The sequence below is a fragment of the Aegilops tauschii genome, chromosome 6 (assembly GCF_002575655.3).
Source record: "Aegilops tauschii subsp. strangulata cultivar AL8/78 chromosome 6, Aet v6.0, whole genome shotgun sequence".
NCBI classification, from domain to species: domain Eukaryota; kingdom Viridiplantae; phylum Streptophyta; class Magnoliopsida; order Poales; family Poaceae; genus Aegilops; species Aegilops tauschii.
The window spans coordinates 81239436-81310108 of NC_053040.3; the positions used below are offsets into that span (position 1 = coordinate 81239436).

The window sequence follows — 70673 nt, forward strand, 5'->3', positions numbered from 1 at the left end:
GTGATGGTCGTCGTAGTTGAATTTCCATGGACAACCTGTCATGTCTACGGACACATGCAGTGCGTACCGATCTCTAGAAGGTGTAGTAGAGAAAGCTAGGCAGATAAATAGTCCCTTATAGTCAATCGGACCCACGCTACTACTTGTTCCAAAGACATGCACACCATCGAAATAGTCCATCTATATCAATATACACAGAGAGGGAATAGTTTTTTACAAGAGAGGAAATAGTTCATCCATCCATAAAGCCCTGCTGCTGGTGATAGTTCATCCATCCATAATGGCCTGCTGCTGGTGCGCTTCTTCTTCTTCTTCTTCTTCTTCTTCTTCTTCTTCTTCTTCTTCTTCTTCTTCTTCTTCTTCTAGTCTTCTTCTTCTAGTCTTCTTCTTCTTCTAGTCTTCTTCTTCTTCTTCTTCTTGTCGGTTTATCACAATCTTCTATAGGAATTTTTATTTTGGTTTGTACGTCAGCGATGCTTTTCAAATCAAGGTTGTACGGCTCCAACTTCTATTTGTCCCTTGCGATGGTTGCCCCACAGAAGTATATGTCCTCCCGAGACAAGAAATCCTGGAGCTCACCTGGTATGGAGGGTCGTGTATGATTTGGTACACTAAAACATCATTTTCGAAGCACAGCTGAAGGACGGCGACACGTTGGATCTTCCCTGTGGCACGCTCCGTGTACAATGTGTCAAGACCAGTGACCTTCATCTCCACCTTTTGGAGGGAGTTGGATACATAGTTGATCCACTTCCGAACAACCCTTGGGTGGTCAGTGACGGTGGCAACTATGCTCAACGAGCCTTCGACGAGGACATGTTGGACGCCAAAAACCTACATCTTGACCTCTTTCGCCATTTGGAACCACTGGACCAGAGGGCTATGTTTTGGAGAATTAGGATTAGATGGCTAGTCTAGCTGAAGAAGATGATTATTTAAAGGGGCTTCGGAATTACTCCAGGAGTATGTGAAGAGGTTTAAACAGTGTGAATGTAGTGTGGTTTGGATGCAAACGAAGATGAAGGAGAGGTGAAGCAGCCGAGGAAAATCATTTCCCGATGGAGAAGTAAATGGGAGAAGTGGCCTGCAGGCAGTTGATTAGACGACTAGGTAGACTAAACGAAAAGGCTCTGCGGGTAGACCGAGGAGTGGTACCTGTCATGTACGTGCCCATCCTTCTAGAGCTACATGTGCCATTGGCTAGTTGAGGTTACTCTTTCGAATCACCATGGCGAGACATTTTATGATTCCTTTTTATTTCTGCACCCCTCCTGACAGGTGGAACCTATGCAAACGGATAAAAAAATGTGTCGTAGCAGGTTCAGATGGATATTGGCTCGTGCGTGGGAGACACAACATTCTCTAGTTAAGGAATATGCGGTTATCCTCAAAAAAGAAAAAGCCTTCTATGCGTTTCCGCATGCACGAGAATTTGGTTCTGCTTGCAATATGGATGATACCTGGAGGATGAAGTGAACCCAGAGGCATGCTAGCATTAGACACCTATTTCCGTTATAGAGTACTACTCATGTTCCTACTACTCCTACTAGTAGTAGTAGTACAATTGTGGTACACTTGATGGTCAAAATATTATTCATTCGGTCCTCACAGTGAAGTGACAAGACCCTGCGCCCGAGGTGACACCAGTCCAGGCGGCGTGTTCGGGTTACCAAAGTCAGCCTCACCATGTGCACTGTGCAGTCACTGTCACCGCCGCTGTATAGCATGCCTTGCCTCATGTCCCTCTCCCCTAGCACCACTCCATCTCCATCTCCGTCTCGCCAGAGATCCTGAGGTCACTCTTCATCATCTCACTGTGCCCCCGCGTACCCTCGCCTCCCTCGCGTCCCCTGGTACCACTGTTCCCCCGCTAGCCACTCCAGCACCGAGGGCCTTCTCCCCCGTAAATCAATCCCCCCAAAACCTCACCTTCCAAACTCCGCCATGGCCGAACGCGAACCATGCAGCATCCATTTGAGCCGCGATTGGAGCAATCTCCCCAGTGATATCCTCGACCTCTGTTGTTCATGTATGGATATGTTGAGTGCCGTGCGGCTGGCTGCATGCTCGAGGGACATGCACACGGCCATCGTCGAAGCGAGGACTAAGCTTTTCAAGACACCCTGCTTGCCGCTATTTTGTCTTGTGAGATTTGCTCACCATGATATGGAGGCGTACATGATGCCCCTCGACTTCAATCCGACCTCCATTAGCCGAAACTTCTTTGCAGGTATGTAGTGGGTCGCCATACATCATTTCCCTCGACTTTGATCCACTCACCATCTCCCGAAACTTCTTGGCAGGTATGTACTGGGTCGGCATGAACTCCCACTGGATGGTTGTCTTCAGAGAAGACCGGAAAAATTTGGTGCTCGTGAACCTGCACACCTAAGTATTATTTAATCTATACTTCTTTCGCTACTGTAGTGACAGTGGAACCCATAGAGTACATAGAATACAAGATTAAGGATGGACTTCTTTCTTTTTAAGTTTCTGTATGAAGCTGTAGCCACCCTGCAAGTCACGTGTACATTGTACATGCAATTAACTTTTTATAAAGGGAAAATCATACACGCAATTAACTCAAATGGATTGGATGTGACTCTGTTATATCCAGCATAAGAGCATCTCCAACGGCAGCCGGTAAATTTCCTCCCGCTTCCTTCTGCGGAGGACAACATCAAACGCCAGCGGCATACATTTTCACAACTCTAACCAACCAGATAAAATTCGTGTAAACACGGACTGATTTCATATAAGCATAAAGGATTTCGTATAAAATAGCTGGATCTTCATATAAACATGATGGATTTCATTATATTTACATGAACTAAGCGGTGCTAATCCGGCTCTCTTAGTATAATTAATACTCCCTCCGTCCGGAAATACTTGTCCCGGAAATGGATGTATCTAGACTTATTTTAGTTATAGATACATCTGATTTATCCATTCTAAGAACAAATATTTCCCGCCAGAGAGGGAGTACCTAATCTAAATGGCCGCCCGCGGATCCCTTTGTCTTCCTCTTGTCCGGCAGACACTCGTGGGGTCAACGAAGGGCCTCGGAAGAGACGATGCAGCAAAGAAACCACCTGAATACGCAGTCGTCGCCTCGGCGGTGGCCTTCATGGGACCCAAGTGGCACGGCCTCCCGTGTTCTACTTCTCCTCGATGATGGCGGCGGACACGGAGAAGCTGGCCACCGACTCGTTGCTCTCCACGCACCCGACATCTGTCTCTGCCTACATGGCGTTGCTGCAGGCACGGGAGGCGCGCCCACAGACACGGGAGGCGCGGCCACAGCAGGCAATGGTGGCGCGGTACGACGCGGCAGCGACGACGCCCGTACCGCCGTGCTCGCCGCCTTGCCGGTGTGGAGCAAATCGCTACTCCTCATCGAGCTGAACTAGAGCGGCGAGTTGCTGAACCACGCGCCGGCATGGGGCGCAACTGGCTCCGTCGGGCCAAGCGAGATTGGTGAAGCACCGAGCGGCATCGCCCGTATCTGGAGGGCTCAGCGGGCCACCCAGTCGGGTAGTATGCCGGAGAACGGCTCCTCGGAAGCCATCGGAAGAGTGGAGAAAATGGTAAAGGAGGAGATGGGGGAGCGTCGGAGGGGTGCGATTCTTGCCCGCTGTCTGTCTGGCCTCGTTTAAATAGAGGACGGACGCTAGTAGCTTGGCCGGTGTCTGGCCTCGTTTGAATTGAGGGCGGATGGGAGGAGCTTGGCCGGCGTTGTGTTTAATTCCGGCCCGCTCATGAACAGACGTGTGGCCGGAGTAGGTTTCTTGGTTTGCATGCGGGTTTAACAAAGGCGTTTGATGGAGGCGAGGAGGCGTGTTCAGTCGGGCGTGCAGCGGGCGGCGCAGTACTATTCGATTTGATAGCGGACGGCGCAGTTCCCGATACGGCTTTAATGCAGATGAGGGAGAGGGTAGCGGTTCCCGAAATGTTGAACGGCCAATGATGCATCATCCTTCAATTAGCATCGTGAATGCATGAGGGAAGTAATGGGAGGAAGACCAGGAAAAGAGGCAGCACAATGTAAATGCAACGTAGTTTGCACTCATATAAAGGCGCCCCTCCATTCCAATGCATCTACCACATCGTACGCACCTAAGCATTTACCTAAGCACCTACACTAAGCGCAAAAGTGCTAAATCCAGGCCCATGGCGGCGATGCGTGCGAGCGGCCAGCGGCCGTGCCAGTTGATCCACGACGCCGGCCTGTGGCATGGCACCGAGGATCGGCTCGAGACGGTGTTGGCGACCGCCTGGTGGATGGCCGCTGAGGAGGAAATTTGCCGGCTGCCGTTGGAGATGCTCTTATGCTGGAAATAATAGAGTCACATCCAACCCATTTGAGTTAATTGCATGTATGATTCTCCCTCTATAAAAAGTTAATTGCATGTATAGTGTACACGTGACTTGCAGGGTGGCTACAGCTTCGTATAGAAAGTTAAAAAGAAACAAGTCCATCCTTAATCTTGTATTCTAAGTACTCTGTGGGTTCCACTGTCAGTACAGTAGCAAAAGAAGTATATATTAAACAATAAATCTTTACCTAATAATAAAGCAAATTGGGTTTCTTTCGTCCGTCATGGCATTTTTCAGAAAAATCCCACTATTTCAGAGAATTCAACCCGCAGTCTTGTTTTAAGTTAAAACGAATCGTTATTTTCGTGTTTTACACAAAAGTCCCTGTCTTTTCCTTAAATCAACCCGCCGTCCGGATTTAAGTCACACCCGAACCGTTATTTTACATTTTTCGAAAAAAAACCTGATGTTTTAGGTAATTCATCCGCGGATCATATGTAAGTCAAACAAATGCTTTTTAAAATCATCCATATCTTTTAAACCGTAACTCCGATTTGAATATGTTATATATGAAATTTGATTAGAAAAATATGTAGAATATGAATATGAGACTATTTTTACCTGTTAAGTATTTTTAAATATTATTTTGGAATATATTTGAGTCAAACCAAATGATTTTCTAAATTATCTGTATCTTTTAAACCATAACTTCGATTTTAACATATTATATATGAAATGTTATTAGAAAAATGTGTGGAATCTAAATATGATGTTAATCTTACCTCTTAAATATTTTTAAAATATTGTTATGGAAGCAAACTTATAATTTATAGCGCAAGATTCGTTTTTTTCATACGGGCGGCGATCCCGATTGCAAATAAACACCCCACTATAACCGTATACGGAAAAGAAAACATCGATAACTACACATGCATACCTCTGAAAAATGTCGCAGGGGAAAACAACATATTTCTCATTAAGGGAGTGAGGGAAAGCGAGCGAGAGAGAGAGAGGGAGAGAGAGAGACGCCTTAGGATTAACCATATTCAACACACATTTTTTGTTGTTTTGTGTGAACACCGAGGACATCGCCGGCGAGAGTGAAAAGGAGGGTAAGCGACAACACAAATATGATGCCTCGCAAAAATAAAGGAGATGGACCTATTGTGCTCTTGAGTGATGGTTGTTGAGTTAAGAGCGTGTGTTTTGTTTTCTCTCCCGTTGCAACGCACGGGCTCTTTTGCTAGTAATACAAAAATCTAAGGTTAAAGACAGAATTCGAACTCAGGTCATCGCATTGCGAGCATCCAGCGCTAACCAGTCCAGCACATTTTCGTTGTGGACCATGCTGGAGATATATCTCCATGTCTACTCTTATACTCCCTCCATTCCTAAATATTTGTCTTTTTTAGATTTCAAATGGACTATGACATACGAATGTGTATGTAGACATATTTTAGAGTGTAGATTCACTCATTTTGCTCCGTATGTAGTCACTTGTTGAAATCTCTAAAAATAAAAATATTTAGGAACGGAGGGAGTAGAAAACAGAGTTGGTGATGATGGTGTGCCTGCCATCCTGCAATATAGGCCGTCTGATTTATATCAGACGGAAAGGAAGGAAACTATGGCAATTTTGCAAAAAGGTACCCACACACCTCTCCACATTTGCAAATAAGGCCTTCCCTCATTCATCCTTTTCTCTCACAAGATAAACTACTCATACAAACGCATCTTGATGTTACGTGCAACGCACGGGCATCTTGATAGTCTTATAAAATAACAGAGTTGGTGATGATGGTGTGCCTGCCATCGTGCAATATAGGCCGTCCGATTTATATCTGAGGATAGGAAGAAAACTATGGCAATTTTGCAAAAAGATACCTGCACCCCTCTCCACATTTGCAAATAAGGCCTTCCCTCGTTCATCCTTTTCTCTCACAAGATAAACTACTGATACAAATGCATCTTGATGTTGCGTGCAACGCACGAGGATGTTTCCTTGGGGGTCTCTCCAGCGCGGTGTGGCCGTAGTTGCAAGTTGACACCCCTTGAGATGCCGACGTTGAGGGGCACTCGGATTTTGTCCGATGAGCAGGTAAGTGATGAGTTTCATCACGTAGTAAATGCATTCTAAAACTACTTCCGTGTCCATTTCATAATTCTCCCCCTGCCCACTGTTTCACAGGTTAGGCTCTGTGCCAGTGGAGATTGGCTTGCATATGTACGGGAGGGTACCAACATATATTTGCACAACATTTATAACGGTGACACTGTTCCCGTAGAACATTTGTCCAACATTGGGATCAGCCATGCAACGGGCCACCGCCTGAATTGGTACGATGGAACCACAGTGAGATTGAAGAAGATAGCAATCATGGAAGCCCCGATAAGGTCGTTCGCCAACCAAAATTACACTCTCATCACGGTGTTCGACATCGCGATTGCTTTCACAAACCTTGCAAATGGTGGTCAAAGGTGGACCATGCTGTCTGCGGCCGATTTGTTGTCGTACGAGTACAAAGACGCTGTGCCCCTTTCTAACCGCATCTTCGCGGTGACAAACCAGGGGACTTGTTTCGTATGGGACACATCCTACGGTATACTCCCTCTCTTCTAGTTTATTTGTTTTGAATTTTTTTTGTTTTATAAGTTTTAAATTCAAATTTGGAGCTCCCATCACATGTTGAGATTGCAATGTCCATTAAATCGTTGCGTGCATGTACAAGTAAGAAACAAATCTAGAGTTTGGCACGGCTTCGTGCAGCGGTAGAACCACAAGGCGTGGCACATGAGTTTACATTTCCCTCTCAGGGCCCTCCGGACTGAGCTTCAGCGCCTTACTACACCTGCCTTTGAGTCAATAACATGTGGACCCGATAGCTGGCTGGTCGACATGTAATGCTCCCGAAGGCAGAGGGGCAGTGGGGCCGAGAGGGGTGAGCCGCAGGTCGGGGGACGTGTTGTGTCATTGGTTCAAGTGGCATCGTGGGAATCGCGTGTGGGTGTGGTAGAAACTTGATGCTCGTCACATTTCAGGTGGCCCACATGTAATGCACAAAGGCAGAGGGACGGTGCGACCGAGAGGGGTGAGGCGCACGTCCGGGGGCGTGGTGCCGTGGGTTGGAGCGGCATCGTGGGAATCGCGAGTGGCAGTGGATGAAATGTGATGGTCGCCGTAGTTGAACTTCCATGGACAAGCTGTCATGTCTACGGACACATGCAGTGCATACCGATCTCTGGAAGGTGTAGTAGAGAAAGCAAGGCAGATAAATAGTCCCTTATAGTCAATCGGACCCACGCTAGTACTTGTTCCAAAGACATGCACACCGTCGAAATAGTCCATCTATATCAATATACACAGAGAAGGAATATTTTTTTACAAGAGAGGAAATAGTTCATCCATCCATAATGCCCTGCTGCTGGTGCAGCTTCTTCTTCTTCTTCTTCTTCCTCTTCTCATTTTTTGTGGGAGACGGCTTCGCAACAATCTCTCTGGACCTTGCAGCTATCTCGAAACTCACACGAGCATCGAGGGCAGCATATTTTATCCGCTCGCACGTCAAGGGGTAATTCTCCCATCCAGACGACCTTAATACCAGCGTCTCGTCACCCTTCTGAATATTTTTCCCGAGCATAAAATTTGCTACGTCGAATAGGGATGGTGTCGGTTTATCACAATCTTCTACAAGAATTTTTATTTTGGTTTGTACGTCAGCGATGCTTTTCAAATCAAGGTTGTACGGCTCCAACTTCTATTTGTCCCTTGCGATGGTTGCCCCACAGAAGTATATGTCCTCCCGAGACAAGAAATCATGGAGCTCACCTGGTATGGAGGGCCGTGTATGATGTGGTACACTAAAACAGCATTTACGAAGCACAGCCGAAGGACGGCGGCACGTTGGATCTTCCCTGTGGCACACTCCGTGTACTGTGCGTCAAGACCAATGACCTTCATCTCCACCTTTTGGAGGGAGTTGGATACATTGTTGATCCACTTCCGAACAACCCTTGGGTGGTCAGTGACGGTGGCAACTATGCTCAACGAGCCTCTGACGAGGACATGTTGGATGCTAAAAACCTACATCTTGACCTCTTTCGCCATTTGGAACCGCTGGAGCGGAGAGCTATGTTTCGGAGAATTAGGATTAGATGGCTAGTCTAACTGAAGAAGATGATTATTTAAAGGGGCTTCGGAATTACTCCAGGAGTATGTGAAGAGGTTTAAACAATGTGAATGCAGTGTGGTTTGGATGCAAATGAAGATGAAGGAGAGGTGAAGAAGCCGAGGAAAATCGTTTCCCAATGGAGAAGTAAATGGGAGAAGTGGCCTGCAGGCAGTTGATTAGACGACTAGGTAGACTAAACGAAAAGGCTATGCGGGTAGACCGAGGAGTGGTACCTGTCGTGTACGTGCCCATCCTTCTAGCGCTACATGTGCCACTGGCTAGTTGAGGTTACTCTTTCGAATCACCATGGCGAGACATTTTATGATTCCTTTTTATTTCTGCACCCCTCCTGACAAGTGTAACCTATGCAAACGGATAAAAAAATGTGTCGTAGCAGGTTCAGATGGATATTGGCGCGTGCGTGGGAGACACAACATTCTCTAGTTAAGGAATATCCGGTTATCCTCAAAAAAGAAAAAGCCTTCTATGCGCTTCCGCATGCACGAGAATTTGGTTCTGCTTGCAATATGGATGATACCTGGAGGATGAAGTGAACCCAGAGGCATGCTAGCATGGGACACCTATTTCCGTTATAGAGTACTACTCATGTTCCTACTACTCCTACTAGTAGTAGTAGTAGTAGTAGTACAATTGTGGTACACTTGATGGTCAAAATATTATTCATTCGGTCCTCACAGTGAAGTGACAAGACCCTGCGCCCGAGGTGACACCAGTCCAGGCGGCGTGTTCGGGTTACCAAAGTCAGCCTCACCATGTGCACTGTGCAGTCACTGTCACCGCCGCTGTATAGCATGCCTTGCCTCATGTCCCTCTCCCCTAGCACCACTCCATCTCCATCTCCGTCTCGCCAGAGATCCTGAGGTCACTCTTCAACATCTCACTGTGCCCCCGCGTACCCTCGCCTCCCTCGCGTCCCCTGGTACCACTGTTCCCTCGCTAGCCGCTCCAGCACCGAGAGCCTTCTCCCCTGTAAATCAATCCCCCCAAAACCCCACCTTCCAAACTCCGCCATGGCCGAACGCGAACCATGCAGCATCCATATGAGCCGCGATTGGAGCAATCTCCCCAGTGATATCCTCGACCTCTGTTTTTCATGTATGGATATGTTGAGTGTCGTGCGGCTGGCTGCATGCTCGAGGGACATGCACACGGCCATCGTCGAAGCGAGGCCTAAGCTTTTCAAGACACCCTGCTTGCTGCTATCTGGTCTTATGAGATTTGCTCACCATGATATGGAGGCGTACATGATGCCCCTCGACTTCAATCCGACCTCCATTAGCTGAAACTTCTTTGTAGGTATGTAGTGGGTCGCCATACATCATTTCCATCGACTTTGATCCGATCACCATCTCCCAAAACTTCTTGGCAGGTATGTACTAGGTCGGCATGAACTCGCACTGGATGGTTGTCGTCAGAGAAGACAGGAAAAATTTGGTGCTCGTGAACCTGTCCACCTCCCATGAGATTGTCCTTCCTACGTTGGATTATATAGGGTTTTACCGTGGCAGTCAAAGTCATCTAGATTACGTCGTCAGTTGGACGCACCTTTTTTTGCAGAAGATTGTAATCTGCCAAGTCCCCACACAAGATGCGAATTACGCAGACTTCAAGCTAATTGCCTTGTTCGACCGCGGACTCGCCTATCTTTCCGTTTGTGCCTTCTTTAGATGGAGACAACTCACCTCGTAGTGGATTGTCAAAGGTGATACACACTTATGTGATGCTATCGAACACAATGGCATCATCTACGCGGTCGACAAAGCAGATGGCACCACGTATTGCTGGGACGGTGTGTGTAAGTTGTTTCCATCTGATGCTAATGATAACGGCATGGCATTGTTTGAACTTTTTGTGATGATTGGCATATCCCTGTTTGAGCAGAATTTGAGTAGAACTATGGCAATGTATTAGAGATGCTGTAAATCAACTATATTTGGAATGAGTTAATTCATGCGATTGTGACCATGTCATTACAGCCAATTTGTACCCCTGAATAATCAAACCATTAGGAAGATATGGATATTTTCCTTATTTTATAGTAATCTATATACTACTAAATATGAGTGTGTATCAATGGCCATGTTAGTTTCCTCATTTTCATGATGTAGAAACATGGATCACACTGTTGGTTTCATCTAACCATACATTAGGGAAGTAAATGTGCATATGGAGAACTCTATATTTGGAAGTAGTGAAATCCTTTAATGCTTACCATGTGTACATACCTATATTCGCCCTTCAGCAATCAATGGCTAGAATAATATCCTCACAAAAAATTTGCCCACAGAACATGAGTATATAACAATGCAAGGCCTGTTAGTTTCCTTGAAGAATTTTTTTGTGAGGACAGAACATGAGTACATAACATGCATGACATGGTAGTTTCCTGTGAAGAATCGATTGCGAGATAACATGAGTATAACCATGCATGGCACTTCTATATTTCGAACCCAGTATACATTTCCCTATATTTTCCTCTCAGTTCCAACAGGGACATATCAATGATGTTTCTTGCATTATCCTACTCATACTCTGAACAATGCTGATCTTACATTAACAATGCATGTCCTTTTTTATATGATGCAGTGTCCCTACAGTTACTGCCCTTTGTAATCACACCACCTTTGCCAAAAACAGGGAAGCACAATTGGTTCCTCGCTCGATCATACGATGACAAAAGACTGATGATCATTCGCACACATGAGCCAGAAAAGTTATATTGCAAAAAACCCCACTATGTACAAACACCGTGAAATACATGAGTATCCGGACAGTGGTTGTTACGTCTATGAATAGGATACCAGCTTGTTGGGGCCTTCAGGATTTTTGTGTTGGAGTCGGGTAAACAACCTTGGTTCACACTCTCTGTTTCTCGGACTCAATTATCCGATTAACCAGGAGATCACCGTTGGCAAGGACCTTGATGGCAGAGAGGCTCTGTTTGCTATGGAAAACAATGTCTACACGGCAAGCCCTAGGAGTTCGGGAGCAAACTCCCCTGATTGTCAATGATACAGCCTGCAACCAAAAGAAGGTGAGAGAATGACAAAGGTATCTGGATTAACTTCGACCCTTGGATGATAGGTAATTGGGCTATTGCGTCGAAAGGGTGGAGTACTGGTGTCTCTGGATCACTGGTGGCTAAAGCGGGGCTGCAAATTATGATGGTGTTGGATCATCCCTCTTCGAATGATTTGTTGTCTTTGCTGCTTGTTCTGGATGAGTAGTTCTCTATTTTGTTATGCATATTCCTTGTAATTTGGTCATCCTCGTCTATGTCACTCTTACTATGTAATCATTGCCTCTATTTAGAATGTCATTCTCGTCTGGATCACAAGAGTCTGAGCGCTATAGCTGGGTGCGTTTTGGTGGTGTAGCAAGACTTCTTATGAACTATCATGTCTTGCTGTTTATGTCAGTAGTAGTTACTAGTCAGTGTTTGAATGTTTTATATAGCATTGTTTCGAACTGTTTATTGCCTCGAATTGCTGGTGGGCTAAATGAGGGCATCACCATTCTCCAGTGTTCAGAGTATATCTCCTTTTTTTGAAGTTATAATTTGAGCTCAGTGTCTTTTCGATGATGTACACTTGTTTGGGCCAGTGAGGTGTCGTTGAATATGGGCCGAGTAGTAACGCAATGCCAAACAAGTCAATTATGAATCTCAGGCCGGGCTCTCAAAAGATCCTCAAAAAAAGGTCGGGCTCTCAAAAAAAGAAAGAATAGGGACTCTTAGGCCGACATGTGGGCACCACCAGTGTTTTCGTGCGCTTGCGTGCCGAGAGCATACTGGCGCATGTTCGAAATTCATGCTACCTTTTCATCCCCAATCTCATGCCCCTCCCCCACCTCTGTAATCTCGATTCCTACTCCAGTTCCCCCAAATCCCCCTCCTGTACTCCCTGTACTCAAGCGCACTATCATGTCACCGGTCAACGCGGATCTCCGGCTCTCTCCAAGCCGGAGATCCTGATGTCCGTCCTGCCTTCGGGCGCTGCGTGCTATCGCTCAACAGTGGCATGGTGGCGCTTGACGACCAGTTTGCCAGCAAAGTGCTGATGGTAACCATCAACGGCGACCGCACTCCCGTCTCGCTGGACGACCTTGTCAAAGCTCTTGGCATTGTGCACGGCATCCAAATAAGTGACATGCTCGTCGAAGTCTGTCCGCCACCAGCTGATATCTTCGTCAGGTTTCGGACAATTTCGACTGCAGTCGTGTGTTCGAATCTTCCCAGCGTTTGATCTGCGATGGCGCGCTGGTGAGCTTTGATCGGTGGCACCCAGGCACTACTAGGGAAAACCCTAGTAGTAACGCGGGTTTTGAGGCTATCAGCAGCGCGGGCGGCCGCACTACCAATAAGGCGCTACAGCTAACTGTTAGTAGTAGCGCTGTCTGTACCCACGCTACTACTATTGACTATATCAGCAGCGCTTTTCCGGAACGCGCTACTATTAGTTAGCTGTAGCGATTTCCTAGCCCCGCGCTACTGCTATATCTTTCATCATTTCCACCCCATTTCAGCTTCAATAAACTGCAATTTCGAGATACTAGGTACTACTAGATATCAATTTCATAAAGCCATAAAGCATTATAGGTACTAGGTAGTATTCCCTCGGTTCCAAATTACTCGTCATGGTTTTAGTTCAAATTTGAACTAAAACCACGACGAGTAATTTGGAACCGAGGGAGTACTAGATAACAATTTCATATATACTCAACATGCATCCTCAAGCAGTACTAGGTGATATCGACGACGATCATCATATGTAGTTCTAGATGATATCGACGACGATCATCATATGTACTTCTACATGATATCGACGACAATCATCATATGTAGTTCTAGATGATATAGCCACACACACATATGTAGTTCTAGATGATATTGACGACGATCATCATCCTCAAGCCTGGGCGGTGGGTGTTCCTGATAGTAATTAGGATGGCCTGTCCAACACGAAGATTCTTGCCAACGAGGAATCTCTTCCACCCAACCGAGTTTAAGTGTGTGCGACCGTCTGCATGCGGTAAGTACAGGTGGTGACGGAGCCCCTTGCGGTAAGGCGTAGTCCAGCTGAGCCTTCTTCATCAGGCTCGATACCACAACTCACAGATAGGTTCTTTGGTAATTTCTGAATAAGAAAAACATATCAATTAATAAATAGCCTCGCACATACTCTTGCAAATATATTTCTATTAAGTCTAGATTTCTACACTATCAAAAGACACAGTACTACGCATTTGTACTAATTAATCATGAATTCTACTAATAAGTATATATAGATTATCTACACTATTAATAGTTCCTTGGATTCTACACTAAAGCATATCATCGACTAGATTCCAGAAAGCATATCATTGGACTCTACACTAAGCATATCATCGGATTCACTAAGCATATCATCGGATAATTTGCATTTGTAAGTATAACAATAAAGCATATATATATCATCAAATTACTACAGTCAGTATAACATACCATTTCATGCCGATTGACCATGGTACTTGTCAGGCGGGTCACGAATGGCACCCCGACAAAGTCATCACGTGGCGGAATTATGTCCCATCGGTTGCACACCTCCTCCTCGCTTAGCCTCATTCTTTGAGCTACAATGGCTTCATGAAGTGGGTTCTCATCATCTTCATCGAGTGGGTCCTCATTATCTTCATCATCTTCATCATCTTTGTCATCTTCATCATCTTCGTCATCTTCATCATCTTCGTCATCTTCATCATCTTCCACCAGGTTGAGATAAATGACAGCCAGCTTGGGTCTTTCTGCTCTGAAGGAGAAGCTGATCAACTCACCACCAGTAAGACGCATGTGGGCGAGGAAACGGGCCCATCCATCTCCTCCAATCTGTGACATATTGCGTCCTTTCTCGACCTCCATAGTGTATGCCCCCCAGGAGCCTCAAATGTCACAGTGTCTCCTGTCAGCTTGTTGAATTTCAACCTCACATTGCATGGGACGATCTGTGTAAAAAAAGCAAAATGACACAATGCAGTAATGCCAACACTAAAAATAAAATAGTTGTTACATTTCATCTAATTTCTTACCGCCGCATGACGAAGACTCGGCTGGAAGTAGATGCCGAACGGCTTGCCAGTTGCAAGGCTGCTGGCGCACCTTGACTTGCACAGTCGACATAGTGGTGGTGGTGGCGGCGCCATTTTCCTAAAGCAATATGAGCGAAGGATTAACGATCCACTTCACAGGAAAGAAAAACAGTAGCATCTAAGGGTACCAAATAAGGGTACCACCTACCAAGACATTTCATCTAATTTGGCCCCTATTGCCTAAGATAATTGATTAAAAAAACAAGTGGCAAATTTAACTAAATTGGCACCTACATTTTGCCAAAAAATAACTTATTACAAAAAAACAAAAGCATCTACCTATCCATGTACAGAAAAAATAACAATAAAATGGTGAATACTAAATCAGCTAAATCAACTAGCCTACTAAATCCACTAGCATACTAAATCAACTAAATCAAAATGTTCTAAATCAACTAAATCAACTAGCCTACTAAATCTACTAAATCAACTAGCCTACTAAATCAACTAAATCAAAATGTTCTAAATCAACTAAATCAACTAGCCTACTAAATCAACTAAATCAAAATGTTCTAAATCAACTAAATCAACTAGCCTACTATATCAACTAAATCAAAATGTTGCATATGAACTAGCCTACTAAATCAAAATGTAGCAGGGAGGAGGGAGAAGGAGGGGCGACTCGAGGAGGGAGAAGAGAGTAGGACGGAGGAGGAAGGCGGAGCGAGGAGGGGCCGGCCGGCGGCGAGTCGAGGAAGGACGAAGGAGGAGGGCGGTACCGAGTCCAGCGAGGAGGAGTTGACGGCGCCACTGAGGGAAGAGGGGTAGGCGACGGCGGCCGGCGGGGGAGGACCGGCGCGCGGGGGGGGGGGGGGGTTGAGGAGGAGTGAGTGTGAGTGTGAGTGTGGATCGGATAGAGGAGCGTGGGGGGTTGGAGATAGCTAGTTTTAGCAGAAGTGCTCTAAAGGCAAAGGCACTACTACTAAACTACTTAGCAGTAGCGTGGTCCGAATTAACGCGCTGCTGCTAGAACTAGCTTCGCGGCGGGGTCGTGGGAATTATAGCAGTAGCGCGGCTTAGAGGAGGCACGCTACTGCTACGTTTATTTCAGCAGCGAGTACTGTCGGAGCGCGCTGCTACTACATTGCAGCAGTGCCTTAATTTAAAACTCGCTACTGGTAAGATCCTATGTATAAGCTTTTCCCTAGTAGTGAGGATGGGGCTCGGTGCCCTCTGAGCTTGAGTTTTTAACAAAGCTTACCTTCTACGGCATGCCTCGACGTGCTTGGAACAACGAGTCCGTGAATGAGCTTATCAACGACCTTGGAGGTGAGCTCGTAAGTATGTTTGTTCCTCCAGACAGCTAGGCTCTGACGGTTATGGCATGGATGAAGAAGCCATCCACCATACCGAAGATGATTGGTGTTGAGATATAGGTGCAGGAACCGGGGTTGTACTATTCGTCGCCACCAAGGCCGCCGCGGACCACATTAGGGATGTACCTGTATCGAGTGTTCATGCAAGTTGAAGAAGTGGTCAATCCATCGATCGAAGTCCTACCGCTGCCGCTGGTGCCAGGGTCCGTCGACGACGTCCATTACAGGAGTCTGCTCCATCGCGCGGCGGAGGCCACTGCTTCTTTGGGAGAAGAGGCGGGGTTGGCTGCCTGGATGTGCTCTAATTTGATGTAACAACTGAATCTTCTCAGATACTAGCTAAATCTGAGCTATGGGTGTGAAGCACTGATGTGTCAGTACATTTGATTGTGACATGTTCTATTTTTGTACCTGAACTTTTTTAGAAAGGGTTGTACGTCAACTTAATGTGCTAGCAGAACTTATTGTGTTGTTTGTCTGTATTCTTTGCACAACAATCAAGTTATTTGCCCGTCATTGATAAAGACGATGAACTGTTATGTATGAGTTTGTTGGTTTCAACATAGCCCTACCCGTAGCGATCCACTGCTTCCACCCTGATTATGCCGCCTGCGTGAAATTTTTGTATGCAAGTTCAGTGTGCTATGATGTTCTATGTGATTGTGTCAACTATATAAGTTTTTACTGAGCATCAGCAATGCATATGGCTGAAAGATATATTTACGAGCATCGACCGATGGGTCTCTCTCTCTCTCCCCACACACACACACATACACACACACACAAGCAGGACCCGTTGAATTATGTCTTCACTCGTGCAGCTTTTAATTAGGTTCCACTGTACTCTAACTTTTTTCTTAAGTTATTATTTGAGCTCAGTGACTTCAAAAAGTTGTACAGAAGCCTTGTTTGGGCCTTTCCGGCGTCGCTGAATCTGGGCTGAGTAGCCATGTAAGGTTGTACTGTACTATACAGGCCTTTTTTTTGAACATCAGCAATGCAACTGGGCCGACAGTTGTACACAATATCCGGGTCAACTTGTTATTCTCCGCCCCGCTGGGCTGCAAATCTTTCCTAGGAGGGATGCATTAGGCTTAACAAGAAAATGGGCTTTAAAAAATAATAAATGGGATGTAATTATAAAAACTGGGCAGTAACTATAAAAAATGCACCAAAACGTAATTGGTCTTATAAAATTATTATTTTTGGAATATGGAAATTTTAATTTCGTTACTTGTTGCGCGCGCGATATTTCGTTGGATTTTTACGTAATACAAATTTATTTGGAAATTATATTTAATCTGACTAGAAATTTCGGGATAAAAATATTTCGGATCCCATCAAAAAGTGGGAAGTTTTGTTGAATACTGTTTTAAGCGGTTGGTTGAAATTATTAATCGTTGTCCTGGGATGTACTCTTAACAAACTATAAATGGGCTGTAGTAAATTCCATTAGAATTCAAAAATGGGATGTACATTCTTACAAATTGCAAATGGGCTATATGTTCTTTTCCACACACTTGTGGGCCTACTAAGTTGACGCATCCCCTAAAAAGCTAAGTTGACGCGTATGCAAGGCTTTGTCAACTTATATTCAACACGCGGTTTTAGCAGCAGTGGCCGTTCGATGTCCATCCAACGGATGTCCTCCTTCTTCTTCAATCTCGGATATTCTTGCTTCAGCCGCCCAAAAAATGATTCCTCCCCCTGACATCTAGGGCGCACCGTTTCGGAGGCTGACCTGTGGGCCTACTAAGTTGACGTGTACCAAGGGCTTTGTCAACTTAGTCAATATAAACGATTATAGCTGCAGTGATCGTACGATGTCCATCCAACGGCCGTCGGGCTTCTTCAACCTCTGGTCTTCTTGCTCTAGCCGCCCAAACCAGCGCCGGCCGTGCCGCCTGCTCCTGCCTCCTATGTCCGGCTGTGCTGCCACTGCTGGCAATGCCATCCCTCTATACTCACCCACACCTCCTATTATTCTCTGGCAATGGCAGCCTCACACCGCAGCCAAAGGAGTCAACCCACGTACTCCCCTCCTTGTGGGCATCCACTGCCGTGTCTTCCCCGGCTCCGCATCGTTCCCTTCCTAGGCGTCGCCGTCGTCCACCACCTTGGTGCTCTCAGCACGGTGTGGTCAACGTGGTCAACGAAGGACAGCCATCGGAAGAGGACTTTAGGCGGTCAGGCTGACAGCTGGACCCACTAGCTACATCTTTGAACACAAGGAAGTGCCTCCTTATTACTCGCAAAATAAAAATGATTCCTCCCCCTGACAGGTGGGACCGACTACCTATATCTTCGCACGCAAGGAAGTGCATCCTTATCCTCCCTGACCGCTGGGACCCACCCAGTCAAAGTGTACGTAGCGTTGTCTATCTGGTCACGAACGTGTACGTACATACTGGCCGATCGGTCTCTCTGCAAGTATGAACCGTGGCCGAGTAAGTAGCGGCACGTGTCCTTGTAGAGCACCCGACATAGTAGTTCACGCAGTCCCGTCCAAGTCCTGTACACATACGTACAACCACGGGGGGAAATACGGCCACGTACGTACATACGGGCGGGGTCTCGAGCGCGTACTCGCGCATATATACGGACGACCAGGGCTTGTGTACTTGGAGAGGCAACGAACGGCAGCAACGGCGTCCTATTCATCGAGCAGCGAACCGGCTGGTTCGGAACGGAGAAACAGCGTCTTGTTCATCGGGAGGCAACCGACTGGGTCGGAATGCGTCATGTTCAATGGGAGCGAACCGGCTTGGACGGAACAGCCGAAACGGGGCCTGGCGTACCGCAGAACGGAGGAAACAGCCTTCTGTTCGACCGGCCACGGCCAAAACGGGATCCTGTTCATCGGGAGGGGTTTGGCGTACCACAAAACGAAGGAAACAGACTTGTGTTCGAGTGCCTATGGCCGAAACGGGGTCCTGTTGATCGGGAGGGGTGTGGCGTACCGCAAAACGGAGGAAACAGACTTGTGTTGGAGCGCCTACGGTCGAAATGGGGTCATGTTCATCCACCGTCTACTGCCTCGCTCCAGCCTCCACGGGCTAGTGTTCATTCCACAGTCAACCTCCTCCACCCTCCACGGGCTACTGTTCATCCACGGCTATTGTTCATCCAGCCTCCACCAGCTGCTGTTTATAGAGCCTTCAAGGGGTCCTGTTCATCCACCCCCAACCGGCTGGGGTGCGGCGGCCTCCTCGGGGTCCTGTTCATCCAGCGGCAACGGCCTACTACCACAGGGTCCTGTTCATCCAACCCCCACCGGGAACTGTTCATCCACAGCCAACCAACCGGTTCGACTCACCATGTCTCGACTCGTTCTACGTACCGCGTGCACGGTAGCAACGGTCACTGTTCATCAAGAGGCAAACCAACACTGGCTGGTTACGTCTCGCACGGGGGCTCGATCGGCTTCAGTAAGCAGCAGGAGTGATCGATCGCTGGGGTTCACTTAGCAGCAGCAGCGAAGGAATTGCTCGGGTTCAGTTAGCAGCAAGTGAATCGCTCGGATTCAGTTAACACCCAAGGGATCGATCGCTCGGGTTCAGTAACATGCGATCGCTCCGAGTTCACTTAGCCAACGCCTCGCACACACGCGCGTACACGAGAGAAACATGCAAACCACAGTGCATCGCTGGGCCCCGACCACTCACCGTAACCGGGAACTCCGTGATATTTCCTCTCCCTCGCTTCTACAACGGTTTTTTCCGTTATGGAAGGCCCAAAGAATGTCATGCAGCTGCGTTTCCGGCCCACCCAGGACAAAAAGCCCATTTTCTGTCATGATTTTTTGTCATAGAAGTAGGAGCCCACCACATCTATGATGATACCGGGTTTTGTCACAATTATCGTCATAGAAGTGTCATAAGCATGACATCAAAAAAATTCGTTCGGCCCAAAATGTCAAGGATGTGTCTTTTTTGTAGTGCAGGGCTTCGCCTAAGCACTAAAAAGATATGACCGGAGGCGTAAACTGTGGAAGGGGGCGCCGCACACGGCTAACAATTGTTGGTGTGTGTTATAGTGGTGCCCCCCCATATATATATATATATATATATATATATATATATATATATATATATATATATATATATATATATATATATATATATATATATATATATATATATATATATATATATATAGGTTGGAGGGGAGGAGAGGCATCCAAGGGGGCGCCACAAGTAGGAGGAATCCTACTTAGGCGCCTCCCAATTCGGCCTGCCCCCCTTCCATATTCATCGGAGGGGAAAGGAAAGAGAAGGGGGAGGCCGAATCCTCCCCTTTCCTTCACCCTTCCCCTCTTTCTTTCTCCTCCTATTTCGGCCTATATGGAGGCGCACCAGCTCCTCAGGGGCTGGTCCGTCCCCCTCTTGGCCCATTAGGCCCATATAGTTGCCGGGGGTGCCCGGAACCCCTTTCGATGACCCGATATGTACCCGGTACCCCCAGAACACTTCCGGTGTCCAAATATCATCGTCCTATATATGAATCTTTACATCTCAACCATTTTGAGACTCATGGTCATGTCTGTGATCTCATCCGGGACTCCGAACAACATTCGGTCACCAAATCACATAACTCATATAATACAAAATTGTCATCGAGCGTTAAGCGTGCGGACCCTACGGGTTCGAGAACTATGTAGACATAACCGAGACACCTCTCTGGTCAATAACCAACAGCATAACCTGGATGCTCATATATGTTCCCACATATTCTACGAAGATCTTTATCGGTCGTACCGTAATGACAACATACGTTATTCCCTTTGTCATCGGTATGTTACTTGCCCGAGATTCGATCGTCGGTATCTTCATACATAGTTCAATATCGTTATCGGCAAGTCTCTTTACTCGTTCTGTAATACATCATCCCGCAACTAACTCATTAGTCACATTGCTTGCAAGGCTTATTATGATGTGTATTATCGAGAGGGCCCAGAGATACCTCTTCGATACTCGAAGTGACAAATCCTAATCTCGATCTATGCCAACCCAAAAAAAACCTTCAGAGATACCTGTAGAGCATCTTTATAATCACCCAGTTATGTTGTGACATTTGATAGCACACAAGGTGTTCCTCCGGTATCCGGGAGTTGCATAATCTCATAGTCAAAGGAATATGTATATGACATGAAGAAAGCAATAGCAATAAAACTGAACGGTCAATATGCTAATCTAACGGATGGGTCTTGTCCATCACATCATTCTCCTAATGATGTGATCCCGTTCATCAAATGACAACACATGTCTATGGTTAGGAAACTTAAACCATCTTTGATTAACGAGCTAGTCTAGTAGAGGCTTACTAGGGACACTGCGTTTTGTCTATGTATCCACACATGTATCAAGTTTCCGGTTAATACAATTCTAGCATGAATAATAAACATTTATCATGATATAAGGAAATATAAATAAAAACTTTATTATTGCCTCTAGGGTATATTTCCTTCAGAAGGTACAAAGGTTTGTAGAAATTCACCTTCTTATTGTAGATGACTCCTTAATTTTAATGAAGGCTAACGTGCAAACAATCTGAAAAGAATTTTTGATACTTATTGCAGTAGCTTAGCACAATTGGTGACCAATGCCAAATCCGATATTTTTCCAGCCCAAATACTCCAGTTGGAGTAGGAGAGGAGAGGTATATGGAGTGCTAAATATTGTTACTGAAGCTCTTTCAGATAAGTATTTGGGGCTGCACACTATGGTGGGTGTTGATAGAAGTGATTGTTTTCAAAGTTCAAAACCTAGGTTACAGAGTATTCCAACCGCTTGAAGAATGGAAGGAAAAAATTATATCTTTATAGGGTGAGGAAATTTTGTTAAAATAGTAGCTCAGCCAATTGCTTCATATGCGATGTTAGGCCCCGTTCGGAAGTTGTCCAGCTTCTTCAAATCCGCATCTCCACCTCCGTGCGCCTGCTTCCAGCTTCTCGCGTGGAGCTGAGACCGTTCGGGACGTTGGGCCAGCTCCTCCTAGGCTCTGCGAGCAGGTAGGCACGTTGGGGATGATGGAAGGCAGCGGGGCAAGAGAGGGAGGCGGCGGTGAAGCTAGGACAGACCCGGGAAGGGCTTCTCTAGTACACATCTTGCGGGAGGCAGGATGGACCAGCTCGTATGGCTGCCGACGGCGACCAGTGGAGGGAGTGACGGCGGTAGATGCACGAGATGATTGGGCGGGGATGGCCGGGCGGTGACTGTGAGCGGCGATGAACGGGTTCCTGCGGGATGCCGCGGATATACAGGAGGGAGCAGAAGACTAGCGGTGGCGCGGCGCCGCATCGCCGGCCGGCAACAGAGCGGCAGTGGCTAGGGTTGGGAGAAGGAGAGGCGTGGGCGTCGATCTCGTGGGTTGCGAAACGGTTCGCTACTATGGCACTTCGTATGGGCATTGGAATGTAATAATGAGCAAGTTCCCCTCCTGGTTTTTGCGAAGCTGGGCTGGCATAGCTCCTGGAAATTGCACTGCGGGGGGAACTGCTCCGTGGAGCGGGCTTCGTGGAGCTGCGGCATTCGGGCCAGCTCCCCGCCCACTTCTGGAGAAGCGTGGAGAAGGAGAGCTTCCGAACGGGCCCTTAGTATTTAAACTCCCAAAAGGAATATGCGAAACAATTACCGATGAAATAGCTGGACTTTGGTGGCGTGATCGGGAAGAGAAGAAGAAGTGCACTGGTTTGCATGGTGGAAGATGTTAGATAATAACGAGAATAAACGAGACACAAGAGCACACTAATTTTTACGTGGAAACCCTTGCGGGAGAAAACCACGGACGCACGAAGGCGCAATCACTATGAGGAGGAGTATTACAAGCAAGAGACGACAGGCCGTCTTAGGTGTGACTACATGGGGTATATATGAGGGCAATACATAAGAGTCCTTGTAGGACAAGTAAACGAGTTGTACTCGTACGTGTCGACGTCAACGCAAAGGCCCACAACGTTTGTACTACATCTAGTCCAATACGGTATAGTTTGGCTCACAATTTAACAATCTCCACCTTGAGCCAAATTCCCTCAAGTAGTCGAAGAAAGTGAATAACTCCATCCAAATCAGTATAAACACCTTGTGCATCAAAGTCCATCGGACTAGTGAGAAATACCAACTAAGCCTGAGAAAAGCTCAAACTTATTGGTAGGAACTGGCTTTGTCATCATGTTAGCAGGATTATCATGAGTACTTATCTTGCATACCTTCAAATTGCCTTCAGCAACAACATCTCGAATACAATGAAATCTGACATCAATGTGCTTTGTCCTCCCATGATACATTGGATTCTTTGTAAGATATATGGCACTTTGACTGTCAGAAAATATGGTAGGACAAGATGAATCTCCACAAAGCTTAGTGTACAAACCTCTCAACCAGATAGCTTCCTTGCATGCCTCAGAAATAGCCATATACTCGGCATTAGTAGTGGAACATGCCACAATAGACTGCAAAGTTGCTCTCCAACTCACAGCAAAACCACCAATGGTGAAAACATAACCTGTGAGTGATCTTCTCTTATCCAAATCACCAGCAAAATCAGAATCAACAAAACCAACAAGTCCATCTCTAGTTTTCCCAAACTGTAAATAAGCATTAGAAGTACCTCGAAGGTATCTGAAAATCCACTGAATTGCTTTCCAATGCTCTTTTCCAGGAGTAGCCATGTATCTACTGACAACACTCAATGCATATGATAAATCCGAACGAGAACAAACCATGGCACACATAAGTGAACCAACTGCACTCAAATAGGGAACTCTAGACATGTACTCAATATCGGCATCTGACTTCGGACATAAAGCTGATGATAATTTGAAGTGTGCAGCTAATGGAGTACTTACTGGCTTGGCATTAGAAACTGCTTGATGTCTACTACGCAACCTTCTTCTTGTAGACGTTGTTGGGCCTCCAAGTGCAGAGGTTTGTAGGACAGTAGCATATTTCCCTCAAGTGGATGACCTAAGGTTTATCAATCCGTGGGAGGCGTAGGATGAAGATGGTCTCACTCAAACAACCCTGCAACCAAATAACAAAGTCTCTTGTGTCCCTAACACACCCAATACAATGGTAAATTGTATAGGTGCACTAGTTCGGCGAAGAGATGGTGATACAAGTGCAATATGGATGATAGATATAGGTTTTTGTAATCTGAAAATATAAAAACAGCAAGGTAACAAGCGATAAAAGTGAGCGTAAACGGTATTTCAATGCTAGGAAACAAGGCCTAGGGTTCATACTTTCACTAGTGCAAGTTCTCTCCACAATAATAACATAATTGGATCATATAATTATCCCTCAACATGCAACAAAGAGTCACTCCAAAGTCACTAATAGCGGAGAACAAACGAAGAGATTATTGTAGGGTACGAAACCACCTCAAAGTTATTCTTTCGGATCAATCTATCATAGAGTTCATACTAGAATAACACCTTAAGACACAAATCAACCAAAACCCTAATGTCACCTAGATACTCCAATGTCACCTCAAGTATCCGTGGGTATGATTATACAATATGCATCAAACAATCTCAGATTCATCTATTCAACCAACACAAAGAACTTCAAAGAGTGCCCCAAGGTTTCTACCGGAGAGTCAAGACGAAAACGTGTGCCAAACCCTATGCATAAGCTCACAAACGGAACCCGCAAGTTGATCACCAAAACATACATCAATTAGATCACATGAATATCCCAATGTCACCACAGATAAGCACATGCAAGACATACATCAAGTGTTCTCAAATCCTTCAAGACTCAATCCGATAAGATAACTTCAAAGGGAAAACTCAATCCATTACAAGAGAGTAGAGGGGGAGAAACATCATAAGATGCAACTATAATAGCAAAGCTCGCGATACATCAAGATCGTACCATCTCAAGAACACGAGAGAGAGAGATCAAACACATAGCTACTGGTACATACCCTCAGCCCCGAGGGTGAACTACTCCCTCCTCGTCATGGAGAGCGCCGGGGTGATGAAGATGGCCACCGGTGATGGATCCCCCCTCCGGCAGGGTGCCGGAACAGGGTCCCGATTAGTTTTTGGTGGCTACAGAGGCTTGCGGCGGCGGAACTCCCAATCTATTCTGCTCCCCGATGTTTTTAGGGTATATGGCCATATATAGGCGAAAGAAGTCGGTCAGGGGAGCCATGAGGGGCCCACGAGGGTTGGGGCGTGCCCAGGGGGTAGGGCGTGCCTCCCTGCCTCGTGGCTTCCTCGAAGCTTCCCTGACGTCTACTCCAAGTCTCCTGGATTGCTTCCGTTCCAAAAATAACGCTCCCGAAGGTTTCATTCCGTTTGGACTCCGTTTGATATTCCTTTTCTTCAAAACACTGAAATAGGCAAGAAAACAACAATTTGGTCTGGGCCTCCGGTTAATAGGTTAGTCCCAAAAATAATATAAAAGTGTTTAGTAAAGCCCATAAACATCCAAAACAGATAATATAATAGCATGGAACAATCAAAAATTATAGATACGTTGGAGACGTATCAGCATTATGCATATTAAAACGACGAAGAACTTTATCAATATATCCCTTCTGACTTAGATATACTTTTCCAGACGGCCTATCTCTGGATATTTCCATGACAAGTATTATCTTTGCTGCACCCAAATCCTTCATCTCAGATTCATTACTCAATTGCTTCTTTAGTTCATTAATCTCTGATATACTCTTTGCAACAATTAACATATCATCAACATAAAGGAGCAAATAAATAGTTGAACCTTTGACGGTTTTCAAATAAACACAACTATCATAATTAGACCTTTTGAAACCTTGAGAGAGCATAAAGGTGTCAAATCTCTTGTACCACTGTCTAGGGGATTGCTTCAATCCAGAAAGAGATTTCTTCAACTTACAGACAAGCTTTTCTTTTCCAGGAATAACAAAACCTTCAGGTTGTTCCATATAAATATCCTCTTCTAGTTCTCCATGTAAAAATGCAGTTTTAACATCCAATTGTTCAAGCTCAAGATCATGCATGGCAACAATACTGAGTAAAGTGCGAATAGAGCTATGCTTCACAACAGGAGAAAAGACTTCGCTATAGTCAATACCTGGAATCTGACTGTAACCTTTAGCAACTAACCTTGCTTTATATCTTGTCTCATCATTAGGAGAAACACCCTCTTTCCTATTGAAAACCCACTTGCAACGAATAGGTTTCTTCTCTCTAGGTAATCTTACTAAATCCCAAGTGTCATTCTTTTCAAGTGATTCTATCTCATCATGCATAGCAGTCATCCACTTATTACTATCACCAGAAATAATAGCCTCAGAATATGAAGGCTCAGAATTACCTTCAATTTCTTCTGCAACAGATAAAGCAAAAGAAACAATATTGCACTCTTCAATTAACCTGTCAGGTTTATTAATACCCCACCTAACTCTATCACGTGCGAGATTCCAACTAGGTGGAACAATAGGCTGATTTGGAGTGACATGTTCATCATCAACGACGGGTTCATCATGTGCATCAACATTTTCCATATCAGATGTATCACATGAATCAATAACATGCTCCACCTGAACAGTAGGCTCCTGAACAATAGGTTGTTGTTCACTGTCAACGGGAATATTATTAGATGAAACATCATGTAACATAGCAATTTCATTAAAGATAACATTTCTGCTAATAACAACCTTCTGGGTTTCAGGATTCCACAATTTAAAACCTTTAACACCAGATTTATAACCAAGAAATATGCACTTAACAGCCCTAGGCTCCAACTTTCCATTATCAACATGAGCATAAGCAGTGCAACCAAAAACTCTTAGTTGTGAATAATCAGCAGGTGAACCAGACCATACCTCAATTGGAGTTTTCTTATTAAGAGCAATAGATGGTGAACGATTAATGAGATATATAACAAGCAGTGGAAGCGGCCTCAGCCCAAAAACGCCTATGCAAATCTACATTGGACAACATGCAACGGGCTCTGGAAATAATGGTCATGTTCATACGCTCAGCAACACCGTTTTGTTGAGGAGTATAAGGAACGGTGTAGTGTCTGACAATGCCTTCAGCCTTGCAATAATTCTTAATTTTCTTAGAACAAAATACCATACCATTATCAGTGCAAAGTATTTTTACCTTCTTTTCAGTTTTTCTTTCAATCATAATCTTCCACTCCTTAAATGCTAAGAATGCTTCATATTTATGCTTTAAGAAATAAGGTCAAACTTTTCTCAAGTAATCATCAATAATAGTCAGCATGTAACTAGCACCACCTAGTGACTTCTTGCGAGATGGTCCCCATAAATCAAAATTGAAATAATCAAGAATACATTCAGTTGTATGAACCGAAGTGTTGAACTTCACCCTCTTGTGTTTGCCGAAGATACAATGCTCACATAATTTCAATTTACCAGGTGTATATCCATCAAGAAGACCTCTCTTATTTAACTCTGCTAAACCAAGTTCACTCATATGTCCAAGACGCATATGCCAAAGGTTAGCAGCGTCACAATCAGAATTCTTTGAAATAACTGCAGTAGCGTTACCTGAAACGGTAGAACCTCGAAGGTAATAAAGACCATTGGTCGAACTTAAGTCACCTTTCATCACAACAAGGGAGCCTTTGGTGACCTTCAAAACATTATCTCCACCTGAATACTTGTACCCCTTTGCATCAAGGGCACTAACAGAGATAAGAGTTCTCTTCATCTTCGGAATATACGGAACATCTGTCAAAGTTCTGATTGTGCCATCAAACATCTTGATTCGAACGGAACCTATGCCTTGAATCTTGCATGGTGAATTATCAAAACCCAAAACGGAACCAACAGCAGAAGTGGAATCAAAAGTAGTAAACCAATCTCTATGCGGGCACATATGAAAAGTTCATGCAGTGTCAAGTACCCACTCATCATTGGTCTCAGCACATCCAACAATAACGACGAGCATCATCGGAACTATCATCACGAGCAATGTTAGCAGAATTGTCACCTTGTTTGTTACCTTTTCTCTTTTCCTTGTTCTGCAACTTGAAACACTCTGAGATGTCATGCACGTCTCTCTTGCAATACCTGCAATACTTCTTGTCTCCGGATTGCGACCGGCCCCTATAGCCGTTCTTATTTTTGCCTCTGTTTCCATTATGTGAGTTCTTCTCCTTTTGTCCTGCCACGAACAAATAATCCCTCGGCTTGGGATGAACTTGAACCATCATGAAGCACCATTAATTTCATCTTCTCCGTAGAGTTCAAAGCTTCATAAACTTCATTAAGTGTGAGAGTATCACGACTGTATAATATGGTGTCTCTAAAATTGGTATAAGAACTTGGCAGTGAACAAAGTAACATTAAAGTAGTATCTTCCTCTTCAAACTTAACCTCCATTGCAGCGAGATCAGATATGATCTCTTTAAATTCTGAAATATGATTCAAAACATTACCTCCCTTGGGTAACCTGTGCAGGAATAATTTTTGCTTATCTTTAGTCATGCAAATCCCTTCCAGCTTTAACCATAGAGCGGCGGCAGTTTTCTCGCTCAAGACTTCCTGTAAAATATTATTATGCGAATGGAGTTGAATTTTTGACAAAGCCTTACGATCGATTCTTTTCCCCTCATCAGTCCAGTCCTGAATTCGGTTCTTCCCAAAACTATCCAGTGCTTCATCATAGTCAGTCTATGCCAACAACGCCCGCATCTTGACTTTCTATAGGGTAAACCTTGTGTCACGGTCCAGCAGCGGAAGCCTTCATGGATGTCATGAGTCGATGAAACTGTGTACACAAAGTAGTACAAGTCCATAGAAAAATTCTTGACAGAATTTAATATGCAGGTTAAAGGAAATAGGATAAATAGCACGTGGTAGTATTTACGGGCAGTGGACGTAGCAACGCACTAATAAACTAGTACTAGTCACGTACTAGCAATTAGTGGTCAAACAGTAGCTTCACATGAAAGTAGTACTGGTTGAAGTAGTACTCAATGATTGGGTTTGTCTTCACGTGGAGTTGCAGCCGCGTGAACGCAGCGACTGGGCGGATTGAGCCTCGGTACTTGGAGCCTGTACATGGAGGCGTTGAGCAGCTGCGGCAAATCACCTCGCGATTTGAAGAGTCCAAGCAGTGAAATAGGCTCGGTCTCGGCAACAGCAGAAATCGATCTACACTTGGATCAACGGATCGCCAGACGCGTGCGGCGGCGCACAAGGGAACCCTAATTCTATCGTCTCAAATCTCGTATCTGAAACTTGGCTGTGTATACCACTTGTTAGATAATAACGAGAATAAACGAGACAGGAGAGCACACAGATTTTTACGTGGAAACCCTTACGGGAGAAAACCACGGACGCACGAAGGCGCAATCACTATGAAGAGGAGTATTACAAGCACGAGATGACAGGACGTCCGAGGTGCGACTACATGGGTATATATGAGGGCAATACATAAGAGTCCTTGTAGGACAAGTAAACGAGTTGTACTCGTACACGTCGACGTCAACGCAATGGCCCACACCGTTTGTACTACGTCTAGTCCAACGGTATAGTTTGGCTCACAATTTAACAGAAGATGTGTGTACCGAAGAAGAAAGGGGTCTTGTTATTTAGAGACCTTCATAGTTTCAACCTTGCTGTGTTAGAAAAACAGTGTTGGCGACTAATCCAAAACCTGGACTCTCTATGTGTACATGTTTGGAGTGCAAACTACTATCCAGAGGGAAATATTTTGAAGGCTGGACCTGAGAAGGGTTTGTCTTTCACTTAGTAGAGTTGCAGGCATTCAAACATTGCGGAGGGGGTGAATATGGAACATGGGTATGGGTGCACACATTGATATATGGCATGACCCATGCATTCCATCGAGCCCTTCATGGAAAGTTATTTAACCCCCGAGGTGTAAGGATGTTCAGATACGTGGGGAGGAACTAATTGATCCACGTCAAGGTTAGTGGGACGAACCTCTAGTCAGAAATATTTTCTCTACTATTGATGCCCAGAGGATCCTTCAAATACCCTTGAATGTACAAGTGACTGATGATTTTATTGCACGCAACTAAACGTGATCAGGTACCTTCTCGGTTTGATCCGCATATCATAGAGAATTGAAGCACCTTCATGGCCAACGCCTTGTTAGAGCAGACGGACAAGGAAACGCTCATGTTAATACAATATGGAAAGAAGTGTGTGGAATATAAAACTCCCAGGAAAGATCAAAACTTCGCATGGAAGGCCCTGAACGAATCTTTGCCTTGCTATGGAATATTGGCTAATAGACACATCCCTCTTGTTCCATGGTGCCCGTTTGGTTTTAATCAGTCTGGAGGATATCCATCATTGTTTGTTCACATGAAAAAGGGTGAAAGAAGTGTGTACTGAACTGGGCATGCAGAAGACTATATTCGATGCGGTTGGCCAGAATCGGTTAGGATCAGACACCGTGGAAATCCTTTGCTGGATAGCAACCACAACCAGAACAGGGCTCGATGCCACAACCAAACATATGCCGATGGCCCCCGTCGGCCTACTTCAGGCTATGCCGACAGCCGGGTCCAGGCCGTCGGCGTACACTGGCCGTCGGGCTATCCCCAGCTATGCCGACGGCCCCCGTCGGCATTGCCCGGGCTACGCCTATAGCTGCTGTCGGCATACACGGGCCGTCGGCATAGCTACGGGCCCGGTGACCCCGCTCGTAACGGGTGGCTAACGGCGTCGGAACTACGCCGACGGCGGAGACGGGCGGCCGTCGGCATAGATACGGGTGCCACGTCATCGATCCAAAGCGCACCGACCAAGACCTATGCCGACGGCTGCCGTCAGCGTAGATGACACGTCACCGATCCGCGGCGCGCCGTCCATCTGCCCCTGGCCGCGGCATAGCTATATATATGCATGATGCATTTTTGTTCTTCTTTTTACCATCATGTTCTTATATATGGCTAACTTCTGTTTGACGTTGCAGGAGGACAAGTTGAAGAGGCCGCTCTCAGACATGGAGTCGTGGAAGATGGTCCGTGAGCGGAGTGATCGCAAGGCCGGCGAGAGCCAGTACTACGGCAAGACCGAGGAGCACCTAGAGTATTACACTCATCAGTTTCAGATGTTGCATCCGCCTGGTTCGGATGCTCTTGACGTCGTCCAGTCTTAGATCGACGACACGGCGGTGGTGGCCATCCAGCCGAAGTCCCATGGCTAGTACCCGTGTTTCGATGGCTTGATCACTCCTTCGGTCTCGTACACACGGCTTCGGGCTACCAACCCGAGCCCGTTAGAGAGTACGGGGCGTTCGCAGCCTCCCTTAGCCCGCCAGCATGTTGTAAGTTCTTCCCCCTTTTCTTCTTTCTCTCTAACTTTCTTAGTTTATTTTCAGCATTGCCCACTTAGAAACAACCTAAATTTTGTAGGCATATAAGGCCTTTGTCGAGCATAAGAATCTTGAGGTGCGGGAGTACTTGCAACGAGTGAAGGCAAACGATGATTACAATCGTCAAATGATGGCGGTTAGTTTTGCCCTCTTAAACCAAGCTAAAATTTGCACTTTCATTCCTTCTGACCTTCTAGTTTTCTTGTTTAACTAACATCCAGGCTATGTTGGCGTCTTGGACTAACCGCACAGATCCACCACAAATGGGACCCCCACCACCACCTACTGGAGAACCCCCACACGTGCCCACGTTCGATGAATGGGTGGCACTAGGCAGTAAGACTCCGGTTAGTACATTTGCCCTTAAAATCTCTTCATTCAACACTATCATATCATATTTACCATTACAATCTCTTCTCAAACATGTAGGGGACCGGCAGCTCGACTCCAGTCACTCCAATCTGGCAAGGAGGTGGCGATCTTGGTGGTGGCGGTCTTGGCGGTGGTGGTTTTGGCGGTGGTGGTCTTGGCGGTGGCGGTCTTGGCGGTGGTGGTTTTGGCGGCGGTGGTCTTGCTTGATGTCGATGATGATACCCGTGCATGTGGCCGTCGTGCCATGCTTTTCATGTTCCTACTTCTTAGTTTCTTTAGCTGACGATGATGATGTTCCATGTCTTGCAATACTTATGTTCATGAAGTTTCGACGATGATGATGTTGATGATCTTTAGATGATGAACTTGAGTATCTTTAGATGACTATGATGATCTTGAGTATCTTTAGATGATGAACTTGATGATGATCTTGAGTATCAGATGATGATCTGTCATATTTCTATGTATATATGGATAATGTCATATTTTGTGTCTTTGAATGCTGTCAATTTGAACGAAAACAGAGAAAACAGAAAAAAAAACAGAACAGATCTATGCCGACGGCCAGGCCGTCGGCATACCCTGCTGCCAAGAGCACCCACGGGCTACCACGTGGCACTGATAAGCCGACGGCCGATGTCCTGGCCGTCGGCTTATAAGTGCCAAGTGGCAGCCCGTGGTTGGCCGGCGTGTTTGACGGCACCGTCTGTTGCTGTCTGGTGAAAATCTGGGCTGGCGGTGTTTCTATGCCGGCGGACGTACGGACGCCGTCGGCATATATGCCTATGCCGACGACTTTTCTACGCCGACGGTCTGACACAAGTATGCTGACGTCATCTACACCGACGAGGATATGCCGACGGTGGCCGTCGGCATAGACCTAAGCCGACGGCCGACGGCCAGCGGCTTAGGGTGTTAGTCCGGTAGTGAACAGTCTCTGATAGTCTTCCTATGGCAGAAATTATACCGGTGACCCCTTGGTATCTATGGTGACAGCAGCGCCATCATGTAAAGGCTGAAACGATCCAAATGACGAATAAAGCGGCTATATCAATGAGAGTTCTAGCAACCAATTTTCTGCGAGCATATTCAAACAAGCAGCCGGAAAGGTAGCGTGATCACATGTGGAAGCGATCGACACGTGACGTGGTAAAAGTCAACGTGAACGCGATGCTTCAGGCTGAAACTCTTTCAGGAGCAACAAGAGCCATCGCACGTGATGGTCGAGGGAGGTTCCACTACTGGAATTACACTCTACGCAGAATGCCAAAAATACTTGACAAAGCCTTTGCCGAGAATTTTTCTCGGCAAAGACCATCCGGTGTACACCTCTCAGGGAAATAGAACTTTGCCGAGTACCAATAGCCGGGTACTTGATAACAGTTTACCGAGAGCCAAACAGTGCCTCTCTGCAAAATAAAGTGACTTCACGGCCGCTGGTTCTGTCAGGGTGTTTGTCCAGAGCAAACACTCGGCAAAACACGTGAACATTGTCGAGAGGTAGTCCTCGGCTTAACTGAAACGGGCAGCTCCATCCACTCTCCTTAACCGAGTTTCGGTGTACGCCACTCGGCAAAGTCACAACCAAAGTGATAGTGCATGCCACGTGCCCCTGCTATACCGAGTATTCTCCTCGGAAAAGGGTTGTTTTACCGAGAGCAGCTATCGGCAAAGATGCATTGTCAGCATTGTTTTTGTCTCTTTTTCATCCAACCCTGCAGCAAAAACAAATATATAATACACAGACTTCATATGAAGTCGCATACTTAACAACAAACTCAGAAAAGGCTTATATATAGTTCACACAAGCTTAACAACAAACTCAAAAGGCATTATATATGGTTTTCCGTTGGCTCTCGGCAAACAGATTGTTTTCCGAGTGTTGACCTTTACCGAAAAAGGCTTTCGCCCCGCTTTATATATAAAGCAATGATCAACAAGTGCTAGGGTTTGCTGTACGGCGGCTATTACCGGATCTACCTCTCGGCCTACTTCGCTTTGCCAAGCGCCCGTGGTTTGGCTCTCGGCGAAGAGCCTGGCACTCGGCGTATAGGGAAATTTCAGTAGTATTCATAGCAGCAGTAACGTGTGGTACCTTCCTCATGTTGCTAGTGTTGACTCAGCGGAGACAATAGCACTACGAAATGGCCTATACCTAGCTGGTAGAATTGGATGCAACAAGGTACACATTGAGTCAGACAATAGCTTCATTGTGGAATCGGTTCAGAACCCTGACGGGTAAAGATTATGTTGGATCGAATACGGCTATAGTAATGGAGTGCAGGCAACTTTCCCTTGACTTTGCAATGGTTGATTAGCATAAAATTCTTTTAGTGAAAAAACTTCCATGTCCTGGGAATCTATTATCCCTGACTTTATTTCTCATGCTATTGTAAATGGCCGGTCTATTATTTGAGGAATAAAGTCTTATTGGTAAAAAAATTCACGGGCATTCAGGTATAGGTAGTGATGGTTAATTCCCGGACATTGCATCCCTCAAAAAAAAAAAAACAAATCCCGGACATTGCATATAGGGCGAGATTATCGCACGGGGCAGCATGCACGTTCTCTGTGTGTGGGTGTGTGTGTGGCTTATTATGGGCTGGTAATTAAAGTGCGTGATTTGGGAGATATTATTGCAGTTAAAAATGGTAAGGAGCATTCGTGGGGAGATATTATTCCTGTTAAAATATACCCATTATTTTCTATCCTTATTGTTTGTTTCCAAAACACAGCGTAGGTAGTAAGTAATAAATAGAGAAAATTGCGGATTGTTTCCTACCACCGCTTTTCTTTCCACTACAAATAGGTGCCTAGACCATCCCTTCATCCTCGCCCAACAGAATTCATTTCGTAGTTGATCTAAACATGGCGACCAAGCTTACCGCAATAGCCTTTTTCGTTCTCCTGCTCACATTTGGTGAGTCCAGCGACAGGGCTGAACCTCCATCTTCTCGTAAGTACTAGTGCTAGATTTACCAAATTGAGACTGTGTGAAGTCTCAATCACCTCATATAGTTTGTTATTTCCCGCAGAAGAGAACGCTTTTGAAGCGAGTTCGTATGCGGTTCATTGGGACCCAGATCATGCACCATCTCGTAAGGACAACTTGTGCTACCTTATCAACTAGCAGAATGTGCTAATTCTCAGTCAACTCACGTTTTGTTATTTCCTGTAGAAGAAAAATGATTTGGTGAAAGTTCTTATGCGGTACACTGGGATCCAGATCACACGCCTTCAAGTAAAGTACATATGCTCTCTGTACAATTCGAGAATCTGTTGATTTAGAATCAGCTAATGTTTCGTTATTTCCTGTAGAAGAAAATGGATACAGTGCAAGTGCTTATGCTGTACATTGGGGTCCAGATCACTCACCTTCAAGTAAGTACCTATGCTATCTGTACAAGTTGAGAATCTGTTGATTAAGAATCAGCTAATATTTTTTTATTTCCTGTAGAAGAAAATGGGTTTGGTGAAAGTGCTTATGCGGTGCATTGGGATCCAGATCACGCCCCTTCAAGTAAGTGCATATATATGATACCAAGTCAAGGATTATCGTGACTGAACTTGTTGAGTAATTAGGTGCAAGCTAGTTGGCTATGAGGTATGTTTTTTGTGTGTCAAGGCTTGTATGCGTGTAGTAGTATTGCTAGTTGGCTATGAGGTATGTTTTGTGTGTGTCAGGTTCAAATTAAGTAGAATTTGTACTAGTAGATGTCAAGTTCAGTCAGGTTTTGTTAGGCGTGTCCAGCACTAGTAGGCTACGTGTGTCTATAGCTTGATGAGTGTAGGACTCTAGGTATTCTTACACCTCCCATTCCCATCTGAGTAGATCTAAGTCTCTGGTCTATGGCGTGATCAAGCTTTTGTGTAATTATGGAGAACAAAAAGAAATAAAGAGAAACTTTAAGGTGCAAGTCATACACTTGGCCAAAGTTTTTGTGTGCGTGTGCGCATGCGATTTTATTTAATTGATCCTATGGGTGAAACCCAACAGAACTCGTATGGTATTTCCTGCAGAAGAAAACATGTTTGGTGAAAGTGCTTATGCGGTACATTGGGATCCAGATCATGCCACTTCAAGTAAGTACTAGCGCTAGCTTCACCAAGTTGAGATTGTCTGAAGTCTGAATCATCTCATATAGCCTTTTGTTTCCTGCAGAAAACAGTTTCAATGAGAGTGCTTATGCGGTACATTGGGATCCACATCATGCACCTGCAAGTAAGTACTAGTGCTAGCTTTACCAAGTTGAGATTGTGTGAAGTTTAAATCACCTCATGTAGATTTTTATTTTTTGCAGAAAACGGTTTCGATGAGAGTTCTTATGCGGTTCATTGGGATCCAGATCATTTACCTTCAAGTAAGTACATATATCTGTACAAGTCGAGCATGTGTTATTTATATGAATCAACTCATAGTTTGTTATTTCATGCAGAAGGAAATGGTTTTGCTGAAAGTTCTTACGCGGTACATTGGGATCCAGATCGTGCCCCTTCAAGTAAGTACTTGTACTACCTTATCAAGATTTGAATATGGCAAGTCTGGATCATATATCACATATGTGTTATTTCCTACAGAAGACAAGGGTTTTGGTGAAAGTTCTTATGCAGTACATTGGGATCCAGATCATGCACCTTCTAGTATGTACTTATGCAATATTTACCATTTCAAGATGGTGTCAATTGTGAATCAACTCATAGTTTGTTATTTCCTGCTGAAGGAAATGGGTTTGGTGAAAGTGCTTATGCGGTACATTGGGATCCAGATCACAGACCTTCAAGTAAGTACCTATGCTATCTGAGCCAAGTCACAAATTTGTTTATTGTAAATCAACTCATAGTTTGTTATTTTCTGCAGAAGCAAATGGATTTGGTGCAAGTGCTTATGCTGTACATTGGGATCCAGATCACTCACCTTCAAGTAAGTACCTATGCTATCTGAACCAAGTAACAAATGTATTATTCACTTATTTGTGAATCAACTCATAGTTTGTTATTTCCTGCTGAAGGAAATGGGTTTGGTGAAAGTGCTTTTGCGGTACATTGGGATCCAGATCACACACCTTCAAGTGAGTACTTGTGCTGCCTTATCAAGTTTTGCATATGGTAAGTCTTAAATCGTATATCACGGGATCCAGATCACTCACCTTCAAGTAAGTACCTATGCTATCTGAACCAAGTAACAAATGTATTATTCACTTATTTGTGAATCAACTCATAGTTTGTTATTTCCTGCTGAAGGAAATGGGTTTGGTGAAAGTGCTTTTGCGGTACATTGGGATCCAGATCACACACCTTCAAGTGAGTACTTGTGCTGCCTTATCAAGTTTTGCATATGGTAAGTCTTAAATCGTATATCACGGGATATGGACCGGCGCTCTCCCGCGCGGGAGAGCCGCTGCGACCGCCCCCGCTCCCCTTCGCCCGTGCGTCGCCGTGGCCGCTCGCCGTCGCCCTCCCGGCCGCTCCCCGTTAGCGCCGAGGCAGCCCCTCCGCGCCCCTACCAGCCCCCCCCCCCGCAACCAACCAAGCTTGCCTCCCGGCCAGGGGGCGCCGGGGCTCGGGGTCGCCAAGGTGCCAAGAAGAAGAAGCGGAAGGGCTCCGGTCGCCCGCCCAACCCCACGGCCCCGACTCCTGCATCCTCGGCCGCGGCCGTTTCCGCCCCCCCCCCCCCCCCCCCCCCCGCGATGCCCCGCCGTGCTTCAACTGTGGTATTGCCGGCCACTACCAGATCGAGTGCCCCAACCCGCCGATGTGCTACCTCTGCAAGGGCTCGGGCCACCCCGCGGCCCTCTGCCCGGACCGCCCGGGGTCGGAGGAGCTCATGATGTACGGCCACGGCATTGAGGGTCTCGGCTTCTTCCACATCGAGGTCAAGGACGTCCCTCCCCCATCCCCGTCACTCCTTGTGGTCGTGACCATTGTGGGGGCGGGGGTCGCCTCACCGGAGATGATCGAGGCCGAGCTTAACCACCTCTGCCACCGTGTCTGGGACTGGCAAGTGACTCCGACCTCGGATAGCTCCTTCACCGTGGTCTTCCCCGATGCCCTTAGCCTGGGCCTCTGCACCCGTAGCGACGACATCACCCTCACCCTCAACAAGCTCGTCAACATCTCTGAGCCCCTAATGGACCCCAAGGCTGTGGCCGTGCTGGATACTGCTTGGATCCTCATCGCTGGCCTCCCCGACATTGCTCGCTCTGAGAAGGTGATCTGCAGTATGTCCAAGCTCCTGGGCAAGGTGGTGGTGGTGGACGAGCTCTCTCTCCGCGAGGAGGAGGAGGTATGTGTCAAGGTCAAGTGCCTGGACTCCTCCACCCTCCGTGCCACCGTCCGAGTCTTCTTCAACGACCAGGGTTTCAACCTCAAGATCTACCCCGAGCCTCCCAACCACATCGGCCGCCCCCGACGCTTCACTGAGGACCACTTTGCCGGGTGATACGAGCACCACAACATCAATTGATGATGCTACTCAATCTAAGATAGTTAAAGAGTTAAGGCATGGAAAAGTTGCAGAAAATAATGACATGCATGCAGCCATATTTCATCGAGGAAAAGATGATCGTGTGCATCAGTTGTGTGGAATCAAGGGCCACAAAAAATTGTTGGCCGGTCTGCCTCTAATTAAGAATAAGAAATTGATGAAAAGAAATGAGGAGCACTGGTAATGACAGGACCAACCAGCAGCCAACACGAAAATATCAGAGATAATGAGATCAAGTTCGTTTGACCAAGCTGACAACTGGATTTAATTTGCAAACAACTTGTTTGTTTTTTTCAAGCTCTGCCTACTCATTATGAAGAGAATTGCCCAGTTAATCAAGAGTCACGGGTCATGCAACGTCAGATCTGGCCTTGGCTTGAAACAAACCATATCATGAAATCAAGGGCAAAAATGTAGGCTCGTCTGCCTCCCGTTAACAAAATGAAATCAATGAAAAGATATGAGGAGCACTGATAACGACAGGGCCCTCGAGAAGAATCCGAAGAAATGATGAAAACAAAATCGATGAAAAGAAACCACATCGATTGACCAAGCTGGATCTGCAGTCTTCCCAGCAGCTGGCTTCAGTTATATCCAACCAGTTTTAATCTTCTCAACATGGCAGTAGAATAACAGCCCTCCATAGAGGCAACCAACTCCCACATTTGAACGCTGAAAGAACTTGCTGGCTGATGAGACGGCTAATGATCATATAACATTGATATCTTCCTTTGATCCTTTCAGCAACATAAAAATGTAGTACAAACAAAATAGGAGAGGAATTTCATCTCCTATGTCAGTCCCAAGGAGAAAGACACTGAGCTAATCGGCATGCGCCGCAGGATGGTAGGAGAGAAATGACCGTGCACAGATGTCTTTCTCTTCAGTAAGATAGCATGTATTCCCTCTGCAAATAAATATAAGAGTGTTTAGAGGAAGCGGATTAGGAGCACCGGTGCTCCACCCCCTATATTTAAAAATAATTTAATAATTCAAAAAAATCAAGAAAATCCTGGATATATTTTTGAACCAATGACTAGGTATTGTACTCATATAAAAAGTTTGGCCAAGGAATGATTCTCATTGACTTTAGGGCAAAAAAATTGACGACAATATAGCATGAATAGTACTTGTATCTAGCATTTTTTGGAAAATCTTTGACCCCGGATAAATAAAAGTCATTTTCTATTTAACTTTTTTACACGAGTGCAATACTTGGTCATGTTTGATTCCATAAAAGTTCCGGGATTTTTTGACTTTTTTGAATTACTAAACTATTTTTGAATATAGGGGGGCGTAGCACCCGAGAGCTCCTATGCATTTTCGAGTGTTTAGATCATTACTTTAGTGATCTAAATGTTCCTATATTTCTTTACGGAGAGAGTACAAAACTGGAGAGAAATTCCATTCCATTTGTCTCTCTCAAGGAAAGACGGCGAGCGCAACAAGAGTAAGATGGAGATCAGTTACCGAAAAAGGCTTTCGCCCCGCTTTATATATAAAGCAACGACCAGAAGTACAAAACCGGGTACAAGACGCAACCCCCCACACACCACACACACCCAAAATAAGAGTAGTTCACATGGTTCTACACATCAGTGGGGTTGCATATGGATCATAACAACCACATTTCAGTAGTACATAACTTCAGTAGTTCCCAGAAGCTGTGAAATAGGGCATGAATCCTCTTCCTCTTCCTCTGCCAGCAGATGTACTTCCTCCAGGTGCCTCATTTCCAGTTGGTGCTGATCTTCTGGGAGGTCTGAAGCTTGAGGTGGCTGGCTGTGAGCTTGTAGTTGCTGCAGGTTGATAGGATTGAGGAGTTTGAGTCCTTGTTGTAGGTTGAGAAGATCTTGCTGCAGCTGCCCTGCTTTTGGCAGCCTCAGTCTCTGCTTGCTGCAAATAGGAAAAATAGCAAGCACTGGTCAGGTGCATATTGAAAAGTTAATAAAGAAAACATTGGTAATGTTCAGTTGCATATTACCTCAGTGGACCTCTGCTTTTTCCCTCTCTTCCCAAGAAATGCTTTTGTTTTTTTGTTTCTGTCAGCATTCTTTGAACAAGATCCTTTGTTATGTCCCTTACCCCCACATGATCCACAAGTGATTTGAATTCCATGCTTGCTAAGTTTCTTTCCTTTGGGTGCTTCCCCCTCTTCTCTCCTCCTATCATTGTTTTTCTTCCTTGCTCCTGGCATGGCAATATAGCCAGGTGCCACTGGCCTAGGGTTCTGAGAGACTGGCCAACATTCTTCACCTTCCACAGGCTGGAGACAATGCTCATATATTTTCTTGAAAGTCTCAATGTCTGCATGGGTCAATGAATTCTTCTACTGTTCTGCCACTTTTGTATATAGCACAAATTGCATGACAATAAGGAAGGCCTGCCAGCTGTAGATATCCACATGAGCATGTCTTCCTCTCAAGGTTCACTGTATATCTCCTTCCTCTGCCAGTCAAATGCTTGACCTCAAATCCATCCTTGCCATTCCAAAGCACCTCACAGAACTGAGTTCTCTTGATATTGCCCTGTAGTTTCTTAAAAATGTTAGGGCAAACTGTTGCATGCCATTTATCACATTTGCTTCTCTGTTCCTGGATTCTGACATACATCTTCTTCCTTATCATCTCTTGCTGTGATATTATGGGGTAAAACCTAGATTCTATGATGGCATTGTTGAAAGACTCACATAGGTTGTTATCCACTGACTCACAGTTTGATCCATATGGAAAAAAGGCCCTAGCCCAATGCACTGGCTCTGTCCTCATAATGTCTTTTGCACCATCAGGGGTTTTCTGAGCAAGTCTGGCCTTGTTCTAGTTGAAATCCTGTTTGTTTGAAGCCTTGGCAATTGCCCAAAATCTTTTTTGTAATTCATGGTCCCTGTGCTTCTTTCTTCAATTGGCATAAATATGCCTTGCACACATCCTGTGTTGTGCCCTTGGCAAATAAACTACAATTAAACTACAATTAGAAACATACAACAATTGCAACAATGGAAACAGTTTTAACCTTTTGCTGGTCAGAAATAAAAACCCAGCCTGCTCCTTGATCATTGATATCCAAATCCTTGATTAGCAGCCCAATAAACCACTTCCATGTCTCTGTAGTTTCTTTTTCCACAACAGCCCAAGCTACAGGGTACATTTGGGTTTAAAACAGGGTGAATTACTTGCTGCAATTGCTAGGGATGCAAACAACCAAATGTACCCTGTAGCTTGGGCTGTTGTGGAAAAATAAACTACAGAGACATGGAAGTGGTTTATTGGGCTGCTAATCAAGGATTTGGATATCAATGATCAAGGAGCAGGCTGGGTTTTTATTTCTGACCAGCAAAAGGTTATAACTGTTTTCATTGTTGCAATTGTTGTATGTTTCTAATTGTAGTTTAATTGCAGTCATATCTTCTTGTGAGATTATTTGCATTCATATCTTCTTAAAAATATTTATGTCTCTTTTTGTAGGGCTTAATTAATAGCATGAGAGATTATTTGCCAAGGGCACAACACATGATGTGTGCAAGGCATATTTATGCCAATTGGAGAAAGAAGCACAGGGACCATGAATTACAAAAAAGATTTTGGGCAATTGCCAAGGCTTCAAACAAACAGGATTTCAAGTACAACAAGGCCAGACTTGCTCAGAAAACCCCTGATGGTGCAAAATACATTATGAGGATAGAGCCAGTGCATTGGGCTAGGGCCTTTTTTCATATGGATCAAACTGTGAGTCAGTGGATAACAACCTATGTGAGTCTTTCAACAATGCCATCATAGAATCTAGATTTTACCCCATAATATCGCAGCAAGAGATGATAAGGAAGAAGATGTATGTCAGAATCCAGGAACAGAGAAGCAAATGTGATAAATGGCATGCAACAGTTTGCCCTAACATTTTTAAGAAACTACAGGGCAATATCAAGAGAACTCAGTTCTGTGAGGTGCTTTGGAATGGCAAGGATGGATTTGAGGTCAAGCATTTGACTGGCAGAGGAAGGAGATATACAGTGAACTTGAGAGGAAGACATGCTCATGTGGATATCTACAGCTGGCAGGCCTTCCTTGTTGTCATGCAATTTGTGCTATATACAAAAGTGGCAGAAAAGTAGAAGAATTCATTGACCCATGCTACTACATTGAGACTTTCAAGAAAATATATGAGCATTGTCTCCAGCCTGTGGAAGGTGAAGAATGTTGGCCAGTCTCTCAGAACCCTAGGCCAGTGGCACCTGGCTATATTGCCATGCCAGGAGCAAGGAAGAAAAACAATGATAGGAGGAGAGAAGAGGGGGAAGCACCCAAAGGAAAGAAACTTAGCAAGTATGGAATTCAAATCACTTGTGGATCATGTGGGGGTAAGGGACATAACAAAGGATCTTGTTCAAAGAATGCTGACAGAAACAAAAAAACAAAAGCATTTCTTGGGAAGAGAGGGAAAAAGCAGAGGTCCACTGAGGTAATATGCAACTGAACATTACCAATGTTTTCTTTATTAACTTTTCAATATGCACCTGACCAGTGCTTGCTATTTTTCCTATTTGCAGCAAGCAGAGACTGAGGCTGCCAAAAGCAGGGCACCTGCAGCAAGATCTTCTCAACCTACAACAAGGACTCAAACTCCTCAATCCTATCAACCTGCAGCAACTACAAGCTCACAGCCAGCCACCTCAAGCTTCAGACCTCCCAGAAGATCAGCACCAACTGGAAATGAGGCACCTGGAGGAAGTACATCTGCTGGCAGAGGAAGAGGAAGAGGATTCATGCCCTATTTCACAGCTTCTGGGAACTACTGAAGTTATGTACTACTGAAATGTGGTTGTTATGATCCATATGCGACCCCACTTATGTGTAGAACCATGTGAACTACTCTTATTTTGGATGTGTGTGTGTGTCCCTGTGAACTTGTGTTTATGTGCAATGCTAAGTGAACTTGTGAACATGATCTATATGTAGACAATTTCCTGCTGCCAACACTGAGCATGCATTTAGTTAATTTTGTTGCTGTTAAAAAAAGAGCATGGATTTTCTATGAGTTCTGCCATAATTAGCATGGATTATCTACAGTACACTGTTCCTCTTCTACACTGCATACAGTTTATTTGGTTGCTGTCAAAAATGACACTTAAAACCTGACAAAAATATGCAAACTGAATTCGGTAGATTGCTTGTTAAAAATTCAGTACATTGCGTGACAAATTTTGCAAACTGCATTTCATTGAAACAAATATAACAGCTGAATTCAGTACATTTCACTTCCATTTGTACCACATGAACTAGGATAAGATCAGTACACTGCCTCACATCCATTTGTATCACACAAACTAGGATAAGATCATCCCTACAACTAAACCTGACACAAATATCACAATGCCACACACCAGCATCAACTCTTTCCTACCAAAATTATCACTACTTGATGCACCAGGAACATCCCCTGCACTTTGCTCATTTCTCTTATGTACTTCCATACAGAATGCACCAGCACCTGCATCTCCATCTTTACACATTGCTGCTGCATCATCCTCTAGCTTCCATACCCTATCTCGGAGATCTCCAAGCAAAACACGCAGGAATGGAGTTGTTGGGTTATCATGCCACTCAATGAACCCATGCTGTTCAAGAAATAAACAGAAGTTTATCAGAGAAGCACATCGAACAGAGAATAGGAGCAGAGAGCACATACAAGAACAGAGCTTACCTGGGCATCAACGCATGCATAATATCTTCTTCCAGGGTTCGCCACACTCCAAGAAATCCAGCGCGACGCCTTCCTCCCGCAACGGCCGCAGTAAACCGCCGGCTCGTACTCCATCGGCTGCTCACGATACGGCACCGGCGACCTAGCAGCAGCGCCTCTCCGTCGAATCCCTCCGCCGCGTGAATAGGCGGAACCAATCGAGGACGACGACATAGCCCTGGCCGCCGGCAATCGCCGCCCTCTCTCGCTCGCGTTTCTTTGAATCGAGGTGGCCCGCCTTTCTCTCTCTCGCCCTGGAACCCTAGAGAAATTCCCCACCAGCGCCCGCTATTAAAAAGAAAGCTGCCCCAGCACAGCTGGCAGTACTAATTCGCAATCCCCCTCGCGAACGGTGACACGTCAGCAAATCCTGGCCTAAACGAGCTTAAGAGCGAAAAAATCCGGGATCAGAGAGTTTAGGGTATGGACTTCCGGGATTTCGAGGTCGGGGTTCATTTGCGACTGCGCCTACAACGACAGGGTTCATTTCAGACTTCACTCCCAGTGTGGTCTTTTCTGCTGCTGCTGCTCCATACGCGCGTGGGCTCCATGTGCCTGCTCCTATTTGTTGTTCCTGCCACTATTCCATACGCGTGCTGTTGCTGTTTACTAGCTAGGTTAGGCTAGGCTAGCTGCTATCTGCTAATTAGGCTAGTTACTAGCTAGCACTAGCAGCGAGTGCTACTGCTATTTCATGCCAGTAGCCGATGCGTTCTACTAGCTTTTATGCATTTTCTTCCATTTTTGTGGTAAATTAAAAGAAAAAAGTTAGAAAAAGAATCATGTTTTTGTCAGATACACATCTCTCTCGCAGTAAACTGTCTGTCGATGATTTTTTTTCACTTTGATCCAGACAACTTCAATACCATCATGGTAGTAATTTTGACCCGGAAAAAAGGTTGTTTGATCTAGTGGAAAAAAGTTTTTGAAATATACTCCGATAAATTTTGTGTAAACAACATGGTATTTTAAGCACCACGGGCCTGATAACTTACCTACAAACACATATATTAAGTTTCTGAAAAAAGATACCCCGATAACTTTATATGAAAATAGCATGGTAATATACAAACGCATATATGATAATATACATACAAACATTGCGGTAAGATTTACCGGGGGAGGGGGCCTGTTCAAATATACCCCCCGATAATTTTGTTAAAAAACATGGTAATAAGCACCATATAAACACCATGGTAATTTTTGCACCGAAAACAAAAGTTATTGAAAAACGTAACCATGTTAATTCATGTGTAAATAAGATGATAATTTACGCTCTGCGGTCTTGATAACATACTTACAAACACCACAATAACTTTGACCCAAGGCGTGTATTAAAAATGTGCCACCGGTTATTTCTATGTAAATAACACGGCAATATAATCACCACTTAACTGATAATACATACAACACATGATGGTAACTTTTTGATCCAGATTTTTTTTGTTGAAAAACATAATCTCGCTAATTTATGTGTAAATGGTACGGTAATATATGTGTCGCATACCCGATAATTTACGTACAGAACACCGCGGTGACCAAAGAGGAAAACGTTGTTTACGAACGCGCCCTTGATAACTTATGTGAAAATAGCATGGTAATATAAGAATAAGCACCGCGATAACATTTTTTACGAAGGGCAAAAATTGTTGAAAAATATACGCCTTGTGTGTAAGTGCCATGATGATATATGAACTGTAGATCTGATAACTTGGGTATAAACACCAAGGTAACATTGATCAAAGGTGAAAAAGGTGGTTGAAAAACATACCCCTGGTAACTTATGTGCAAATAACATGGTAATACATAAACCGAAGAACTGATAACTGATATAAACAGCACGGTAATTTTTTTAGGGAAACATTGCGGTAATTTTTGACCTAGGAGAAAAAAAATTGTTGGAACAATTACCCCTAGTAATATGTGTAAATTGCATGATAATAGATGAACTGAAACTTGATAACTCTATAAACATCGCGGTAATTTGAAACATGGGATGTAGTATGTCAAAACTTCATGTTTTTTCGCCCTCTTTTTGTATGCTACCAGGTTTCCTCTCAAAACCATAACCTACACCAAAACGCCATGGTAACTTTCACGAAGGGGAAGGGGGTTGTTCAAACATCCCCCCCCCCCCCCCCCGCCACCCCCACCCAGCGTGCACGTTAAATTTTGTGCAAAGTTATGATGTTGCACATGTTAAATTTACTGTGATTTCCACTCTATAGTTACTGGCCTTCTCATGATATGATATAGTTACCAGCTTTATCATGTCATTTTTTAAACCAGGGAGTTAATGTTTGAAGTTGTCAGCATGCATATGTGATAGTTATCATGCTGCTCGGCCAAAGTTATCAAGCCTAAAATTAAGCTTTTTGTTGACATGGTAGAAAAAAGAAGGGTTCAAATTCCGTTGTTTACATACTATTGACAACAAGTTAAGGTGGATGAGTTGGTTACTATGCATAGTAGACACGCATTAGACCTGAGTTCAACTCCCATTTTAAGTGCTTTTTTTCTTCCCACGTAAATTAACCAGCATAAAACCGAAGAGATAAGAAAACCGATTTGAAAATAAAAACTGGGAGGAAGAAAATCGATGGAAGTGTTTTCAGCGCTCCTACAATCGAGCCGAGTTGAAAAAGCTCGTTCGATCGAGCGAAACGAGGCCGCGTTTGGTAATTTTACTGTCTCAGGAAGATACAACTAGCATATAAGTTGTATGTAATCAGTTAAGTGTGCTAGTGCAGCTGGATGTTGCAGCTTAGTTTTGTATGAGAGGGTCTGGGTTCGGTTCCCATTCAGCGCCTAAGATCGCTCATTCTTTCCAAAAAAGAAAAGGATCGCACCTACCAACTGCGGCGCTTAATCTTCGGGATTTCCTTACGCGCACTGCGCTGCGCTGCCTTATGGAGAGGATAATCAGCGCTGGCTGGCGGCGTTGGGAATTGAGGAGCTGAGCAAGCTGGGATTATGCGACAGCAAGGTAACTTGTGCGCCATGCACCGAGAAGCAGAGGAGGAGGAGCTCTGGCACCGCGGCCATGGCGACGGTATCACCTCGACGCACACGTACACGGTACACCTCTGCTCTGGCTCCTGCTGCTGGCCATCTAACCGTTCTGTCCTCTCCATCCAGTGCCGTCGACGTCGCCCGATGAGGAGGAGGAGGAGAACTCGCCGATCGAGCAGGTGGCGCTGACGGTGCCCGTGGGCGACGACCCGGACACGCCCTTGCTCACCTTCCGGATGTGGGTCCTCGGCATGGCGTCCCGCGCGGTGCTCTCCTTCCTCAACCAGTTCTTCTGGTACCGCAAGGAGCCGCTCACCATCACCGCCATCTCGGCCCAGATCGCCGTGGTGCCGCTCGGCCGCCTCATGGCCGCGGCGCTCCCCGAGCGCGCCTTCTTCCGCGGCAGGCCGTACGAGTTCACCCTCAACCCGGGGCCGTTCAACGTGAAGGAGCACGTGCTCATCACCATCTTCGCCAACGCCGGCGCCGGCACCGTCTACGCCATCCACGTCGTCACCGCCGTCCGCGTCTTCTACGGCAAGAACCTCACCTTCTTTGCCTCGCTCCTCGTGGTGCTCACCACCCAGGTGCTCGGGTTCGGGTGGGCGGGGATTTTCCGGCGGTACCTGGTGGAGCCGGCGGCCATGTGGTGGCCGTCCAACCTCGTGCAGGTCTCCCTCTTCAGGTACATATATACACACGCTCCTTCCCATCTCCGTCCGGCAAGCAACATGATTAGTAGTACAGTAGTTGCTTACAACCACTACTCATTACTTATTACTACTTGCATTACACATCTTAATCACTTAATTAATCGAAAAGTCTAGCGCCCACACGCGTGGGCGTGCAACTCACCCACACGCATGGATCCTCGTTCAACCAATTCTGCACGAATCTTGGCGCGTTCTAGCAGTTTTTGTGTGCCACGTAGGACTAAGCTGGTGTGTGGGCATTCATCCGGTCGCTCACACGTCCTTTTTTCACCACACGGGGGGCTGGTGTGTGGGCATTTAGCAATTCGCCCACGCACTAGTTTCACGCACGCAGAGGGGGCTGGTGTGTGGGCGTTTATCACTTCGCCCACACGCCCGTCTCCTAGCCCACACCCAAAGCTGGCAGTTGCCATGTGTTTCTGCAGGTACATGGCAACTGCCCTAGCTTTGCTTGTAAGCAGATGGCAACTCTTTTTTACCCGAGTTGCCATGTGTTTTTGCATGGTACATGGCAACTGCCGTAGCGTGCACGTAAGCAGATGGCAACTCTTTTTTTTACATGGCAACTGCCCTAGCGTGCTTGTGAGCACATGGCAACTCTCTCTTTTGCCCGAACATGTTTTTTTTGCCGTGCCTTCTTTGTAGTGTTACATGGCAACTGCCTAGTGTTTAGTGGGTGGCAACTCCTAAAGTTTTAAAATCATGGCAACTGCAGTAGATCAGACCATACATGGCAACTACAGTTGAGCAACCATGGCAACTGTAGTTGTCCGACATGGCAACCGAAGTTCAGCGACATGGCAACTGCAGTTAAACGAACATGGACGAGGGTCTGGACCATGGCAACTGCGGGACGCGCGGTGACTGTCACGCGGGCGTGCGGGACCACGAGGTACGAGGCCTGACGTACGGGACGTGTGGGCGTTATCTATTTCGCCCACACGCACGCGTGTGAGAGGAATCGGGGGGGGGGGGGGGAAGAGGTATGTGGACATTACTTTTTTTACCCACACGTGGGTGTGTGGGCTGTTCCTCTTATACACCACACAAAATGTGTGGGCAGCCCCCCTAACGCCCACACGTGTGGCACTTATCGGTGTCCTTAATTAATAGTCTCACCTTGTGCTTGTTAGAGGGTTGACTGGTTGATGCTTGGACTTAATCACAAGCCATGATTATTTCCAATTTTATTCTTTTATAAAGAACATACTCCCTTCGTTTCTAAATATAAGTCTTTCAATACATTTCAATCGGAATACAACATATGGATATATGTAGACATATTTTAAAGTGTAGATTCACTCATTTTGCTTCGTATGTAATCACTTGGTGGAATCTCTAGAAAGATTTATATTTAGGAACGGAGGGAGTACTTTTCATGACGTGCGGGCTACTGCTTGTGATCAGCAATGTGTGTTAACTATGCATATACTTATGCTCACTCCGTCTGGAAATACTTGTCATCAAAATTGATAAAAAAAGATGTATCTAGACGCATTTTAGTTCTAGATACATTATTTTTTATCTATTTTGATGATAATTATTTCCGGACGGAGGGATTAGTTAGTTGCAACTAGGACTTTTGGTTTGTTTGAGCAAGACCACGTCAGATCTGGCATTGGCTTGCAACAAACCAGATCATCATGAAATCAAGGGCCACAAAAAATTGTTGGCCGGTCTGCCTCTAATTAAGAATAAGAAATTGATGAAAAGAAATGAGGAGCACTGGTAATGACAGGACCAACCAGCAGCCAACACGAAAATATCAGAGATAGTGAGATCAAGTTCGTTTGACCAAGCTGACAACTGGATTTAATTTGCAAACAACTTGTTTGTTTTTTTCAAGCTCTGCCTACTCATTATGAAGAGAATTGCCCAGTTAATCAAGAGTAACGGGTCATGCAACGTCAGATCTGGCCTTGGCTTGAAACAAACCATATCATGAAATCAAGGGCAAAAATGTAGGCTCGTCTGCCTCCCGTTAACAAAATGAAATCAATGAAAAGATATGAGGAGCACTGATAACGACAGGGCCCTCGAGAAGAATCCGAAGAAATGATGAAAACAAAATCGATGAAAAGAAACCACATCGATTGACCAAGCTGGATCTGCAGTCTTCCCAGCAGCTGGCTTCAGTTATATCCAACCAGTTTTAATCTTCTCAACATGGCAGTAGAATAACAGCCCTCCATAGAGGCAACCAACTCCCACATTTGAACGCTGAAAGAACTTGCTGGCTGATGAGACGGCTAATGATCATATAACATTGATATCTTCCTTTGATCCTTTCAACAACATAAAAATGTAGTACAAACAAAATAGGAGAGGAATTTCATCTCCTGTGTCAGTCCCAAGGAGAAAGACACTGAGCTAATCGGCATGCGCCGCAGGATGGTAGGAGAGAAATGACCGTGCACAGATGTCTTTCTCTTCAGTAAGATAGCATGTATTCCCTCTGCAAATAAATATAAGAGTGTTTAGAGGAAGCGGATTAGGAGCACCGGTGCTCCACCCCCTATATTTAAAAATAATTTAATAATTCAAAAAAATCAAGAAAATCCTGGATATATTTTTGAACCAATGACTAGGTATTGTACTCATATAAAAAGTTTGGCCAAGGAATGATTCTCATTGACTTTAGGGCAAAAAAATTGACGACAATATAGCATGAATAGTACTTGTATCTAGCATTTTTTGGAAAATCTTTGACCCCGGATACAATAAAAGTCATTTTCTATTTAACTTTTTTACACGAGTGCAATACTTGGTCATGTTTGATTCCATAAAAGTTCCGGGATTTTTTGACTTTTTTGAATTACTAAACTATTTTTGAATATAGGGGGCGTAGCACCCGAGAGCTCCTATGCATTTTCGAGTGTTTAGATCATTATTTTAGTGATCTAAATGTTCCTATATTTCTTTACGGAGAGAGTACAAAACTGGAGAGAAATTCCATTCCATTTGTCTCTCTCAAGGAAAGACGGCGAGCGCAACAAGAGTAAGATGGAGATCAGTTACCGAAAAAGGCTTTCGCCCCGCTTTATATATAAAGCAACGACCAGAAGTACAAAACCGGGTACAAGACGCAACCCCCCACACACCACACACATCCAAGGCAAGATACAAGGGTGCCGATGCACCGCAACACTACCCAATCGACCACCAAGCACACTACCAAACACTTGGTGAAGGAAATATGCCCTAGAGGCAATAATAAAATATTATTTATTTCCTTGTATCATGATAAATGTTTATTATTCATGCTAGAATTGTATTAACCGGAAACATAATACATGTGTGAATATATAGACAAACAGAGTGTCACTAGTATGCCTCTACTTGACTAGCTCGTTAATCAAAGATGGTTTAAGTTTCCTAACCATAGACATGTGTTGTCATTTGATGAACGGGATCACATCATTAGGAGAATGATGTGATGGACAAGACCCATTCCGTTAGCTTAGCACTCGATCGTTTAGTATGTTGCTATTGCTTTCTTCATGACTTATACATGTTCCTATGACTATGAGATTATGCAACTCTCGTTTACCGGAGGAACACTTTGTGTGCTACCAAACGTCACAACGTAAATGGGTGATTATAAAGGTGCTCTACAGGTGTCTCCAAAGGTACTTGTTGGGTTGGCGTATTTCGAGATTAGGATTTGTCACTTCAATTGTCGGAGAGGTATCTCTGGGCCCACTCGGTAATGCACATCACTATAAGCCTTGCAAGCATTGTGACTAATGAGTTAGTTGCGGGATGATGTGTTACGGAACGAGTAAAGAGACTTGCCGGTAACGAGATTGAACTAGGTATCGAGATACCGACGATCAAATCTCGGGCAAGTAACATACCGGTGACAAAGGGAACAACGTATGTTGTTATGCGGTCTGACCGATAAAGATCTTCGTAGAATATGTGGGAGCCAATATGGGCATCCAGGTCCCGCTATTGGTTATTGACCGGAGACGTGTCTCGGTCATGTCTACATAGTTCTCGAACCCGTAGGGTCCGCACGCTTAACGTTACGATGACAGTTTTATTGAGTTTTGATGTACCGAAGGAGTTCGGAGTCCCGGATGAGATCAGGGATATGACGAGGAGTCTCGAAATGGTCGAGACGTAAAGATCGATATATTGGACGACTATATTCGGACTTCGGAAAGGTTCCGAGTGATTCGGGTATTTTTCGGAGTACCGGAGAGTTACGGGAATTCGTATTGGGCCTTAATGGGCCATACGGGAAAGGAGAGAAAGGCCTCAAAAGGTGGCCGCACCCCTCCCCATGGTCTGGTCCGAATTGGACTAGGGAAGGGGGGCGCACCCTTCCTTCTTTCTCCTTCCCCCTTCCCTTCTCCTACTCCCACAAGGAAAGGAGGAGTCCTACTCCCGGTGGGAGTAGGACTCCCCCCTTTGGCGCGCCTCTCCCCTTGGCCGGCTGCCTCCCCCTTGCTCCTTTATATAGGGGGCAGGGGCACCCCAGACACACAACAATTGATCCTTAGATCTTTTAGCCGTGTGCGGTGCCCCCCTCCACCAAATTACACCTCGATAATATCGTTGCGGAGCTTAGGCGAAGCCCTGCGTCGGTAGAACATCATCATCGTCACCACGCCGTCGTGCTGACGAAACTCTCCCTCAACACTCGGCTGGATCGGAGTTCGAGGGACGTCATCGAGCTGAACGTGTGTAGAACTCGGAGGTGCCGTGCGTTCGGTACTTGATCGGTCAGATCGTGAAGACGTACGACTACATCAACCGCGTTGTGATAACGCTTCCGCTGTCGGTCTACGAGGGTACGTGGACAGCACTCTCCCCTCTCGGTTTTATGCATCACCATGATCTTGCGTGTGCGTAGGAAATTTTTTGAAATTACTACGTTCTCCAACACTTGGGGCCGACGAGGACCTTCCGAGACCTAGCCACCAAGAAGAAGTGAAGCGGGACAATGGTGAAGCATGGACTCCAAGGAGGTGCCTTCAAGAAGGGCACGACACCGAAAGACGCCACCGCCCGATCTCGGAGATCAAGTTTTCACCCGAAGCAACATGGAGAGAAGAGAACACAATGACGGAGCCTTCATGAAGAAAACGACGCCCGCGGCGCCGCCACCGTCGGCCGGAGAAGACCGGGCAAGTTATGTACTCCGGTGTTAACCCTCTACCAAACCACCATGCTTCGCCAAACATCACCAACCATGCCACCCATGTGGCCATGGCTGCCCGACCGCACCCAAGACGCGCGCTCCGTCCACGAACACCGCGTCTCCCGCCGCCAGGGCTGCCGCCCAGCATCCAAGCAACTCCGTGAACACCCAAAGACCTTGGCTTTGGCCTGACTGGCAGCCCCCGCCTATGAAGATGCCAGCAACCGCCCTGCCTCGAACATCGCCAGAACCCCAACAAAGAGCACACAGCCGAGGAAAGGAGGAGGAGGAGCGGATGCATCCGGACCGGTGCACCCCTGCACCGGCGACGGGTGGCCATCGGGGCCTCCCATCCCTCCTGAGAACTCCCCACCGGACACACCCTTTGTCGCCTCACCATGGCGCCCGCCGCAGCTCGACGCGAGGCCACCAACGGCAGCTCGCCCAATCATCGACAAGAAGCGCGATGCCAGCCCGCACCCGCAGCCAAGAGCACTCACCGGGAGAGCCATCCCGCGCCGCTCGCCGCCGTCCAGGGGCCGGAACAGGGGAGCCCCGACTGGAGGACGGCCAGCGCGCACCACCAGCACGCGCACCCGCCGCGAGCCCGACCACCGCACTGCACGCAGCAGCGGAAGCTCCCGCGCCCGCCGGCGAGGCGCCGCGCGTCACCCGCGCCCGCCGGACCGCCAGATCTGGCCGAGCCCAGACCTGGCCGCCACCGCAGCCACGAGCGCGAGCCGCCCCGTGCAGCCCACCGCGCCGCCACCAAGCCCTCGCTACCCCGCCGCCGCGCCTCCTCGCCCCGCACCAGCGCGAAGCACCGCCGTCCGTCGCCGCCTCACGCCAACAGCCTCCGAGCGGGATGAAGATGAGCCCCGCCGCCACCGGCGCCGGTGGGCTTTGCCCGGCAGCGTGGTCCGGCGGCGGCGAGGGAGGGAAGGGACGAGAGGAGGCCCGAAGCCGGCGGCTAGGTCCCGTCCCCCCGTCCCCCCCCCCCCCCCCCCCCCCCCCCCCCGTTCGCCACACGGGAGCGACGCGGGGACGGGAGGGAGGGGGATGGAGATCAGTTGGAGCATGCGGAGAAAAATACCGAAGATTCAGAGAGTGTAAAATTGCCGTCAACCAGTTTCTTTTTCCTGAGCATGGCAACAAAATAAGCTTTGTATTATCTACTGTATATTCTATAAACTACAACGGACTTGGACATTCCGATTCGAATCATTCTCTGAAATGACCCATGGGAATTCCGAGCAGGGCGCTCCACGAGAAGGAGGTGCGGAGCAAAGGCGGCTTCACGCGCAGCCAGTTCTTCCTGGTGGCCTTCGTCTGCAGCTTCGTCTACTACATCTTCCCCGGCTACCTGTTCCAGATGCTCACCTCCCTCTCATGGATCTGCTGGGTCTTCCCCAACTCCGTGTTGGCCCAGCAGCTCGGCTCGGGCCTCTACGGCCTCGGCATCGGCTCCATCGGCCTCGACTGGGCCTCTGTCTCGTCTTACCTCGGGAGCCCCCTCGCCAGCCCCTGGTTCGCCACCGCCAACGTCGCCGCAGGATTCTTCATCATCATGTACGTGATCACGCCCATGGCGTACCGGTTCAACTTGTACAAGGCGCGGAACTTTCCCATCTTCTCTCATGGGCTCTTCACCGAGTCCGGGCACAAGTACAACATCACGAGCATCGTGGACTCCCAGTTCCATTTTGACACGGAGGCCTACCAGAAGAATGGTCCACTGTACCTCAGCACTTTCTTTGCTGTCACGTATGGTGTCCGGTTTGCATCCCTTACCGCAACGATCATCCATGTCCTCCTCTTCCATGGAAGGTAATTAATTAAATCTCTGCAAAAGAACTGTCCGTCAGTTTCGCAGAATTGTACAACTGCAACAGCTAAGAACCTCTCATGGTGCTTAATTGTGGGCAGTGAAATTAGGCAGTTAAGTAAATCAGCTTTCCAAGAGAAGAGGGTGGATGTACACACAAAGCTTATGAGGAGATATAAGCAGGTCCCCGAGTGGTGGTTCATCTGCATCCTTATTGTTAACATTGCCGCCACCGTATTTGCTTGTGAATACCACATCGAGCAACTGCAGCTGCCCTGGTGGGGTGTGCTGCTTGCATGTGCCATAGCCTTTTTCTTTACCCTCCCAGTTGGAATTATCACAGCAACTACGAACCAGGTACGCACGCAATCTGACAAGTTACATATCATGGTCATGCCATACAACTACCAGTTCACTGTTTTTAATTCTTTCCTTCTGTATATATGCAGACTCCAGGATTGAACATCATCACAGAGTACATCATGGGGTACTTGTACCCTGGACGTCCGGTCGCAAATATGTGCTTCAAGGTATATGGCTACATCAGCATGAGCCAAGCTCTGACGTTTCTGCAAGATTTTAAGTTGGGCCACTACATGAAGATTCCCCCAAGGACCATGTTCATGGCTCAGGTAATTAACCTTTTACTCAAATAAATTCTCTGTCATTTCTACTGCACAAGTACCCCTGTTGTATATATTGTGTCACTAAGCAACTTCTCTTGTTTCTTGTTTCGAAAAAAAAAACTAAGCAACTTGTTGAAACATGCATGGCAGGTGGTGGGAACTCTGATTGCGGCATTTGTGTACCTTGGAACGGCATGGTGGCTCATGGACTCAATCCCCAACATCTGCGACACCGAGCTCCTCCCAGCCGGCAGCCCTTGGACCTGCCCTGACGATCATGTGTTCTACGGCGCATCAGTCATATGGGGTCTTATTAGCCCACGCAGAATATTCGGGGACTTGGGAACTTACTCAGCAGTGAACTGGTTCTTCTTGGGGGGAGCCATTGCCCCACTCCTCGTCTGGTTTGCACACAAGGCATTCCCAGGCCAGAACTGGATCTTGCTTATCAACATGCCCGTGTTGATTGGTTCCACCGGCCAGATGCCACCCGCCACTGCAGTCAACTACATCACATGGATATTTGTTGGGTTTTTGTCAGGCTATGTGGTCTATAGATACCGACGTGACTGGTGGGAGCGACACAATTATCTGCTTTCAGGTGCACTAGATGCTGGTTTGGCATTCATGGCCGTGTTAATTTACCTGTGCCTAGGCTTGGAGAACATCAGTTTGAACTGGTGGGGCAATGACTTGGATGGATGTCCCCTGGCTTCTTGCCCCACTGCTAAAGGTATATTTGTTGAGGGGTGCCCAGCAGTGTATACGTGACCGTTCCCTCATGTCTTTTTTTTAGGATCCCTCATGTCTGGTAGTCCCTGTTTGCCGAAATTGGAAAGTGCCAACGAGCATGCAGGGATCAGTAAATAATACTCCCTCCGTTTCTAAATATAAGTCTTTCTAGTGGTTCCACTAGGTGGACTACATACGGAGCAAATTAAATGAATCTACACTTAAAATACATCTATATACATCCGTATGTGGTTCATAGTGGAATCTCTACAAAAATTTATATTTAGGAACGGAGGGAGTAAATGCTTGTTTTAAAACCATTCATTCAGAGATGAGAAATTGGTGTTATTATATATTTTCTTACTTCCTCTTTTTACGTATGAAATAAGACAAAATTTACGAAACCTAAAAATACGGTGCATTGAAGTCAAAATAGTGAAGAATAACTAGGACGCCGATAAGTGCCACACGTGTGGGCGTTAGGGGGGTCTGCCCAAACATTTTGTGTGGAGTATAAGAGGAACAGCCCACACACCTACGTGTGGGCAAAATAAGTAATGCCCACACACCTCTTTTTTTCCTCCCGATCCCTCTCACACGCGTGCGTGTGGGCGAAATAGATAACACCCACACGCTCCATACGTCAGGCCTCTTACCTCGTGGTCCCGCACGCCCCGCGTGACAGTCACCGCGCGCCCGCAGTTGCCATGGTCCAGACTCTCGTCCATGTTCGTTTAACTGCAGTTGCCATGTCGGACAACTACAGTTGCCATGGTTGCTCAACTGCAGTTGCCATCTCATGTCAAAAGTTCCAGATGCCATTTTTGGGCAACTACGGCTGTTGCCATGTATGGTCTGATTTGCTATAGTTGCCATGATTTGAAAACTTTAGGGGTTTGCCAGCTACTAACACTAGGCAGTTGCCGTGTAGTGTTACAAAAAGACATGGCAAAACAACATGTTCAGGTAAAAAAAGAGTTGCCATCTGCTTACAAGCACGCTAGGGCAGTTGCCGTGTACCCTGCAAAATACATGGCAACTGACATGTTCGGGTAAAAAAAAAGAGTTGCCACCTGCTTATAAAGCACACTACGGCAGTTGCCATGTACACTGCAAAATACATGGCAAGTGACAACTTGGGTGTGGGAGATGAGACGGGCGTGTGGGCGAGATGGCAAATGCCCACACACCAGCCCTTGTGCGTGAGTGGAAAGTGGCGTGTGGGTGAACTGTTGAACGCTCACACACCAGCCCCTCCCGTGTGGTGAAACGGCTGTGTGGGCGACCGGGTGAATGCGCACACACCAGCCCAGTCCTACGTGGCACTAGAAGCATGTCAAGATTCGTGCGCTCGCAAACAGACGCGGATCCACGCGTGTGGGCGAGATGCAAACGCCCACACGTGTGGGCGTTAGACTTTTCGAATAACTATTCCTTACCCAGGGTGACGAATAGCGCGACCCTATATAGTACTATCTAAACTAATCGTGAGTGTTCTACACCCCTAGTAACACTCTATAAGAGATATAGTAACATAGCATATAAAATATAGTAATTTTTTTGACAATGTAGTAAATCAAAATTTTAGATAGTACACAGAATTACTATAATTTATATAGTGTTTTACTAGATTTTGTACATAACGTTACTAGGGGTGTAGAATAAGCTATTCTACACTTATGCTTAGAATAGCGTTACCCTATTCGTTAAGATGGATTTTTATTTTTACTGCTCAAAGTTTCTGAAAGATTCATGACTAAAAAGAAGGAAAACTCTCTTTTTCAACTGATTGATTTCTCGCTCCTTTAAGTTGCCTTCATCTTGTGCCACGTGTTCCAACGGGACCAGCACATCGCTTACCTTTTCCTTCCTTATCTTCTCGGCCTCCCATCCTCGCGCTCGATCCCATCCGCGAGCTCCCCCTTTCTCTCTCCTTTATTCCCAAGCGTCTCTCCTTCCACGAGTTGGTGCTCCTCTGGCCCGTCCAACCACAGCCCCTCGCTGGTGTTTCATGCTGCAGGGAATCCACGAGTCGTGTAAAGGAGGTTCACCCACCGGTATGACTTTGCAAGTCGGGGCATGACCTCGCTGTTGTTTGGGGGGAGCCGACCGGCGGCAAGCCGGATGGTGTTTTGTGGCGAGCTGACCGTCGGTGCTGGATGCTGCAAAGAAGCGGGCCACCAATGCTTCATGACGGAGCCGCCGTGATGTTTACCCCCAACCCGTTTTGACATTTGACTGTTTTTTAATTCGAAAACAGTCAAATTTCCTAACCAATCAACACATTACACCTGTATGAGCAGGAAAATCAACAGAAAGCAAAAAAGAACGCCTAAACGGGTTGGGGGTAAACATCAGACCCGGGTCCGGGGGTAAACAAGTTAAATAACGGAGAAAGCCATCCAATACAAAGGTAAAAAGCACTATATTATAACTGGCAATTACAAAAACTGAACCATACAAAATACAGTACAAAAATGGTGAAGATTAAAGTGAGCCAAAGCATTCAAAAAGCCCTACAGTACTGAACCAAGCAAAGAACATTGAAAACTAGCTAAAATATACATAGGAACCAATGATATTGCTGAGCAAGCTAGACTTAATTACACTGAAAAATTAAAAAAAATACTGTGCAAAAACGAGCTAAAATACACCGACAAAAACCACTCAAAATCCTATAACCAACCACACTGGAATTATTGGGTACACTACACTGTAATGTTGGGATAAATTACATTGTAACTACGTTCAAAATTACACTATAAAATCACTAAAATACACTTGAATTAATGGGTAAATTACACTTAAAGGTCTGTAATGCTGGGATGAACTACACTGTAATTACAGTTGAAATAACACTGTAAAATCCACTCAAATCACACTAGAAAAAAAGGTTAATTACACTGTAAATATGGGACAAATTATATTGTAAGACTTGGACAAATTACACTGCAATACTGAGATAAGATACTCTAATGGGCAAACTACACTTAAAGGTCAGTAATGCTGGGATGAACTACACTGTAATTATAATCAAAATAATACTATAAAAATCAACTCAAATCACACTAAAAAGGTTAATTACACTGTAATCTAGGACAAATTATACTGTAAGACTGGCACAAAATACATTGCAGTGTTGAGACAAAATACACTGGAATTAACGGGTAAATTACACTTAAAAGTCTGTAAATGATGGGATGAACTACACTGTAATTACAATTAAATAATATTGTAAAAATCCACTCAATTACATTGTAAATCTGGGACAAATTATGCTGTCAGACTGCGACAAATTACACTGCAATACTGAGGTAAAATTACACTGTAAGTCTGGGTAAATTACACTTAAAAGTCTGTAATGATGGGATAAACTATACTGAGTGGATTTACACTATAAGACTAGGACAATTGCATTGTAAACCTGGGAGAAATTACATTGTAAGACTAGGACAATTTACACTACAATACTGAGATTACATTGTAAGTCTGACATAAATTAAAGTGTAAAATAACACTAAAGATCCAATCAAAACAACTGCCAACACTGAAAAGGCTGAGACAAAATTACACTGAAATTAAACTCAAAATTCATGCCTGCTAGAAGTAAACAATCATGGTACAAGGGGAACTAAATACCTACAACTGGCAACAACAAAATCAGGAGGTGAATTCATAGACTACAAAAAGCTTGACATGAGCAGGTAGCATCAGCACATGAGCAGGAAAAACGCATGAGCATCAGATAGCATCAGCACATGAACAGGAAAAAGCTAGGCATCTACACAAACCTCACCTACAGGAACATGAGGAACATGAGCAGTGCATCTACAGAAATCCTGAACGCTGCATCTACAGAATCCAGCACCTACAGGTACATCTGCACAAATCAGCCATGCTACATCTACAAACTACAACAGGAGCGCGCGCGGGACGACCACAACAACCAGAAGACCTAGCAATCTCACTTATCAGAGGCTGCACTAGATTGCGCGAGTGGGCGACATGAACTGACCTAGATCTAGAACCAACACAAGCAGAACAGCACACGCGCGCGGGAGAGAGAGGAACAACCAACCGCGACACCGGGGAGCAAGGAGAAAGGGAAGAGAAATCAAGCTCGAGCGGTGGAAGATCTCGAAATCGCCATGGACAGGGAGAATCGACTCCTCTGCTCCGCCGCTCGAGCTCCCCCTCGGCCTTATCGAAACAGAGAGAAAAAAATGAAAGAGGAAAAGACACACTCTCCCAAATTCAAACAAGACAAAAAATGAGCCGGCCGGGGCAACGGTAACGGGCAGAGAGAAAACCGCACCAGACCAAAAAAAGGGACCCGGAACAAGCCCGAACAAAAATAGAAACCAGCGCGAATCTCCACGCAAGAATGGACGGACACCGATTTGAATATAAACGAATTGCAAAACAGTCAGCTGTAAAATAGCAAATCCATTAATTTAGGGGTAGCCACGACGTCTAGTTTTGTTTCTTGCAGAAGAGCGACAAAGGGGTTAATCGTGATGATTTCAGAGAGGACGTCTTTGCACTTATCTACGTCTCCGAGGCCGCGAACGTTCCAAGAGAGCATGGAGAAAGAAGACTGATTCATGGAGGGGGAACGTTTGCTTCCTGGGTACATATGTACCCTATGTGGGAAAAAAATTAGCAATTCAACAAAAAGTCAAAATTTTCTGAAAATATTTTTGAAATAAACTTGACCTTTCATTGTACTAGTGAGAAAAGTTCCACAAAAAGAAACTCCTCTTTGACTTCTTTTCAGAAAAGACAAATTTTTGGTCAAAATAGCGTGAATAGTGATCTATAATAGCAATAAATTTTGTCTTTTTCGCATTGAAGGCAACGTCGATTTTTTTTAGTGAAAAATTATATACTATTGCGTAAGTAAGTCAAGTTTAATCTAAAAATACTTTTGAACTATTTTGACTTTTTGTTTAATTATTTAAGAAAAATACCTCATATAGGGTGTATATACATTCGGGAGCCAAAGGGTATTTCCCACTGATTCATAGAGCATCTCCAATAGGCGCATAAAAACTGCTCCGCGCGCTAAAATTCGAGATTTTTTGGCACCGGACAGCTCCAGCAGAAGCTGTAAAATAGTGCACGCTCAAAAAATATTTGAGCACAAGCTAAAAAGCGCTATCAGAATCTGCAAATTTGGGGCATCGAATTGCGCGCGCTTCACTATTTGCACTAGTGTTTTTTTGGGCTCGCGTTTTTTGGCATCTGCTAAACCAATGTTGGATCCGACACGCCAAAAATGCTACAGTGACACAGTAAAACTATTTTAGCGCGAAACTTTTATGCACCTGTTGGAGATGCTCTAACATAAACGTAGAAACACCACAAAGCCAGGGAGCAGAACAGCAAGGAAATACAGTGGGAAGTAGAGGCGACTACAAAGCGAATGAGAAGTGCGCGCGGCTGACGGCACGAAGATCCAAAAGCACCCTTCAGACGGGTGCGCTCTCCTGGCTGGACTCCTAACACCGATCATGGTGAAGGCAGAGCACCGGCAGCGCGAACGGCGTCAGCCTCGTTGGCGTCAACGCCGTAGACCAGAGCAATCTTGGCGAGCTTGTGCGCTGGCTCTGCCTCGTCAGCATCAGCGGCGTCACCATCAGATATGCAGAGGGAGGAGCCCTGGACCGCTGCAGCGAGGTCATCGCCGTCGGCTGGGGCGAGACTGTTAGCCATGAATCTGTGCATGTCTGTTCTTTTCAGTTTTTTCTCTTGCATGCAAGTAATGTAGCGCGTGCATGACCCCTCGAATTTCTGTGCGCGGGCATTTCCGTGATTAGCGGATCAAATCCGACGTGCAGTCAGTCGTGGGATGGCGCCATAATTATCGGAACGAACCATGTTTCTCTCGTTCTTTCGGCAAGAACCCTACACTTACGTAAAACTCTACGTAATGTTACGTAACTTAACTACGAACCTTTACGTACGTACTAGTAGTTGAAATGGATTGCAGTTACCTAAAATCGTGGGACAGTTCAAACGACATAAAATGGCACGTACAAATTTCGTAAGCCTCTTACATAGGAATAATATAGGAGTTTCCTTTTGTTTTTTCTTCGACTGAATAAAAGGAAACGGCAGCTTGGGATGGCGCGTGAATATCGGATCAAATAAGCCTAGTCGCGAATAAAGCAAACGGCAGCGTAGAGTTGGGGGGTGTTTGGTTGCAAGGGACAAGACTTTTTTTAGTCCCAGGGCCTAAAGAAAAGGACGCCGATAAGTGCCACACGTGTGGGCGTTAGGGGTCTGCCCACATATTTTGTGTGGTGTATAAGAGGAACAGGCCACACACCTACGTGTGGGCAAAACAAGTAATGCCCACACACCTCTTTTTTTCCCTCCCGATCCCTCTCACACGCATGTGTGTGGGCGAAATAGATAACGCCCACACGCCCCGTACGTCGGGCCTCGTACCTCGTGGTCCCGCGCGCCCCGCGTGACAGTCACCGCGCATCCCGCAGTTGCCATGGTATAGACCCTCATCCATGTTCGTTTAACTGTAGTTGCCATGTCGCTGAACTTCGGTTGCCATGTCGGACAACTACAGTTGCCATGGTTGCTCAACTGCAGTTGCCATGTATGGTCTGGTCTACTGCAGTTGCCATGATTTCAAAATTTTAGGAGTTGTCACCCACTAACAGTAGGCAGTTGCCATGTAGCATTACAAAAAGGCATGGCAAAAAAACATGTTCGGGTAAAAAAGAGAGTTGCCATGTGCTCACAAGCACGCTAGGGCAGTTGCCATGTAAAGAGAAAGAGTTGCCATCTGCTTACGTGCACGCTAGGGCAGTTGTCATGTACCATGCAAAAACACATGGCAACTCGGGTAAAAGAGAGTTGCCATCTGCTTACAAGCAAAGCTAGGGCAGTTGCCATGTACCCTACAGAAACACATGGCAACTGCCAGCTTTGGGTGTGGGCGAGGAGACGAGCGTGTGGGCGAAGTAATAAACGCCCACACACCAGCCCCCTCTACGTGCGTGAAAACTGGTGTGTGGGCGAATTGCTAAACGCCCACACACCAGCCCCCCGTGTGGTGAAAAAGGACGTGTGGGCGACCGGATGAATGCTCACACACCAGCTTAGTCCTACGTGACACACAAAAACTGCTAAAACACGCCAAGATTCGTGCAGAATTGGTTGGACGAGGATCCATGCGTGTGGGCGAGTTGCCAGACGCCCACACGTGTGGGCGTTAGTATTTTCGAAAGAAAAAAGACCCTCCAGTAGAATCTTTTTCTAGTCCCTAAAGAAAAAGTCCCTCCTGTTAGGTTACAAAGGGATTAAAAGGGACTTTTTTTGGTCTAGTCCCTGTAACCAAATAGGGCCTTAGTCGTGGGATGCACGGCACCATTGCTGTTGGATCTAATCTCGTTTCTCTCGTTCTTGCTATTTTCTGTTTGACTGGATAAATTAAAAGGAAAAAAGGTAGCGCGTGACCCGAGTCTTCTTCTACCTCTTGCCCCTGTCCTTATGTCAATTGACTGTATTACACTTGATGCCAGTGATCAGCGGTGGGGCGCGGCACGTGGCAGCTTTGTCGTCTGCTGGCTGATGGCAAAGCTCTTTGCCGCCTGCCAGCAGATGGCAAACAGCCTGTACAACCCCTGTTTTTCTATTTTTTTTCTTAGATTTATTCAATTTCACATAATTTCATAAATATATATATAACAAGTTTCCAACAACATATATAACAAGTTATCCAACAACATATCCAACATAAAATGGTTTCATCCATACATACATATCCAACAACAAGTTTGCAACAAGTTACCAAAAACATAAAAGAAGCACAAAGAGAGTAGACTCCATGAAAACAAGCTCCTCATCTAAAGCAAATCTGCAAATTAGGAAAGAAGAAAGTTAGAAGCTAACCTAGCTAATTATGCCATTTTTTAGTTAACGAAGCATATTATGCCATTTCTTGACATAATTAAGCTAATTATAGGTCTTTATTGAGCTAACCAAGATAACTAAGCATATTAGAGCTAATTTAGCAATTTAGAGCTAACTTAAGTCATTTTGGAGCTAACTTAGGTAAATTGATCATTTTGGAGCTAATTAGGCTTATTATGTCATTTTCGAGGAAAATAAGCTAACTATATGACATATATGAGGTTACCAAGATTGTTATGCCATTTCAAACCTAACTAAGCTAATTATGCCATTTTTTATATAAGTAAGCTAAGTGTATGTCATTATTAAGCAAACCCAGGTAACTAAGCATATTAGAGATAACTTAGCATATTAGAGCTAACTTAGGTCATTTCGGAGGAAACAAAGCTAAGTATAGATCATTTTGGAACTAAGTAAGCTAATTATGTCATTTTGGAGGAAGATAAGCTAAGTCTAGGTCATTATGGTAAGCATTTTGGAGGAAGTAAAGCTAAGTCTAGGTCTTTATTGATACGTCTCCAACGTATCTATAATTTATGAAGTATTCATGCTATTATATTATCTGTTTTGGATGTTTATGGGCTTTACTAAACACTTTTATATTATTTTTGGGACTAACCTATTAACTGGAGGCCCAACCCAAATTGCTGTTTTCTTGCCTATTCCAGTGTTTCGAAGAACAGGAATATCAAATGGAGTCCAAACGGAATGAAACCTTCGGGAGAGTTATTTTTGGAACGGAAGCAATCCATGAGACTTGGAGTAGACGTCAGGGAAGCTTCGAGGAAGCCACGAGGCAGGGAGGCGTGCCCTACCCCCTGGGCGCGCCCCCCACCCTCGTGGACCCCTCGTGGCTCCCCTGACAGACTTCTTTCGCCTATATATATCCATATACCCTAAAAACATCGAGGAACGGAATAGATCGGGAGTTATGCCGCCGCAAGCCTCTGTAGCCACCAAAAACCAATCGGGACCCTGTTCCGGCACCCTGCCGGAGGGGGGGATCCCTCACCGGTGGCCATCTTCATCATCCCGGCGATCTCCATGACGAGGAGGGAGTAGTTCACCCTCGGGGCTGAGGGTATGTACCAGTAGCTATGTGTTTGATCTCTCTCTCTCTCTCTTGTTCTTGATTTGGCACGATCTTCATGTATCACGAGCTTTGCTATTGTAGTTGGATCTTATGATGTTTCTCCCCCTCTACTCTCTTGTAATGGATTGAGTTTCCCCTTTGAAGGTATCTTATCGGATTGAGTCTTTAAGGATTTGAGAACACTTGATGTATGTCTTGCATGTGCTTATCTGTGGTGACAATGGGATATCACGTGATCCACTTGATGTATGTTTTGGTGATCAACTTGCGAGTTCCGTGACATCATGAACTTATGCATAGGGGTTGGCACACGTTTTCGTCTTGACTCTCCGGTAGAAACTTTGGGGCACTCTTTGAAGTACTTTGTGTTGGTTGAATAGATGAATCTGAGATTGTGTGATGCATATCGTATAATCATACCCACGGATACTTGAGGTGACATTGGAGTATCTAGGTGACATTAGGGTTTTGATTGATTTGTGTCTTAAGGTGTTATTCTAGTACGAACTCTATGATAGATCGAACGGAAAGTATAGCTTCGTGTTATTTTACTACGGACTCTTGAATAGATTGATCAGAAAGGATAACTTTGAGGTGGTTTCGTACCCTACAATAATCTCTTCGTTTGTTCTCCGCTATTAGTGACTTTGGAGTGACTCTTTGTTGCATGTTGAGGGATAGTTATATGATCCAGTTATGTTATTATTGTTGAGAGAACTTGCACTAGTGAAAGTATGTACCTTAGGCCTTGTTTCCTAGCATTGCAATACCGTTTGTGCTCAACTTTATTACTAGTTACCTTGCTGTTTTTATATTTTCAGATTACAAAAACCAATATCTACCATCCATATTGCACTTGTATCACCGTCTCTTCGCCGAACTAGTGCACCTATACAATTTACCATTGTATTGGGTGTGTTGGGGACACAAGAGACTCTTTGTTATTTGGTTGCAGGGTTGCTTGAGAGAGACCATCTTCATCCTACGCCTCTCACGGATTGATAAACCTTAGGTCATCCACTTGAGGGAAATTTGCTACTGTCCTACAAACCTCTGCACTTGGAGGCCCAACAACGTCTACAAAAAAAGGTTGTGTAGTAGACATCATTTATGCATTTCGTAAGCAAAGCACTAGAGAAAACTTACCGTCATTACGGAGGTGTAGGACCGGTCGGGTTTGCGTCAGTGCCAGATGGAGAAGGACCAGTCGGGGTTGCGCCAGTGCGAGACAGAGAAGGATCGGTCGATGCTTGTCGGGAGGCATGCTACACCAAAGATGATTTGCAATGTCTTGTTAGCATGATGCAACTGAAATGTGAATACTAGTAACTAATGACCATTCAAATGAAACTCACCATGTCCGCTATACCAATCTGGGGCATCGGCAGAGGGGTCTGGTCGTTTTTCTCGCACACGGACTGCACATTTTGTTTTCACGAGTCAGTCATATTAGTTAGTAATGAAACTAACATTACATGCATGATTTGGCTAATATGCAGGAGAAACTTACCACGAGAAGCTCGTATAGGGCCCGGTGAGACGCGTCGTTCCGGTTCCTCTCCGCCTCCAACAGACTAGCCGTCCTCTCCTCGAACTCCCTCTCCCTCTGCGCCGCCTGCCTGTTTGCCTCCGCCAGAAGCTCCTGGGCCCTAGCCTCGATGGCGAGCTCCATTGGCCGTGGTCGAGGCCCTATCTCAGGAAGAGAACTCGTCTGGCGCTTCTTGATCTCCGAGAGAGTCCTAGGACAACGTATCAGTCCATCCCTAATGGCTACCGAGCCATGCTTCCTCCCGTCACCATATAGCATCACGAGCTCTGGATCAAAAGCACTCTGGCTCGGGTTGAAGTCCTCCCCTTTCGTCGCCTTCCCAAAGTCTATGTACCTCACGAGCTTGTTGTGGGATGAGATGTTGGTGAAGCTCTCTGGATGATCGAGGTCAGACTCAGAGAATGCCTTGGCCTTCTTGAACGGGGCAGTATGGGCCATGGCATAGAGGTCGTACAGCGGTGCACGTCCTTCTTGTTGTGTCGCGCCTAAAAGAGAGGAACAACATATTAGTTAAGGGCTCAAGCTAGCATGAAGAATGAAATTGCATGAATCGTTAAGGTCTCAAACCACATACCCAGTGATCCCCGTACTCAAACGGGTTGGAGCTCCCTTGATGGCATGGCACACCTTGCATTTGGGCACGCTTATCCCTAGCCATTGGGGAGAGCACCACTCATCCACAAACGCCTCCCAACGGTCCATCCTATCCGCACACCATCTCGGGGGAACCTAAGTTAGGCAAAGAGAAATTTCAGCGCTACGCCTACAAATGAAATCAAGGAAACTAAGTACAAGGCCTAAAGAATAGGTAATTACCTTCATGTACTTCTCCTTACTCAAATACTTGGCGCGGCACTTCTTCTTGGCCCTCCTAATGTTAGTCGAGGCGTAGTAGTCTCGAACAGCCTGCACCCTAGCCTCGTGCCGTAAGTTCTGAAGTAGGCCTTGCACTCGGCTTCGAGAGCCCTAGCCGCCTCCGCCTCGTGTTTCTCAGGACACCTATAGAAGGTCTGCAATCGAACAAGACAACACTGATTAGTACAATCACTAGGTACTGTAGATTTTGAATTCTGTAAAGGAGAACTTACCCAAAACCGCCGCCTCACAATGTCGGCCACCGTCTCGCAGAAGACACCATCGACCCTCTCCTCCGGCTGGGCCGGGGCAGCCTGATACGCCTCCGTCGTATCTATAATTTTTGATTGTTTCATGCCAATATTATACCACTTTCTCATACTTTTGGCAACTTTTTCTATAATTTATTGGACTAACCTATTGATTCAGTGCCAAGTGCCAGTTCATGTTTTCTGCATGTTTTTTGTATCGCAGAGTATCCATATCAAATGAAGTCCAAATGCAATAAAATTTCACGGAGAAATATTTTGAAATATATGTGATTTTTGGGAGTTGGAATCACCGCAAACGGAGGCCCGTGGTGGGCACAACCCACCAGGGCGCGCCAGAGGAGCCAGGCGTGCCATGGTTGGTTGTGCTCACCTCGTACGTCGGTTGGGGCTCTACTTCGGCGCAAGGAAGCTTATATCCGGAAAAAAAATCGTGTTAAAATCTCAGCGCAATCGGAGTTACGGGTTTCCGGGAATATAAGAAATGGTTTTTGGCCAGATCTGGGGAACGCGAAACAGAAGAGAACAGAGAGGGAGATCCAATCTCGGAGGGGCTCCCGCCCCTCTGCCGCCATAGGAGACCATCGACCAGAGGGGGAATTCTCCTCCCCATCTAGGGGGGAGGCCAAGGAAGAAGAAGAAGAAGTAGGGGGGCTCTCTCCCCCTCGCTCCCGGTGGCGCCGGAGTGCCGCCGGGGCAATGATCGAGACGGCAATCTACATCAACAATCTTGCTACCGTCAACACCAACTCTCTCTCCTCTATGCAGCAGTGTAACACCTCTTATCCCCGCTGTAATCTCTACTTAAATATGGTGCTCAACTCCATATATTATTTCCCAATGATCTATGGTTATCCTATGATGTTTGAGTAGATCCGTTTTGTCATGTGGGTTAATCGTGATCTTGGTTGGTATGATTGTATATTTTATTTATGGTGTTGTCCTACGGCGCCCTCTGTCTCGCGCAAACGTGAGGGGCCCTCGCTGTAGGGTGTTGCAATATGTTCGTGGTTCGCTTACGGTGGGTTGCGAGAGTGACAGAAACTTAAACCCGAGTAACTGTGGTATGACGTATGGGAGTAAAGAGGACTTGATACTTAATGCTATGGTTGTGTTTCACGACCTTAATGATCTTTAGTAGTTGCGAATGCTTGCTAGAGTTCCAATCATAAGTGCATATGATCCAAGTAGAGAAAGTATGTTAGCTCATGCCTCTCCTTCATATAAAATTACAAGGATGATTACCGGTACTTGTTATCGATTGCCTAGGGACAAATAACTTTCTTGTTGACAAAAGCTCTCTACTAAAACCAACTTAGTTGTGTCTTTATCTAAACAGCCCCTAGATTTTATTTACGTGCTCTTTATTATCTTGCAAACCTATCCTATCACACCTACAAAGTACTTCTAGTTTCATACTTGTTCTAGGTAAAGCGAACGTCAAGCGTGCGTAGAGTTGTATTGGTGGTCGATAGAACTTGAGGGAATATTTGTTCTACCTTTAGCTCCTCGTTGGGTTCGACACTCTTATTTATCGAAAAAGGCTACAAACGATCCCCTATACTTGTAGGTTATCAAGACCTTTTTCTGGCGCCGTTGCCGGGGAGCAATAGCGTGGGGTGAATATTCTCGTGTGTGCTTGTTTGCTTTATCACTAAGTAGTTTTTATTTTCTGTTCTAAGTTGTTCTCTATCTTTAGTTATGGATATGGAACACGAAACACCAAGAAAATTAGTGGTACTTGCTACTCATGGAGATGGGGAACCTCCTAAAACCCTCGATGCTCGTTATGTGAAAGATATTATGCACTACTTTGTTCCTGAGAAAACCCCATTCAACTATATAATGGGAGTAACGTTGGATCAACGTGAATACTTTAGGGATTATCGCTTGACTCATAAAGGGAAATTGTTATGGGATCAAATTCATATGTTGCATTGGTATGCTCGGGACCTATGCTTGAGACATGATTATACTTATTGCTCTAGGATGAATACTTCACATCTTCCCTTTTCATGTGAATTTAATGGTAATGAAACATTGGCTTCTTATGCTAAAGGTATATATGATTACTATGATGTGGAACGAATAGAAGAATTTGTTGCTTTTAAGTATGCTTATGAAATTGAATCTTTGTTTGAAAAGTATGAAGCTTTTGATGATGATGTTTATAGACCTGAAAATTTTGCCATCCTTAAATATTGATATGATAATTATAAATACAATTCCGATATTGATGAATTTATTGAGAAAGTCTCCGCTGTCCAAGAAGAGACTAATATTTTGCAGTAGTCTATGGAAGAAGAAATTGATGAAACTGTGAGCTCATTGGATGAAAAAGATGATGAGGAGAGCGGAGAACAAAAGGAGGAAGATCGGATTAGCTACTCGTGCCCACCTTCTAATGAGAGTAACTCCTCAACTCATACATTATTTAATTTCCCTTTGTGCTTACCGAAGGATGATTGCCATGATAATTGCTATGATCCCATTGATTTGTTTGAAATATCCCTTTTTGATGATGCTTGCTATGCTTGTGGCCAAGATGCCAATATGAATTATGCTTATGGAGATGAACTTGCTATAGTTCCTTATGTTAAGAATGAAATTGTTGCTATTGCACCCACACATGATAGTCCTATTATCTTTTTGAATTCTCCAAACTACACTATATCGGAGAAGTTTGCTCTTATTAAGGATTATGTTGATGGGTTGCATTTTAACGTTGCACATGATGATTTTGATGAATATAATATGCATGTGCTTGCTGCTCCTACTTGCAATTGTTATGAGAGAGGAACTACATCTCCACCTCTCTATGTTTCCAACACGATAAAATTGCAAGAAACTGCTTATGCTATGTATTGGCCTTTACTTGATGTGCATGAATTGTTTTTGTATGACATGCTGATGCATAGGAAGAGAGTTAGACTTCGTCATTGCATGATATATGTTGCTTTGTGCTCACTACTAAATGCAAAATCATTGCTAATTAAAATTGGCTTTGATATACCTTGGGATCCGGGTGGATCCATTACTTGAGCACTTTATGCCT

General features: G+C 45.5%; 1 protein-coding gene across 1 annotated transcript; it reads left to right on the forward strand.

Moving 5' to 3' along the window:
* The first annotated feature begins 47093 nt into the window (after window positions 1-47093).
* Window positions 47094-57369, forward strand: LOC109779258 (oligopeptide transporter 7-like). The gene is made up of 5 exons (XM_040391973.3): window positions 47094-47557; window positions 53992-54561; window positions 54661-54916; window positions 55009-55191; window positions 55336-57369. The coding sequence occupies exons 1-5, from the start codon at window positions 47109-47111 to the stop codon at window positions 55954-55956; spliced, it is 2079 nt and encodes a 692-aa protein (XP_040247907.1). The 5' UTR covers window positions 47094-47108; the 3' UTR covers window positions 55957-57369.
* The last annotated feature ends 13304 nt before the right edge of the window (window positions 57370-70673 follow it).

Excerpts from the sequence above, each read along its gene's own strand:
- LOC109779258 (XM_040391973.3), top strand. The coding sequence starts at position 47,109 with ATGTGGGTCCTCGGCATGGCGTCCCGCGCGGTGCTCTCCTTCCTCAAC. Across the intron at positions 54,917-55,008 it reads TCACAGCAACTACGAACCAG|ACTCCAGGATTGAACATCAT; the intron begins GTACGCACGCAA and ends GTATATATGCAG. Across the intron at positions 55,192-55,335 it reads GGACCATGTTCATGGCTCAG|GTGGTGGGAACTCTGATTGC; the intron begins GTAATTAACCTT and ends CATGCATGGCAG.